This window comes from Callithrix jacchus, chromosome 11 (assembly GCF_049354715.1).
Source record: "Callithrix jacchus isolate 240 chromosome 11, calJac240_pri, whole genome shotgun sequence".
Lineage (NCBI taxonomy): Eukaryota > Metazoa > Chordata > Mammalia > Primates > Cebidae > Callithrix > Callithrix jacchus.
Window position 1 is genome coordinate 32,385,006 of NC_133512.1, and position 72,089 is coordinate 32,457,094.

A 72,089-nucleotide genomic window follows, 5' to 3' on the forward strand; every position below is an offset into this window, starting at 1 on the left:
GTTCACAAGCGAAAGCAGCAAACACCACTTGGTTGCTGAATTGTGCAGCCATTATGGAAATGCACACCTGTTCAATTGGTTTTGGGACAGTCTTCATTTCGATTAGGGTTTCGTTTCCTTCGAAGGTATGTATTAAATTGCTATGGATTCTTCTGCTGAAATGCATGTGCTAATTGGTGTCAGGATGAGGAAAAGATCTCCGTGAAAATTTATACTGTAGTGTAGATGAAATTAAGGTCATCAAAGTTGACTTTGAGAAGTAGAACAGGTGTATCAGAAGTATATTCTTATAATAATTGGCCAATGTGTTACTCCTTCTTTTTGAAGCATTCTGCCAGCGTTTATTGGGGAAGAAAAAAAGCCAGGATTATTTTTCTCTCATCTTCAAATCTGCTTAAATCTCCCAGATCTTGACTTTATCTCTCTTAATCCACGCTCACTTTGGAGCCAAAAAAAGAGAGAAATAGAAAGGATGGCCAGAGAGTTTCTCTGGAGAAGTTTCTATGAGCTCAAAAGTGGAATCCAAGGTGCTAAAGAGAACTGGGTGGTACTTCCCTTGATAGTTCTCATCTCCTCTCCCCAATCCCAACACTTGAGTTGGACAGAATTTCTTTGATAGTGTCAGGAAGCTTCACAAAAAGATGGTGCCTGGTTTGTATTTGAGAGCTGCCATATATTAGTTACAATGACCAAAACCACAAGATTGTTTTGTTGCCCTTTTTAAAAAGGAAGATCCTTTTTCTCTTCTACAATGTTCTTCTACACTTTGATGTCTGTACCTATTTTACTTCAATATAGATGAGTTTCCTTTCTTACTATCCCTGCCAAATTATTTAATTTTTGGTTACCTTCTTTCTGCCAGACATTAGGTTAGCTACTGGAATTTCAACTAAGCAGAACACAATTCTATCCCTCATGCAGGCAGGAAGATGGTTAGAGAGGCAGCAGTTATAACTCAGTGAAAATATTACTACAATTGGGGGTAAATGCAGATTATGACAGGACCCCTAGCCAGTGTTCTTAGAAGGCACTTCTATAATATTTTTACATTTCCATGTACATTAGAGCAGTAAATTAATATCTCAATTGGGCTGCAAAATTGTGGTATATTTTCAAAGTTTGAATTTATCAAACTTCAACACCCACATGAATTCAAAGACTGTATACATTAACTCATCTTCTCAGGCTGTTGGTGCTACCATCATATAACAAAATACTTAAGACTAGGTAATTTACAAAGAACAGCAATTTAGTCCTCATAGTTTTGTGGGATTCAAGGTTCAAAATCTTAGAGCCAGCCGGTTTCTTGTCTGATAAAAGCCTTGTCTCTGCTTCCAAGTTGGTGCCTTGTTGCTGCATCCTCTGGAGAGGATGAACTCTGTGTTTTCCCAGGGTAGTAGAGCAAAAGAGCAAAAAGGCTCTAAGCTAGTTCCCTCCAGCTCTAAATCAGGCACTAGTCCATTCATGAGGGCATGACTTAATCATTTCCCAAAAGACCCAGTCTTTTAACATCACCTCAATGGGGACTAAGTTTTAACCTATGAATTTTATGAGCCACTCAGATCATGGCCTTCATGTAGAGGCAATGTCAAAAGTCTCAGTTTGAGAAATTCATGAATACAATGGGCCAAATAGTCCTCTTTCTCTCCCATCCCCACCCCTACCTAACAGCTCTGCATTACCAGTTACTTCTTGGTTTCATTTGGATGTCTCCTCTCCCCAACTCCTGCCCTGCCCCGCCCCTCCCAAAGCTCAAAATATCTTAAACCCAGTTTTTTTTCCTTGTCCTGAACCACCAAATCAGTTCTTCCTCACAAAATCTCTTTTTCTGTGCGTAGCGAGACGGTATTGTCATTCACTTTGTACTCCTCCTTCATCATCGTTCCTTAAAATGTGACCAGGTGTCAAGAGCTACTGGTTCTCCCTCGGCCCTATGCCCTGATCTCTTCCTGCCCTATCTCTCCTCACTGTCATTTTCCTCATTTAGGGCCTTGCCATTCACCTGGATGGTTATCATGCCTTCCATGAGGTTTCTCCTCTTCCTGCCTCTCACTAACATTTCACCCCCTACTTGCTTGGTAAATTGATCCTCTTGGTACCAAGATATCTCCTGGCTCCCCACTGCCCACAGAATTAAATAGAAACTTGCCAGCCTGAGAGCTAAAACTCTTTCTGGAATAGCCACAACTCCTATCCCTCCCTCCACATACTCTAGGCACAAAATAAATGAGAATACTGACTATTCCACAAACACATATTTGCCTCTCCACCTCTCAGCGTTTACATATGCCACTGCTGTACCTGCAGTGCCATCCCAGAAATTCTTCTTGGTGAAACTTTACCCTTCCTTTAAAGTCCACTTCAAATGCTTCAGGAAACCTTCCCTTCTCCCCAACCCACTGCGTGGTGCTCCCTCTTTACAATACTAGTAGCTCTTAGATTCTTTTAATATCTTATGGCTCTTACTTTTTCTAATGTACCTATTCCACAAATACCTAGCAAGCATCTATTAGGAGCTAGACATTATGGCATGTGCTGGGGATAAATGAGGTCTCAATGATCCCTTTCCTCACAGGATTTATAGTCTAATGAAGGAGGCTGACATGGAAACAGACAATTCCCAGAGGGTGATGAAGCAGGAGAGTGTCTGATGGTAGCACAGAAAAGGGCTGCTTCATAAGCAGGGACACCAAGGCAGAAGAGTTCACAGACAAATATCACCCTCAGCTATCTATGTTTTCATTTATACCTTCTAGGTGGACCTGTTCTTGAGGGAAACTGGCTCATATCATTTCATGTTCTGGAAGTCTAAGTATTGTGCCTACACATCAGCACTTATAACTTTGGAAAGATGTTTTTGCACAAAGCACCTGAGTCTGAAATTTGCATGAAGCTCCCTTCTGGAGAAATAAATGTCTCAGGGGAAAAAAGTAAAATAGAATAAAATGACAAAAATGATTTTCAATTCTAAAGCTTGAACTCTTTTCCAGAGCTTCATTTAGTTAACTTGCTGTCTGCATAATTAGTTCCATTTTATAACTTTCAGAAATAAGGCCACAGGCTTAGGAGCTGAGATCACAAAAGAGTGTCTAAAGTCAAGTGGCTTTCCTGCATCTGTTACTCACCTCAGAAACACCCCAGCACCCATAGCAGAGTGCTTGACAGAGAGCCCACAGTTAGGGTTGGATAAGCCAGTACTGAGCACTGTCTGTGTTGGAAGCTGGAGAGAGTTTTATCTCGTAAAGTTCGTTTTATAACTTTCAGACACACTTTTGTAAAGTGCTGGCTGGGATCTAAGGATTGGCAACTGTTTGCCAAACCCGTTCTTTTCCTTCCTGGGACAACTAGTCTGCAGTTCTCACCGCCTTTGCAGCTCACTTAGTCACATGATAGAGTTCTAGCCAATGGAGTGTCCCCATCCTAATGAGTCCCTTCTAGGACTCACATTCTTTCTCCTTGCTGCAAAGCTCCCTGTTGAAGATGGCAGAGACAGAGGAGGCACCGTCAGGGTCCCTGCACCTGCATGCCTGTCTATCTGGCACACCACATTGGACTGTTAGGTGATCAAGAAAACAAGCTCCCACTATGCTAAGCCACTGGGACTGGGGTTTATTTGTTGGACACCTGGCATAACCCTAACTGAAAAATCCACTTTATGTTGTGTTTGGAAAATGAGGACAAAGAAGCAAAATATCTCTAATGAGTTCTCTGTGAAACTAGACTTGCCCTGAGGTGGGCTGCTTGTCTTGTTTCTCTGAGTGCCTTCAGTGGACCTTTGGAAACTGCTGCTGTTTTGGAGCAAATTTAGGTAGTTTCAATAGTATGTTTGAAGTTTTTCTGTGTTAAAATTGAAAAAAATTAGTAATTTGTGGATGCAAATTCTTCATAGCTTTCACAACTGAAGAAAACTTTCCAGATGTTTCACAAAGCACTAAAATACTGTACATTGTTTTCTTTTTCAATGGGAAATTATTCATAGAGCAATAAAAAGTTGTTTTTTCAGTAAACAGATTATGTTTCAGTCTGCGGTGTGAACACTTAAATGGAACGATGCAATATGCCACTTTTTAAAAGAGGGGTTTAAACATGTCAGTACAAACCTTTCAATCCTCTGTCCCATAAATTCAACTTTTTAAAATGAAATCAACCTGAGCCCTGTGAAAGCTCATACTACTATATCAAAACCAGTGAAATTTGCCTGTTTATCGCCACCTTTGGAATGTGGCAAAGAAACATTCTTTTCATATGGGACAATTTCTTCAACTTTACACCAAGTGAAATTTAATTGCTTTTCACTTCCTGGAATCATTAGGCATTAGTTCTCCTGGAGGTGAAGCAAAAAGAGAAGCTGAAAAATAAGTCTCTGTTTAATACATTTCACCTTCGAATTTTATCCTTCTTCCCTCTCCTACTGGTTATACAGCAAGTTTGAGCCTGGGAAGCCACTTCAGAAACCTTTAAGAGTTCTCATCAACACAGATACATTGACACAAAGCAGTTCTTCACGTCTCAACCAATACTGTCAGTGAAACAATTGGAATGTCAGGTTCTTTGAAGTTAGCTTTTCAGAATTTTTTTTCCAAGATAGAGTCTTGCTCTGTCACCTAGGCTGGAGTGCAATGGAGCGATCTTGGCTCACTGCAACCTCCACCTCCCTGGTTCAAGCAATTCTCCTGCCTCAGCCTTCTGAGTAGCTGGGATTACAGGTGCCTGCCACCATACCTAGCTAATTTTTGTATTTTTAGTAGAGATGGGGTTTCACCATGTTGGCTAGGCTGGTCTCAAACTCATGATCTCATGATTCACCTGCCTTGGCCTCCCGAAGTGCTGGGATTACAGGTGTGAGCCACATCGCCCTGCCGGAATGTTTTTATCTTTACAGAAATGTAGTAAGTGCAGTAGCAAGTAAGCAAACAGAAGCCCGAGCAAAGCCTTCTTCAGGCTATGGTTGTGTCACAATGGAGGAACAATAGAATTGTACAGAACAAGTATAGTAGAGTAATTTAATTCACATCACAACATGTCATTTCACTCTTCAAAGGGATTTGTGGGTTCTTTTATATTTATTCTTTTTATATTTAATGATAAATCGTATATTAAAGTTCCTCATAGAGTATTTGAAAGCAGATTATGGTAATTACCTAACAAAGAGGATGAGAAGGAATAAAATTAAAGACCCTTGTTAAAGTCACTGCCAGAAATGTGGATGAACACTCTGCAAAGACACGGAAGACGAAAGGAAAGCGGGAGTCAATGAGAAGGAGCATAGTGTGCAGGTCACAGCCATGCTGTAATGTGAGGTATACTCATGCTGCATTGTGAATGTCTTGTTTCACTCTTTGGGATCCTCACCCCATGATAATGTGCAAAATGCTCATGGTAATTACAAGACAGGACACTGCTAATAGCTGACTGAGACTGAAAGACTTTAACGTAATATCCCTCTTTGGGAGGTACCAAAGATGAATATTGGAAAACATAGGATGAAAGTTGAAAAATGTACAAAGGAGGAACATAGCATGACTTTTTCTTGGGGTAGATATGGAAGAAGAAAGATGATTAAGTGAGAGCAGCACTTTCTTTATGGGCAAGAACTCCCATGTGTACACAAATTGGTTTTGTAGTTCAGTAGAACTGGAATCTGAGCGTCCTACAAATCTTGTTTTTTTTTTTTTTTTTTTTTTTTTTTCAAAACAGTGGCAACCATTCTTTCTTAATGGATAACTACATACTGCGTGTGTGTGTGTGTGTGCACATGATGAATAAAATTATTATCTCCCACTCAAGAGTTTTTAAATGTGGATAATTTTGGTGCTAAAAACCCAATTTGATTAAAGTCTCTGTATTTCACTATGTTTGATTATCCAGATAGCCAATTTATTGAAGAAGTATTTTCAAGATAGGACTAGAGGACGTATTTTTTTTTAACTGTTTATTAGCTTGATCCAAAGCTTATAAATATTCAGACCAGTGGTTTTGGGACCCCCACTGTACTCTTGAACTAGGTCACACAATTGTTGGGGAACCCTGGGCCTCCTAAGTCTGCAACCAACCAAAATCCCTTGGCTTCTTTAATTTCTCTACCTTACAACCAATAGACTGTAAAGATTTTTCCCCTCTGAAACACCCTTTGATCTGTACTGAATTTCATCTGAATGTAAAGTTTCGTAAGGAGGGGTTTGGCCTTGTTAAAAACTCTCTTGCATAGTGTAGGAATGTTTTTTAAGGGCTTATATGTAGTTCTAATCTAGGCATTGGGGTAGTTACACTAGCCAAACAGACCTAATCTTTGCATTTTTGACTAAGTGGGCGGGGGGGCGGTGGACATTGAACAGCAGGTGATTTCAATAGCTTGTTAGCGATTTACTGTTATGGTCAGTGTGATGAAAGATGCCTGTGGAATCTGAGTGTATATGAGGTAGAGCTGGTAAAAACGTCCTCAAGAAAGTGACTCTTATGCCGAAACTTCAAGGTTAAGTAGCATTTGGCCAGAAAAACAGTCACAGGAAGCACCTTGGGTAGAGTCTTGGTTCAGGGTGGCTAGAGATGGGCAGTATGGCAGAAGAGGAGGCTGGAGCAGGTAATTAGCTGGGGAGGAGCTGGTCTGCAGAAGGTAGAGTTCAGTGGTGGGAAGCTGGTGTCCATTTCTGGAGGAAGAAGTTTGAAAGGGGCTTTACCTAACTAAATATTACTTGCAAAGATTTTAGCCTGTCCATCCTTACTGGAGTGGGTTTGGAGTTGGAGGGGATGGTCCATCATTTTTCACCTGGGTCTGACCTATTCTTTTTTAATTTTAATTTTTTTCAGAGATAGGATTTTACTCTGTCACCTAGGCTAGAGTGCAGTGGCATGATCATAGCTCTGTGCAGCCTTGAACACCTGGGCTCAAGCAATCCTCCTGCCTCAGCTTCTCAAGTAGCTGGGATGACAGGTGATAATGACCATGTCCAGCTAATTTTTATTTATTTATTTTTTTGCAGAGACGGGGTCTCACTATGCTACCCAGGCTGGTCTCAAACTCCTGGCCTGGAGCACTCCTTATCCTCCTGTCTTGGCTTTCCAAAGTATTGGGATTGTTGGCATAAACCACCACATTTGTCCTCTGACCTATTCTTGATGGGTTTGTACCCAGAGCCTGAGGGCCATGGTGGGAATTTGTATAATATCCTGAGAGCAATGAGAAGCTACTAGACAGTTTTAATGAGAAGTGTGACGTATTTATCAAGTGCTGCCAGCTTCTAATGTTAAGGACTTGGATGAGGTTTGGCAGACAGCATTATAATATCTGAGTGTATTTGTAGCAAGTCATGACAATTAAATTTTTAAAAGCTGTGTAAAGGAGGAAGTAGCTGGTTAAACATGATGACATTTGATCTGCCTCCTTCTTGTTAAACCTAACAGCATATAATTGTGTTAAAGAGACTATAACTCAGCATTAGTATCTGTAGTTGTAGTAGACTGTGACTGTTTTGAACCAATTAATTTTTGCAGTAATCTCACTCCCAAAAAAATGTGTTCTTGGCCAATTGCAGTGATTCACGCCTGAAATCCCAGCATTTTGGGAGGCTGAGGCAGGAGGATCACTTGAAGTCAGAAGTTGGAGACTAGCATAGGCAACACAGCAAGACCTTACCTCTACAAAAAATTAAAAATTAGCTGGATATGGTGGCATGTATTTGTAATCCTGGTGACTTGGGAGGCTGAGGCTGAGGCTCCCTTGAGCCAGGAGTTTGAGGCTACAATGAGCTATGATCACATCACTACCCTCCAGCTCAGGTGACAGAGCAAGACCTTGTCTCTAAAAAAAAGAAAGAAACATGTGTTCTCAAAAGAAGCTCATGGTGGGAGGAGCAGAAACCACTGCTGACATATCAGTCTTTGATACTGAGGTATAGTAGGCAGACATGAATTTTCCTAGATTAAAAACAAATGTGTAATGAAAGTTGAAATACAAAGAATTTCTTCATTTATCTTTTTGACTAAAGAGGGAAAAAATCATACACATTGTAGATCATTTGAGTTTTAGGCTGATGATTTGAAACATTTTTATAATAATTCAGTGGCTCTTTTTGAATATCCAGATGTTAATAACGGTTCTCTGCTATGTGATTAGGAATGAATCTGCCAAGGAAAAATGAAGCCTTTTTCTCTTGGGGGAAGTTGAGTAACTTCTGTTATTTTCCCAGGCTTCCTGGGGAAGTCTATCAACATGTGAATAAATGATGGGAACTGGAGTCTGGCTGGTCACCATGGAATTATCAGCTTTGTTTTCTGAGTTTGACCTTAGTTATTTACACACTCAGCTTGAAATACAGCAAATGTAGTCAGTTTTCAGCTATTTTATTCCTTGAAATCTAATAGTCCTTAAAGTGTTTGAGATTGAAAAGGCTATGCTGTTTTCGCAAAGGTTTCTGCTGTTATTGGTTGTGAAGGCCATGACTTTTGCCCAAATAAAGAAATAAGATGTGGACTGGGGATTCTCTCTTCTCTGTTAAATTTTTCCTGGGAGAGAAAAAAAAAATATCCTCTTGAAGAAGAAGAAACATTTAAAAGCCACAGATCTCTCTTAGAGATAGAAACCCAGTAACTAGCTTGGATGGATGATTTTTGTTTTATTGTTGCATTTCTGATATGCTACCTGTTTTAAATTTTTCTTTAACACTGAAGATTCCATGCTAGGGTTGTCTGAGATCTAGGTGTTTCTGAATAATTGCATTCCAGCATTAAAATACTCCATTTGGCCTTTAGAAACATCATGATAGTCCTTCTTTATACTGAGGAGCTGAAGCATTTCTGGTATAATGCCTAAACATAAAGATGCATCTGCAATGACCTCTTCCCATATGGGGCTTTCTATTCAGTCCACCAACATTTATTGACAGGATTTTTAGGGATTCGTTGTCAAATGAGATCTTGTTTTGGCAAAATAAAAGCTTATCATCCAAGGAATGAGAAGATCATTCCTTTTTTAGCAGCATTTATAAGATATTTAATATGTATAGCATTTTGCAAAGGAGCAGAAAGTAATAACATTAATAACAATAGCTGGTATTGAGGTAACATTTGTTGCATACAATGAGCCAGGCACTGAGGTAAGTGCATTACATTGGTTGGCTTATTTTTAACTCCAGCACTCTTTTGGGATAGGATTATTACCTCTATTAAGGGATGAGGAAACTGAGACACACTAAAGTTTAGTAATTTGCCTAACACCATATAGCTGATGATAAAGCCAGCACACAATCATAGCAAATTTGTTTCTAAAGCCAGGAAATTTCTAGATCATAGGCCCTCCAACTGTCGTTCATGGTCTGTTTTCTAGGCACCCATGAGATCAAAGCATTTTCATATTAACACTAAGAGGTTACTTGCCTTTCGGTGCTGACATTTGCGCTAATGATGCAGAAGCAATGACAGGCAAAGTGCTGCTTCTTACCACGAATCAAGGTGTTAAAACAAAGTTGTGCTAGTGGTCCTCGTGTTCTTCACCACCATGTATTTGTGGGGAGACAAAAAAATTTCTCTTAACAACATTCTTGATGAAGGATTAAGAAATTATTAATTTCACTAAAACTTGACCCTTATGAAAAATTTTAAAAATATTTTGTGTGACAAAATGAGACATGGGCACAAGGCCCTTCTTCTGCACACTGAAGTACAATGCTATCGCTGTTTGATAGTTTGAAATGTGAGCTGTATAGTTCTTTCTTTCATGGGGCCCATTTTTACTTGAAAGAATAAGACAAATGATGGATATTTAGACATGGCAGATCTTTTTTTAGTGGAACGTTTTTACAAAAATAAACCAAATGTGCTTATTGTGTCAAGAAACTCACTGATAGCATATATGACTAATAATAAAATTTGAGCTTTCAAGAGTAAATTAGAATCTTGGAGATCTTGTATTCACCACCATAAGCTTGATAGCTTCAGAATACTTAAAGACTTTTCTGAGCTCAGAAGTGATATTAACACATGCAATTTTGTGATATAAGACCTGGCAACACCTGGAAAATTGCTTAACTAACATAGTGAACAAATATTTTCCCAATGACCAATGCTTGTTATTACAAAATCATGCATGGGTAAAAGATTCATTCAACATAGGAGGTAAACCATGGATAGTAATGTTACAGAATGTAACAACAATTAATATGCATAGTTTCAGATTCCACATTATAACTAACCTTTAAGAAGCTACCACTTGTTAAATTTTGGTGTGATACCAAAGAATATCTGATAACGCTATCAAAATGCTCTAGTGATCTGATAACGCTATCAAAATGCTCTTGCTTTTCTAAGTACATAATCGCAGTTAAAAAAAATATCTGTGACACTGGATACTCTTCATATACTTCAATCAAAACAATATATTGCAACAGATTGAATGTAGGAGCAGATATAAGAATCCAGCTGTGTTCTATTAAACTAGACATTTATGAGATGTATAAAACTGTAAAACTATGCCATTTTTACTAAACTTTTAAAACTAAAAAATAATAATTGTGGTAAAGTACACATGAACATAAAATTTACCATCTTAATCATTTTTGAGTGTACAGTTCAGTAGTGTTAAATACATTAACATCGTTGTGCAACATCTCTAGAACTTTTTTCATCTTGCAAAACTAAAACTTTATACCAACTAACCGATAACTCCTTATTACACCACCTGTCCCTCAGCCACTGGCAGCTATCATTCTACTTGCTGTCTCTGAATTTGACAACTCTGGGTACTTTATATAAATGGAATCATATAGTATTTGTCTTTTTGTGACTGGCTTATTTCACTTAGTAACTGTTTCTTTTGAAATACAGTCATTTTCATAAAAATGTTATTTATGTTAACATGCAATGGATTTATTATTATTTCAATGAACAATAAACACTTAAAAATTCTCAGTTTTAAATTCGAATAGAATAAATGTCAATAGATATAGCCACTATATATATATATATCTCTATTGTACCACTAGCTGCATTACTATAATTATTAATTTTAATGTTTGTCTTTTTACTATATGGTGACTCTTGTGGCAAAGACTGTGTAGTATTTATTTTATATCTAAGGGGCAGATGTTAACTGAGTATTTGGTAAGTGATGAATGCTGAAACCCGAATTATAGCCAACACACTTTGAAAGCTACAGATCACCTCGTTGTATGAGTACATAATGCATCATTTTAAGGAGTGCTGGAATAAACATTTTAAATAGCTATTAAATAGTTTAATGTGTTTTGGAAGAATGTAACTTACATATTGAACTTCTCATTTCACCAATTTCATTGTTTAGTATGAACATAAAGTAAGATGTCAGGTAGATAATGTTGTATATTGGAAAATAAAAAAATTGTGAAGTTGGGACTCCAGTGCTGGAGTTGGGAAAGCTATCATAGTTATGATCTGCATTTCTTCTGATGAATGAATTTTCCTGCTATCTTCCCTATGGACATATGCTGATAAGGAGAAACCCATTGGTAGAGAGTCTGCAATTTCCGTAATATGTGTCAACATGAATTAATACAGAATACAACAATTATGCAATATGGGACTTGAAAGCCAGTATTGACTACGCCCACTGTGATGGTTAATATTGAGTGTCAACTTGATTGGATTAAAGGATGCAAACTATTTTCCTGGGTGTGTCTGTGAGGGTGCCGTCAAAGGACATTAACATTTGAGACAGTAAACTGGGAGAGGCGGACCCACTCTCAATCTGGTGGACAGCATCTAATCAGCTGCCAGCATAAAAGCAGGCATGGAAAGAGAAGACTTGCTGAGTCTTCCGGCCTCCATCTTTCTCCTTTGCTGGATGCTTCCTGCCCTCGGACATCAGACTCTTAAGTTCTTCAGCTTTTGAACTCTTGGACTTCCACCAGTGATTTGCCAGGGGCTCTCAAGCCTTTGGCCACAGACTCAAGGCTATACTGTCGGCTTCCCTACTTTTGAGGTTTTGGGACTTGGACTGGATTCTTGGCTCCTCAGCTTGCAGATGGCCTATTGTGGGACTTGTGTGAGTCGATTCTCCTAAGAACTCCCCGTTATATATGCATCTATCCTATTAGTTCTGCACCTCTAGAGAACCCTGACTAACACACCTACTAAACAATATGGGACTTGAAAGCCAGTATTATCACTGGCTTTAATTTCAAGGCTTTCAAGACCTAATAATGATGTCTTAAAACCTCATCTTTTCTAGAGAATGACTTTATTTCTCATTTGTTAAAACCCTGCCTTAATGTCTTTCTCTTGATGAATGTTCTTAGTTGCCCTAGAGCCATGCAATCATTGAGGAAATCTATTGAATTTGATTATAAATAGTTGGTGTTAAAAACAAAAACTTGCAGAATGATATATCAAGTCCCTGCCTTCTCTGTATTTTATTAGTAATAGATACAGTGAATAAATACAGTTGCTGCCATATAAAGCAATTTTTGGTGCTATTAACATTGTTTTCTGATTTACTGTGATTTGGGTATTTATTGATCTAGGGCTGTCACTGCCCTGAAATGACTGGCGTTTAAGTTCTAAATTAGGCAGGATCTCACAAGATCTTAAATTCCATAGAGAACAGTGTCTGAGAAATGTGTCTTTTGCTGGTCTCAGTGGAGTAAAGCTTTTGATCTTCTGCATACTTGGATCTGGTTTCCTGCAAAGCCATGTTGTCCACGTTGGTGCCAATGGCTAAAGCTGAGTTTTTAAATGACAGCACCGACTTAAATTCTGGTTGCATTCAGACCGGTTGCAGTCTTGTCTCTGCTCCCCTCCCCCCATATGAAGAGTTTGGGGAGGAAACATCATGAAAATATGTATTCCTACCGAGTACCTGATGAGGGCTCAGAAATTTCTGGAAGTGACTTGGCCTGATCTCTTATCTAACTGTCTAATTTAGAAAACCACAGATTGTCTGAACTTAAAAGAAATCAAAGACAAAACAAGAGTGAGGCGGCCGAGCTGCAGATGCAGTGATGCAGATCTTTGTGAAGATCCTCACAGGCAAGACCATCACCCTTAAGGTCGAGCCCAGTGACACCACTGAGAATGTTTGAGCCAAATTTGAGACAAGGAGGGCATCCCACCTGACCAGAAGCATCTAATATTTGTGGCAAACAGCTAGAGGATGGCAGCACTCTCTCAGACTGCAACATGCAGAAAGCATCCACCCTGCATCTTGTGCTCCTCCTGTGAGGTGGCATTATTGAGCCTTCCCTCTGCCAGCTTGTCCAGAAATACAACTGCCACAAGATGATCTGCTGCAAGTGCTGTGCTCAACTGCACACCTGTGCTGTCAACTGCTGCAAGAAGAGGTGTGGCAACGCCAACAATCTGTGCCCCAGGAAGAAGGTCAAATAAGGCTCTTCCTTCCCTGAAGGGCAGCCTCCTGCCCAGGCCCCATGACGCTGAGACCTCAATAAACTGTCTCTTGCATTGACTGGGGAAAAACAAAAGATGAAACAATTCAGCACACTTTTTTTTGAAGTTGAAGAAACAGAATCAGAGAGGTTAAGTCTCTTGCCCCCATCAACAGTGAATTGGTGACAGAGCGAGGGCTAAGCCCAGGAATTCCATTGGTGGTTTATTTTCTTTCAGCTGCCCACTGATGGGAAACATTTGTGGGACTTCCTTAATGCAATCTTGGGAATATATAGTGAAGTGGGATCAACCCCACCCCAACTTTCTTTCTGTTTATGTCTCTCCCTCTATGTCTTGCACGCACGTAGACACACAGAGTATTCCGGTCACAGTTCCAACAGCTCTGTGACTTTGCTTGGGTCACTTAAGCGAGCTACGGCTCAGGAGTGTACTCTGCTTCAGGGCAATGGTGATACCTGTGCTGGCTGTTGCATGTATTCCATGAGATGATATATGAGAAAGCCCTTCATGAGATATAAAACCTTATAACTAGTGTAACAGAGTGGTAGTAACAGAAGGTTTTAAAGCAAAGCGCTGAAATGCTTGTTCGCGCAGTTTTTTGTATAGGTACAAGAAATCTCATGAGGTTGCGAATCCTGTGGTTTCATTTGCATAATTCATAACTCTGTAATATGATATTGTCTTAACCAAATAGCCTTCTCCTGTTCTTTTCTTCATCGCTTGCAGCCTTTTAAGCCAAATTCTCAATTTCAGACGTTGCTGGAAGTCCCCTTGGACTTTTGGTTTGTTATTTCAAATCTAGGATAAAAAGAGTTTAAGGTATGGACATGTCTAAGGAAAATACACTTATTGCTTTGGGCCTTTTCTTTCATTTTGTGTTATTTGGCAAGCTTGTTCTATTTGCTTGAGCTGTAGGCTGGGGGTTAGGAGACTGACTGGGTTTTGATCCCTGCTCTGCTCTGTGTCTCTTTGGACCTGGTACTTAACCACTTTAGAAAGTACAAAGGCTGGCTCTTGGTCAGTTCAGGCTGCCACGACAAAGTGCCATAGGTCGACTGGGAGCTTAAACAATGGAAATGTATTTTTTCATAGTTCTGGTGGCTGGGAAGTGTGAGATCAGGGTGTCGCTGTGGTTAGGTTGTGGTGAGGCCTCCCTTTCTTCCTTGTGGATGGTCATCTCCCCACTGCATATTCACATGGCAGAGACAGACAGCTGGCAAAATCTTTAGTGTCTTCTTCTCTCTCGTCTTTTTTTTTTTTTTTGAGACAGGTTCTCACTGCCACCTAGGCTGGAATGCAGTAGTGTGACTGACCCCAGCTCACTGCAGCCTTGAGCTCCTGGGCTCAAGAGATCCTCTCACCTCAGCCTCTCGATAGTTGGGAGCACAGGCACACACCACTATGCCTGGCTAATTTTTTGTATTTTTTTGTTGAGACAGGGATTCATCATGTTACGCAGGCTGGTCTTAAACTCCTCGACTCAAATGATCCACCCACTGTGGGCTCCCAAAGTGCTAGGATTTCAGAGATGAGTCACCACACCCAGCTGGTGTCTCTTTCATAAAGGATAGCAGTCTCATCATGAGGGTCTTACTCATGATCTCATCTAAGCCATTTTATTTCCCGAAGATCTAATATCCAAATACCATCGCATTGGGGGTTGGAGCTCCACACATTAAGTTTTTGAGGGGGGCACAATTTAGTCCATAGGAGGCCACTTGCAGTCTAAATGCTGCAAGTCTATATTACATGTGAGGTGTCATGCTAAGTACTGTGAGATACCAGTAAATTTGTAGCACAGAGAATCCAAAATACAGCTCACTCCTCAGGAGCACAGCTGTTTGGAAAGCAACCATAACACAAAGCAATGTGAGAGGAATCGCATGAAAGGAGCAAAGATGACAAGGGCCTGCAACAGTTCTGGTGAAAAAGAGAGAGAGATCAATTCCAGCTGGAAGAATCAGGAAGGTCTTCCTGGAAGAGGTGGTGTTGAGTTGGATTTTGAAAGATAGCAAGATACCTACAAATGATTATGGGTATGGGGTGAGTGACAGGCAACAAGAACAAAGATGGAAAAAAGCTTTTTGGACAACAGATGAGCCTGAAGCTTAGCTGGAGATAGTTCTGGAAATACTGGTTCAGTCCACCCAGTTCTAAAAGCAAATCTAAGAACTTTGGAACATATGTGATGACAGGAGAACCTCTTCAGCAAATTAATAAACAAAGAAGGCTTTGGGGGAAATTACCTCAACTACAGGGAGGAGAGTTGCTTAGGGCAGATAGGAGATGAACAGGGAAGTCATTTTGGAATCTAGAGATGTGACTTGTAGATTTCTCTTAGACATCTGGAATGTATATTCGAAAAAAAAAATCAAGCCATGGATTTATTCACTGCTGGAAAACCACCATCACACTTTTGGTTTTGGCTTCTGCTTTGGGTGATCAGATTTATTTTCTCTTGTCAAGAGTTATATTCTCTTTGCGTAATAGGCAGAGGCTCTGGGTGCATCCGGAGAGGTGTCTGTACTCAAGACAAGCTGTTGTTTCTAAGAGCAGCCAAAACAAGGGTGAGGGCTGGCAGTTCACTGGTCCCTGCATACCTCATTTCTGGGAAGGGCAGGAGTGAACTTGGTGGGGCAGGAGAGCCTGAGGCAGAATGTGCTCTACATTTTGGGAGCTGTCATCCTCAGGGATGAAAGACTGTTGATTCAATTTCAGTACCCTTGACAAGTCTGAAAGTTGCTTTTGTAGTCTGAAATTCCTCAGGCCTCTTCTGCCTGGCGTAGGAAGGCTGCCACCTTGACGTGAACCATCAGACTTGGCTGCCTCACTGTATTCGGCTGCGTAGCAGTACTGCCTCTGCCCTCTGCCCTGATTTTATTTATGGTTGTGTTTCACATGGGCTCAGGCACAGTTCTCATAGGTTCTCTTCTTAGGGATCCTTGTTAGCGTCTGTTTCCTGCAAAGCCACTTGAGAATGCTGATTTCTGGGGACTTTCATGCCCTCTCCCCTGTGGCTGCCCTGAGTACCGATTGTCAGAGCTTCCAGTGGTACCAGAAGGTCTCAGGCCCCTTTCTGGGCTCACTATGCTGGAGCCACTCTGTGTTCTCTCCTGGGGCATTGGTGCCTCTACTCAGGGCCTCAAAGCATGAATCTTCCTCCTTCCAGGCCGCATACCTCATGCCAATGAACACCCAAGCCCTTTGGTTCAGAAGTTCTCCAGATATGGCCAGACTCCGAATCCAAATTTAAGCCAACCCTGAGGACTCCCATCCCTACACCAGCCCCTACAAGGTGTGTGGCTACTGCACTTTGTTTGTTGTCGAGGAAGCAGGTGCTAGAGGCACCAGCAACACCACTCCCAAGGTGTCAGGGGTGATCAGTTCTGAGCCTGAGTGAATTCTGAAAGGGTGGGGCAGGAAGGACCTTGTGGAAAGAAGGAGTCTCCTTTGCCATTGGGCCAGCACAGTCCCTGAAGCACTTACCCGCAGGACTGGCATCCCTGGGCCCTGCTGGGCAGTGGGGGGGCTGATGGTTTGGGCACAGAGGGCAAAGGAGGCACCTGCTTTGAAGTGACTCTTCAGCCGATGGTCAGTTATTAAACATCTCAACTGAATGGCTGCTGTGGGGAAACAAAGATGAACAGATCCCTCTCCAGGGAATGAACATTTAGTATGAGGAGACAAGCAAATAAATGCAATGAAAAAGATGCTGTGACTGAGATGTCATGTCACAAAGAGTGTTCCTGAGCAGCAGCAGCAGCAGGAGACAGAAGGTGGTAAACATCCTGGGGGATGGTGGTTAGGACAGCCTGTGACCTCCAGGTGGATGGATGGAGCTTGAGGGCATGGAGACAGGACCAAGCATGGGTGAGGAAGGCCATGGGGCACCCTGATGCCAGGGGTGCACAGAGCACAGCTGAGGGTGCTGATGGATGCAGAAATCCGAGGAATTGAGCTTTTTCTCAAGGTGGCAACAATCAAGGCAGAAAGAGGGCAAAGGCATCCCAAAATTCTGACCTGGGAAGTGAGTCCAAAGACCCCTGGACAGAGTCACCCCAATCCTCTCTGTGGAGATCTAGTTTTAGGAAATGTGTTCCAGAGCGAGCTCCTTCTATTTGCTGGGCTTCAAACATGGCCGGAACTTGTAGAAATAACTAGTTCAATAGTGTGCGTTGCACACTCCCTCAGATCTCTGGTGTGGAAACATGCACTTCTAGAAACCTTCCCTTTAAATTTAATTATTTGAATAAGTAATAGATGCACCTGGTACAAAAGGTACAAAAGGAAGGTAGATAATGAAGATTGATAATAAACTTACCAACAGTCTCCCTTCCACCCCAGAGACCCAGCCACCCTCTCACCCTCCCTAGAGGAGCCACTGTGTTCAGTTTCTTGTGTCCTCTTCCAGACATATTTTATGCACAATATGGCTCTTTCTCTACACACATACAGCACCCCTTTAAACGTAAATAGGAACACACCATAAAGGTCTTTCTGCACCTTGTTTCTCCTAGAAATATATCTGGCTCTGGTTCCATATGAGCTCATACAGAGCTTCCTCAGTCATTATAGTTTCTTCTTATTCAGCATATATGTGTCAATATGTGTGTGCCTATTGACACATATGCCCCATGATTGGACAGTTAGGTGGCTTTTGATCTTGCCATTACAACAGTGGAGCCACAAATATACTTAACATCCATCATTTCACACGAGTAAAGTACTTGTAAAGGGCACTATGTTTCCAGAAGAAGAGTTGTTGGATCAACTTGTATATGCATTTAAACTTCAAGTAAGCATCACCAGGGTGCTTTCTGTAATGGTCGTATCTCTTTCCATGACCACCAGAAAGGTCTGAGAGTGCCTGTTGCTCCACACTCTTAACAACACATTCTATTATTAAACCTCTTGGTCTTTGCCATGCTGATTGGTGTAAAAATGCTTTTTCATTGTAGTCACCATTTGTGTTTCCTAGCATTTTGCCAGAAATTGAGCATCTTAAGAGAGTGCTTTAAAAAATCCTGTACCACTTCAGTCCTTTTTGAAGTAGGCAGAGGACAGAAGGGAACAATATTCAGAAAACAGAGGCCCCAATCAGCTGAAAGATAATTGTAATAAGTTTCTTGAGGACAAGCACGTATATTTTTCCTTTTTATCTTTGTTGGCACACAAAATTCACTATAAATGTGTGTCACATTGAATTTGTGTCATTTTGGTGTAAGAGGGGAAACCTTTTTCATATCTTCCCTTCAGACTTTGATGTTTCCCTTTCAAGAGTTTGAAAGTGCTTTCCTGGAAAAATTCTGTTCAAAGAGTGCAGGTTTCATTTCTCGTTATAATGTTATTGCCCGAAGGTCCCATTCATCTGTTATCTCTGTGACTTCCTTGTTGTCTTTCCTAAATCATCATGTATCTGTGAGGAAGGTGTCAGAACTGCATTAATCTCAGAATATGAGGAGAAATCATTTTGTGAATGACCTGGGCTCCAAATTTTGAAGGAGTGTTTCTCTACAGCCTGTATTTGCTACCCAGTTTTTCATTTTGCATTAGCCGATATTAAATATCAGTGAGTTACAGCTCTTTGGTGCATTTGCCTTAACTCTAGGACACTTAACAAAGAAGTTCTGATCATGGGATCCCATAGGAAACATTAGTATTATAATCTACATTATAGCCAGTATTGAAAATTTTATTAGAATGCCATATGATATATCAAGATCTCTACAAAAATGAATCATTTTTGCAATTTGACTTTGCAACCATTAAAACTTTCCATAAACATAGATCTATGCATCCAATAAAGAGCATACAACATGAAGCTTTTTGTACATTCAAATATTTCACATTTTAGGATAAAAAGCTTAGTGGCAGTAAATTGGATATCTATGTCCCTTGCCCTGCCCCCTTAGGAATGAAAAAATATCTGTTTTTAGTCACCAAGTTTTATGCTGGAAGCCATGTGAGAAAAGATTATTGAAACCTTATTTCTCCTTTCTTCTTTTCTCTCTTTCTTTTTTCTACTTTCTTTGGCCATATATTAGGCAGCTACTACATATTGGTCACTGGGATAGAGTCAGAAGTGTATGTAATTGTGCTTATAAATGTGGCTGTTTTCACAGTCTTCGTAAGGGAAAATCATTTTCTTTTTCTGAAAACCTTTTTGTTGGCAACAAACACCAAGGAAGGAGCTGATTTTACAGCCTAGCACTAGTGGTAAATCACTACTTCCTTGTACAAAAATCTCACATTCACTGAGGTGCCAGAGTACTTGAAATTCTACCAGTAGAGTTTTTATTTATTTGCTTTAAAGTATTACCCCAGAAAGTCTCTGTTCAAGTGCAAGTCTATAACTTGGAAAAAATAACATACATTGATGTGTACTGGGATAGTTGAGATTTTAAAAATCTTACAATTAACAATCATCTAACAGAGAACCGACTCCCAAGGAAAGGGAAACCCCAGGTGAGTGGTGCCTGATGGTGGAAGGGATGGACCAGAACCTGGGATAGTGCTGGGTATTTGTGAGAGTGCACAAGACAAGTGCCCTACAACCTAGGTGTATAGACATTGTCTCTGGATAATAGAAAACCAGGTCATTGCGTGTCACCTTGTTCCTTTTCTAGGTATCTGTCTGTCTCCCTTGGATGGTGACTGGAATTTGCTGAGTAAACTCCCTGCCACTTGCAGGATCAGGACTAAGCTCCCTAGCTGGCCTATACTCCATTTCCAACTCAAACTCTCACCCAGGTGCCCTCTCTTCTGCTGACCCAAAGCCATGGGGGAGGGAGAATTATTTGTTGTTTCCCCCCAAAACCAGCCTGATACACTTCTTTCCATTGCCTCTGCTCACAGTCACTTGTGCTGAGGATGGTCTGCCTGCCCTATACCGATCTATTTGTCAATTCTCAGTTTGAGAATCACCACTTCTTGAAGACTTTCATGATTTTTCCAGCTTCACTCCTGCTCCAAGTAGAGCAGACCACTCCCTTCTTTGGGCACTCAGTGAATTCTAGAACACCTCTAGCATAGCATCTACCATTTTTTATGGCACTTACTGGTTTACCTGTCTGTTTCTTTACTAGATTCTAAGCACCTTGAGGGCAAGGACTATGTCAAATATATCTCAGTATCCCTAGCTTCTTTTAACGCTTTAATTTTTTTTTAATCCTTAGCAAACTAACATAGGATTAAGCCACTATTATGTTGGGATTTCTGCTACCTCGATGGAGTCTAATCTTATGTATGCATAATGTATGCTAATGTATGTATAATGCTTTTTGGTTGAACAAATAACAAATGACTAAATATCTTAGAGACTGGTGATATATAGGATAATTCATAGATTATGGACATGGGGGTCTTGCTTCCTGAAAAATCCATTTGATTAGGTATTTCTTGAGCACTTAACACCTGTGTCCCTGTGACTTAGTCAGAGTTCTCACTTGCTATCAGCTTCATATTTAGGTAATAATACATACCTAAGAGGTATGTATTATTATCTGTTTTTTTTTTGGATGAGGAAATTGAGACTTGGCAAGATTAAATAATTTGCTCAGAATTACACCATTATTCAAAATTTCAGACCAAGTCCATCCGAGTCCAATGCACTTGCTTTTCCTTAGAGCTGCGTGAAGCTAGGTACTGCAGAGGATGCAAAGGTGTTGCAAGCACTTCTATGGCAGAGGATAAGCATATGCCATGAACTCTTCTAATTCCAGGCATTGGATAACTGCTACAGTAAGCGTATAAACAAAAAGGCTGATAACCATGTCTGTATATATACAGAGTAGCCTAGTTTTACCCTCATGATATATGATTAACATTTATTCATATATCTCAAAAAAACAGAGATGAAGAAAAATTTGTCACAACTGGAAGCACACACATCAGTTGCTCCATTACCATGCTTTGGTTTTGTGCAGAGAACCAAAGTCTAGCCTACAATCATTGGTCCTGGGCTTGCCCAGCTCAGGCAGTGTCTATGGGTGACATAGCCTGAGTTTTGCCTTTGTTTGAATTACTAGCCTTGGCACCTAGGATTTAAACATGGAATTGACTGGAAGGACCGTGGTAGTAGATTAGAATATCTTTGTTAACTTAGAAGTTATGTGTGATTGAACTGGAACCAAATTATGCTGAGGTCCTTCAGAATAGATGGTATGTATGTACTAATGAACAAATTGGATGGTTCTTGTGGGAAAGGCACCAACAGTGAATGGGAACACAGCCAAGTGAACACATGAAGACAAAAAATTTGGAAAACTCAGGGAATGGCTATTTAGGGTAAAGAGTGGGAAAACATATGGCCACTCAGACTAGACCACCCAGTTGGATCTGCTGATGTGCTAATCACTGTGGTGTGGAGACTTGCCCAGTCATCCCCATCTCCCCATCTCCTCAAGAAACGTCTTGAGTGACAGAGGATCTGGATACAGGGGGCTGATGGTCATCAGGAGAGAAACTCCAGTGGGGTCACCCTAAGGCTAACTTGTTCTCAGTCAAGATGACTTTCTGAGAGGTTGTTCTAGGAAATAATCTGTACTTTCAGTTTGTTCTTGAGAGGTCTGAGGGGTTAGCTGAAGAGAGGGACCAAGCAGTTAGGATTAGACTCTGTCAAGGTAGCAGAAATCCCAACATAATAGTGGCTTAACCCTGTGTTAGTTTACTAAGGATTAAAAAAAAAAAAAACTGGTGGCTTAAATAATAAAAAAGTCCACTTTTCTTTCTCAGAAAAGAAACCCAAATGTGTCAGCCTAGAACACAATTTTACTCTACAGTGTCAAGAGCCTAGTCCCCTTCTATCCTGCTTAACATGTGGCTTCCACTTCATGACCCCAAATGGCTGAAGTTCTTGTAACCACATCCTTGTGTCAGCAGTAAAAAAGTGTAAAAGACAAAGAAGCACATACTCCCTCCCTTTAAACATAGTTCCTAGATGTTTTACCCAGCACTTCCTGTAGTTGCACACCTAGCTGCAAGGAAGGCTGAGAACTGTAGTTTTACTCAGAGAGACCACATGTCCAGCCAGCAATCAGAGGTTCTTTTATTAAAGAAGAAAGAAAAGATTTTGTAGGAAAACCATCAGTCTTTGCTACATTAAAGCAGACAGGAGGAACTTCTTGGAGTTCTTTGGGTGATAGTAGCAGTATACTGACTTGGGGCTGGTAATTCTCGATCTGTGTCTTGGGCCTAAATAGGAATTGCTGTGTGCATGAGTTGAAGAGAAGGCAAGGAAGACGGGAAGGGAGTTTTTTTCTTTTTTCTTGGAAGTTTGTTTCTTGAAGCATGGCACATAACAAGCACTTGGCTCCTGGGTAGACCGTCTGTGTAGATCAGCAACCTGTCTTGAGACATGATCCTCAGAGCAGCAGTTCTGCAAAATGGTAGAAGGTATGACTCAAAAGGCAAGGTTCCATGGTAAAATAAGTTGGTGCAACACCAATTTATAGGCAGTTAAGCGGCCACTTAACAATGAGAAATCTTAGGACCTTCAATGTGGACTAATGAGCACTGCAGAATTCCAACCAAGAGTAGAATGTGACACACAGCATCTCCCCCTCGCCAAGACACATCTCTAGTGTCCCGTGGAATGTGCCCCATGGATTCTCAGAGAGAGGCAGGACAAGGAGCTCTGCACCTGATGTTGCATTTGACAATATGTGTGATGGCAGGCTGGTGCCACAGAGGGAGATTTGATGGGGCAGCAAAGAGCAGAAGATGCTGAGGCTCATGTTGAAAAAGGAGGGAAAATTAGGGCTTATGGAGAAGTTCTTTATAGGCAAAACGAAAGGCCAAAGACATGAGGATTAAAGTAGAAACTCTTGAATAAAACGGGGGTGGAAAGAACTATGATGGATCCTTCTCCCAGAATGGCAGAGAAGGGGCCTGATCGACCACACCAAGGCAGTGACCAGCCACGTGCTAAGCCCTGCAGGAGCGGGCTCCCTCCATCTGCAACCTCTGGGGCAACCACAAAAGGAGAGCTGATAGGAGTGAGCATCGTTCCCCAAGCTGTAGCTGCTCATGGAAAACTGCAAGCTAAGACATCTAATGGCAAGCTGCTAAGACATTTAGTTCTCTTAAAATACATAGTGATTGTCTTTCCTTCAGATTTAAAACTTTTCTTTCAGATGAAACTTGCCCTATCCCCATAAAGGCATAGGGAAAGAAACTTTTGTAGCAGTGATTGACGATGATGGCGGTGATACTCAAATATGGTGGAAAGGTGGGTCTGGTCCCTTTGTCTTCCCCTTTTCTCTTCATGGGCTTCTCTGTATTACCTGTGTGATGGAAGCGGGTCTATTTTTTTTTTTTTGTTGCTAATCCCCCTTTGGCAAGGTTGTAGAACAGTTGGGGAGGGACAAAAGAAAAGATTAAGGGAGAATACCATTTTTCTCTTGCAACTGCCCTCCCAGTTTTTGGGGTTCCTATTGTGTACTTTGTCCTTACCGGTTGTTCAGAGCTTGCCTTTTGCTTTCTCTAAATGTTGAGAAGACACAGCCATGGCTTTGTGAAACTGGGCCCCCCAGTGGAGCCTCGGTGGTGGCCCAGGCTGGAGGTGGGACTGGTTCTCAGCTATGACTGAGGAACTGGCACTAGAAGAGGCCTGAAGTTCCTGTGTGTACAAACTTGCCCCAGTTACCTTAAGCCTCCTGAAAGCTGCCCATGTGATTACTTGAACCTGATTTCACTGGAGCTTGCTAGATTTTACTTGCTGGTTTTACTGGATATGGTCAAGGTGAGAATAGTGGTAAAGGCAAAGAGACACACATCCCCTTTCCCACTGCCCATAACATCGACCTGGCCACTTTATGCAGCTCTGCAGAGTGGAGCAGAGAATTTGTTAGCTGTGTTTGTTTCTATGTTCACTGGAATTATAACATGGAGAGCGATTATAAGTTCTGAGGGAGCCTCTAGTTTCTGCATCTGAAGACTAGTTCTACTGCGTGTATTTCTTGATTGACTTGATATGATCTCATAACTTTACCAGCATTTTCCTAGGTACACTGTTCTATGCCAAGTATGTCTCACTAGGTATGATAATTTGCCCCAAAGCTGTGGAAAACTAGCAAAAGGACAGATAAAGAATTCACCAATGTATAATTCAAGCCTAGCTGATATTTATTGGATTCATAAGCCTGAATTACTGATAAAAAGAGGGAAAATAAGCAGAATTGTCAGTGCCATTAATACTGTATGCCAAAGGGCAGAGGCACTTATACAGCTGGAGAAGACAATAAAAAACATAAGCATAAAAAGAAAACATAAGCATATTAAGGACTGAAGAGGCTCAGTCATTGCTGCCCAGTGTGGCTCAAATAAATCTATATGGGACCCAAAACTTGAGACCTGATAAATGTGCCACTTCATTTCTCTGAGTTGTGTAGTTCATATGTGGCCGAACATGTCAACATTTCAGACCACATCGTTTCTGATTTTAGAATTTTTCCAAACAGAGCAGGTACTAAAACCCCAAATCTTGCATTCAAGAAGAAAATTTCTGTGCATGCACCAAGCAAAATGTTCAGCTGCCTGTGACTGCAGAGTAGGAAGACAAAATAGGCATTTAAAGGCTGGGCCTCCTGGAATACTCGTTGAGAAGTGTTGGATGGAGGAGCCTCCATAGAGAGCCGCCCACCTCCCCGTCCCCAGTCCCATACCCCACTTTTCTTTGAAATATCATATGTCAACAAAAGTAGAAGGCTGCTTGCTTTCTCTGAATGAGAAAAATATCCTCAGATTTTGTGATTTGTATGGAGCAGGGAATTTTAAATTTTTAAGTTTAATTTCTTTTTATTTACCATCATGAAGTATTTTGGAATCAATCAACATTCAGCTCCCCGCCTATTCCTTACTCCTTCCAGAGTGTGCATAACTTTTAGGTCTGGAACAGTTTCAAAACCCATGAAGAACTTACTTCCACCAAGCCACTTGGTTTTCAATCATAAATGTCAACATACATAAACAATATATGTAGCACTGTCTCACATAACACAATTAAAAGATGTAAATACAGCCTCTTTCAGTTGACTCAACTGCGTGAACAAATATACTATTGAATGTTTTACATATGTGCATCTTTAAAATCATAAACAAGCACATCTGTTTAAGTTTTGTGTCTACAAATTTACACACAAGTAAAAGTTGGTGATATCATTTTTTCTACACAAACTGTTTAAAAAATATGTGTGTTTGTATATGTAGAAAATTCAGGCACAATCTAAAAGCTGTATATGTTTCCAGCCATATATATGTAAAGTTAAATTATCCATCTTACTTGGCATTTACATTACCTCCTTTGTGAACAAAATCCCTAAACGTTGGTTTTGTTGTTTATACTATGCTCGCTGAGATCTGTTAAATATAATTGTGATTTTTGAGGGATTAAGGTAAAACCAGATCTCTGATGCAAGCTCAGACCACACCCTCCTCTGGGCCAGCTCTGAAGCAGTCACACGAAGCAAGTGGGGACTCAGTGACACCAGAGGCTACTTCTTCTGGTAAATATTAGTACATCCTGGACACACTGCTGAGAGCTGCAAGTCATACTGCCATTTCCGTGGCAGCTGCAGGGCCTGCAGAGGCCAACTTTCTATCAGGCAGCTCAGCACATGAGCTCAGAAGCTGGGTGTGGAAGGGAAGATGTTTTAATTCTCACATCTACTTCTTTAAAGTCAACACATTTCGTGGGTGCCAGTTTCTATCATGCTGCAAAATGATCAGCACTTTAAAAAAAGTGTGAAGAAGTTGGGATTTGGTAACCATTCTAAACAAACCAGGACCACACCACAAACACATTGGTAGTTGGGGCCCCTGAACGCAAAGTGACCTCATGTGCAAGAGGGAAATGCTATCATGGATTCTGATTCACTGCCGCAAATACCCAGGAACTCTCGGGGCTTACATTCATGAGCCTGAGGCCCAAGCACCCTTCATCTCTCTCACTCTTCAGTGAAAAGAGTAAATTGGACAAATATACATTATTTCAGTCATAGGATGTCCTATGATGGTGGGTCACTCACTAATGTCTTGGTTCATAAGACCCGGAGAGGCTGTGATTTGCTCAAAGTCAGAGACGGGTCTAGAAGCCGGGTCCAATAATCTTTTAAAATTTGAATTAACATTTGTTTTGAAAAGATTTTGGTTTACAGAAAAAATTGAACCAAAAGTACATGGAGTTTTCATATGTCCCCTCTTACAGCCACCCTAAATTCCCCTGTTTTTACTATCTGGCATTAGTATGGTATGTTTGTTACAACTGATGAGCCAATATTGACATATTATTAACTAAAGTCCATAGTTTACTTTAGGGTTCATTCTCTGTGTGGTACAGCCTATGGGTTTTGACAAATATATAATGACATGTATCTGCCATTACAGTATTGTACAGAATAGTTCCACTGCCTAAAAATCCTTTGCCTGTTCATCCTACTCTTCCTCTAATTGTTGACAACCAGGAGTCTTTTTACTGTCTCCATAGTTTTGCTTTTTCCCGAATGTCATATGGCTGAAGTCACACAGATTAACTTCTTTCACTTAGCAGTATGCATTTAAGTTTCCTCCATGTCTCCTTGTGGCTTGATAGCTCATTTTATCACTGAATAATATCCCATCATATGGTTGTACTGGTTTGATCTATTTACATATTGAAGGACATCTTGGTTGCTTGCAAGTGTTGGCACTCATGCATAAAGGTGCTATTACCGTAGCACATTCCTTCCACATGGACTCAATGCCAAATGTCAAGACTTTGCAAAATCTATTCCTAACAGTGGTTGCATTTGGCTATGTTTGGGCCTCATCGAACCTTTCCAGCCTTATCTGCCCTGTGTAAACTCTGCTTCCAAGAGACTCCTCTATTCCTTCTCTGAACCACCCCTAATGTAACACCCATTCCAGAGTTGTTCTTTTATTCATATCCTTTAGTAATATTTAGAATGTTTTTTCCCTCTGGTTTTCCAATCTGTAACCCACTCATCCAGGCTGTTGACATCCTGCTGCTGCTGTGGCAGTCTTCCTTGGATTCCCACAATTTTAAGGCAAAAAATTTAGAAAGAAAATGGGAAGAAAGAGAAGTGAGTAATTTACTTTCTCAATGACAAAATCCCCTTAACATGGAGAAGAGCATGACAATGTGCTTCAGCACTTTGCTTCACTATCTTACTGGCTCTGTGCCCTTAGGCAAGTTACTTAATGTCTTGAAGTTCAGTTTTTCCATCTATAAAATGGGTTGAACACTATCAACTTTTTGGGTTGCCCTGAAGATCTATGTAAAGTGCTCAGAGTACTTTCTGACAACAATAAATGACGATGCTCTCCTGTTCTCCTCCTTCCTCCTTCTTATCATTATCATCTCCAAATCTAGATATGGTATCTCCCTCTTCTGCATCCTCACAGCCTTCTGTGTGTGTCCTCGTCATGTCTTGTTGTATGTCATAGAAAATATGTGTGGGGCTCCTTAACCCCTTTGTCATGCACAGTGTCAGGGACAGGCTTTTTGTATGTATTCCTTTTCATTTTAAATTGGTGAGATTAAACAGTAATACCTACTGTGTTTGCAGAACCCTGTTCCAGCTAACCTCTTTCTCTGTGTGGGTAACATCCCTAAATATCCATTTTTTTTCCCCAGGGCTGCAGGAGAATGTACCTGTTGGATGTTCAAACCATTTCTGAAATAGGAAGAGGATTGTCAGTCTCGATGTGGAGTTGAGGGGGAGCTGTCTGAGAATTTGTGGCTAGGGTACACCTATGTTTTTCTTTCAATTACTCATGGCTGAGGATCCAGTTGGAGGATAAACCAGACTCTTCTGCCTTATCTCTATGGTTTTGTTTCCTCAATTCAGGCTAATGCTGGAGAAGGAGATTGAAAGGAAAGCCCAGCTTTGAAACCACCTGATGAATTTTATTGGGACAAGAGAGTTGTAATGAGTGGTAAGATCAGAAAATAAATAACTTGTGTGTGAGCTCACACCAACCTGGTGATATCTGAGAGTAGCAAATGTAGAAAAAGTGCAATGTTATTTATCCACTTTTCCTAATCACTGTGGGACCTGGGACCTCCAGGAATCATTGAGTCTGTCTTTTGTGCAGTGCACAAAATTGGTTTTGGGTATTATAGTACAGGCCAGCAAACCTTTTCTGTCATGAGCCAGATAGTAAATATTTAGGATTTGGAGACCATATAGTCTCTGTCAAAATTAATCTGCTACTATATTGCAGAAGTAACAAAGGCCAGTATGCAAACAAGTGGGTGTGGCTGGGTCCCAATAAATTTCATTTATGGACATTAAATTTAAATTTAACATAATTTTCATGGATCACAAATATTATTCATTTTGTTTTCCTCCCAACCATTTAAAAATGTAACAAGCAGTCATAGTTTGTGGGCCGTACAAAAGTAGGTGGCAGCTGCATTAAACTGTAGGTTGCTGATCCCACTTTACAACATCACAGGGAAACTGGCTTTGGCAGAACTGGGATGAATCAGGTATAATTTTTTGGTGGAGTGAAGGGAAAATGATGTAAGAGGAATTTGATACCCCTTTGTCTCATTGCTTTCACTCTGAACATTAACCCATAGATTGATCATGTCACCTCAAACTAAATTGATCGTTAGTGCAGTATTTCTCAGCACTGGCATCATTGACATTTTGAGCCAGATAATTCTTTGCCCAGGCGGTGGGGCAGGCGGTTCTATGCATTGTAGGTTTACTAGCATCCTTGACCTCCCCGCATTAGATACCAGTAGCTCCTCTCCTCTCTGCAGTTTGACAGCCAAACACAACTCCAGACATTGCCATGCACCCAGCTGAGAACCACTGAGCCAGTGAAACAGCCTTGGAATGACAGGAAATTCAGCGAACCCTTGGGATCCAAGTTACTGGGATGGAGGAGAAGCACACATGTATGTGTGTGCACATGAGCATGTGTGTGCAGGTATCTCCAGACCGAGCAGTCCTCCCTGGATTCTCACAATTTTCAGGCAAATCCAGAAAGAATATGGGAGGAAAGAGAAATGGGTAATTTACCTTCTCAATGACAAAAGTGTAATCACAGATAATGGGTTCCCAGAAGGGGGCATTCCCTCAGGGAAGACTCCAGTCCAATCATTAACAGGGTGTTTCTAATTATCAAATAATCAAGTCAGGCTCCACAGTGAGTAAACAGGACTCCAGGCTTTTAATAAGGCCTTTATTGTATGATTACCCTTTGAATGGCAATTAAAATTCTTGCTTTTAGTTGGGGAAAAATATTTCCTTCTTTTTCTTTTTTAAAAAATTTTTAAATTGTACTTTACGTTTTGGGGTACATGTGCAGATCATGCAGGATTGTTGCATAGGTACATACATGGCAATGTGGCTTGCTGCCTCCATCCTCCCATCACCTGTATCTGGCATTTCTCCAAACCTCAGTAGGAATTGAATCATTTCACTTCTTGGCCAGCATAGAAGAAAAAATGATAAAGAAAGTAGAAAAAAAATGTATTTTTTAAAGGAGGCAATGGAGTTCTTTAATTCAAAGAAAAAGTTGCATGTACTGCTTTAACCTGGGTTTTCAGTCATTGATAGAAAATGTTGAACTGAGAACTGCAGTAGTGAAAACATTGGACATTGTCAGAGTGTGGCCTTAGGGGTATTATCAAACGCTATCTATGATAGATACTGTATTGAGAACTTATCATGTAAATACACAAAGAAGCATGGACTGACCGAGACAGTTGGCATGGCTTTTTACCATTCTGCCCGGTTCTTAGCAATTGCAGATTAAACTGACATAGAGATGAGTAAGTAGCAGTTTAGCCACCGAAACAAGTAAATGCCGTTTCAGGTTCATATTTGGGCAGATATCTAGGAACAAAAGTCAAAGTTCATCTGTTTGCCAAGAGTCTCTCACACTCACAGCCACCCCTTGAAAAACCAAAATTCAAAACTGAATTAAATAATCAAAACACCCTGTGATCCTGTGAAGGAAATTAATCGGAATCACCCAAGTGGGTTACTGTTCCTTCTTCACTCATTTGCCACAAATCAGCTTGTTTTTATTTGCCTCTAAACTCCCATTAAATAAAATTTGTCTTGTAGCCCACAGATCATTTCCCATGACCAAAACGCAGATCTGTCTTCTTTTCCTACTAAAGAATCTGAGCTATGTTTCTTTTCAACAAACCCCTATTCCCTGACCCATATTCTACATTTCACCATGTTTTGTCTACTTGTCTTCTGATTCCAGCTGTGTCATTTTAGTTATCACGCCTTTGTGTCTCAGAACAAACATCATAGAGTGGGAGCAAGTCAAGGATGCTGTCGACATGACATTAACCCAAACTGGGCAGCTACGTGCCAGCATCCTAACCAATGACCTTCACCCGCTCACTGTTGACAGGAGCATTTTTTCTTCTCCTAATGCATATTTTATTCTTGATTGACCATCAACCATATGACAGGGTTGTCCTGTGGGCAAGTTTATTATTAACAGCTCACAGCTGGAGTTACAATAACTACACACGGCTGTGACATTGCACTAATTGACCAAGACACATCTGAGAACAAGACACAGAAAGTGGCCATTGCAAATTACTTCAAGCACAAATGGAGAGTTTAGTGGGAAACACCAGTTTCAGATTAGAGGTTTCTGTATGTTGAGACCAAATTGGTGCGGGCAGAGGGGCTGGCTAGAGGAGAAGGGAAAAGCAAGGTAGATAAGTCATGCAAAGGCATTCTTTTGAGCCTCCATTAGGTTCCTATTTCTATAAATTATTTTAAAAATATCCCTGTTAATGAGAAAGAAACAACTGCACTTAGGTGGAATTAATTCTGAATTTTTAAGTGCTCAGACAATTAAATCACTAAATCCATCAGGTGCCTTCTGTTCATATTTCCCCGTCTAATCCTGCTGTCACAGTCGAGGCTGGGCGCGGTCTAAGAACAGTGTGTGCTGTGATGCCTACATCACTTAGCATTAGAGTCAAAGAAGCTGAGTTTGGGGGGACCTGGGTTTGTCTGTACTGGTGAGTGGAGTGATGGGGGCAGGGACATTAGCTAGGGATTGTGCATGAGTTAACTGGCTACTGCTGGGTCTGCTGGGGAAGCCTTCTGAAAAGTTATGAAATGTGAATAGGCTGTCTGTGCATCTCTCAGTAAATTTCTTTCTCAGATGTTTCCAGCCAGGGTGACTTGATTGAGAAATGACTGGGAGAGAACAGGATAAAGCCTATGAGCTCAGTGTCTTATAAATCAGCCACACAGAGCTGAACTGGAACTGTCAAACTGTGGTAAAACCTGCTGCTGTACAAGCTTGTGAGGCTTTTCAAAAACAAAACCTAACTCTCAGCTTGCTCTCTAGATGGGAGAGGGCTTAATTAAAGTCCACAGAGGAGGAGTGGAAAAAGAAATATGGTTTGCTCAGAAAATAAAAAAGAACAAACTCAAGGGAGCACATATGTGACATGTCCCAGTTCTGATTTGGCTCAGGCACAGGATTACAAGTGGGGCCATGCAGAATAGCTAAATGCCGTCATTAGCAAATCCTGCCTAGAGCTCCAGTATTGCTCTGTGCTCCAAAGCAAAGCTAACAAAATAACACTGTATTCTCCCAATACTATTACCCCTATTTTATGGATGAGGAGGCTGAGGCACAGGGCAGGTGAGTCCTTTGCCCAAGGTCATATAGCTACATAGATGGAAGAGCTAAATAGCATTTGAACCTGTGAAGTCTGGCACCAGAATCCATGCTCCCAACAACTATGCCATCGGTCTCTTTAGTGACATCACAGACCCCAAGTTAATAACCCTGCTCCAGGCAATAGAGCAGTAGGCAGGTCTGTTCCTGACACTCTGTGTTCTGAGAGTCCTGCTCAGCCTTTCTGTGTCTCAAGTATATCCAGAGTCTGGATCTGTGCCTATGAATCTTAACCATCTATACTTGTCTGGGGTTATGGTAGTGCCTTCCCCTACCCGAGTCTTTATACCGAATGCTGAAAATCGGCTTTGAATTTGGAAGCATAGGATTTGTGAGGAAGACTCACTGAGGTTTCCCATGGCAATTGTAAGTCTGCCAGATTGCATTGTCTCCATTCATGTGAAGGCGTGAAGGTCACCCCCTTGAGCACCAGAAAACAAGCCCTGTGTACCAGGCCTGAAGTTATGTTACTGTTGCTGGGGAGACCATAATTGAATTTCCTGAATTATGCACAGTGTGATACAATGTTGAATAACCATATTTATTTGCCTTCTAGGCTCTGTGGCATCTGTTGTTTAGTTCACAAAGCTCCTATTGACTGAAGGAAGGGTTTGTTGATCCAGAAAGCTGTGATGGGCCCATGAGGCAGTGGGAGCTGGAGGAGTCCTGGGTAGGACTGAGAATTCTCATCTAGTTCAGCAATCACCAGCCAAATGGCCTGGCACGGGAAAATCCGTGGAGACAGCCTGAGACCCTGGTGTGAAACTGACCCCTCTCTTTCCTGATGTTCTCACTTCTTGATTCAGGGGAAAAAAGAGGCAGTGTGGGAAAGCGGTTTCATGGAAAAGGAGGGGTAGCAGGAAGGAGGCAAAAGGGGTTGGAGGCTAGAGACAAGTGATGGAAGAGGGTTGGAAGGCTATGGACAGAGCTCATGTGCCTTGTTCACATGCAGTGGTGTGAATATCAGGCAACGTCTAGGGACAAGGGTCATGACCTGGGGCATGGATACACATGTGTATGAGACACAATCCAGCCCTGGAGGAGTTAACCAACTAGTTCATTCCCTAGATCCTTAAATGTTATAAGAGCTTTACAAGCAGAAAACTTTTGGAGGAAGAGGAAGGGTCCCTTAGCTCTGATGAGCAGGTTGGGAAAATATCTGCAGATTTGGTGATGGCGAAGGTGAGCTCTTAAAAGATCACAAGGAATTCAGTGGTGATTGGCTTATTGAGCTCAGGAAATGGTGTAGGTAAAAACACAAGCAGAGAGGGAGCAAAAACCTTGGATGCTGGGTATTCTCAGAACTTGCTGTCTCTAGTAACCCTGATGTAGCCTGAAACCCCAGAAGTTTTCAGGCATGTGCAATTCAGATGACTGTGAACCAAAGTCAGTGAGTCACAGGCTCTTGTCTGCGGTTCTTGGCCTAGCCAACCTTCCTCCCTTCACCCAGGGAGCTGCAGAGGGCAGCATGGTGGTCTTCCTCTTGTCAAAGCAGGTAGTCCAGGCAGCCCAAGGGGGCAACAGTGGACCTGGATGGAAACCACATGTCCCCGTGTGAAGGAAAGAGAGTTGATGGCTTGGAAATGAAGAGTCCACTCCATAGTAGTTTGAATTTCATTTTAAATATTTTTTCCCCCTAACGCTTCTCAAAACATTTACTGGCATTGCCACTCCTAAGTTAGCAAACAAATGAGTGACTTCTCTGGAGCAGAGGAACATAGAGTAAAGAAAGGAGAAGAGTAGGGGAAATGGGCTTCATACAGGAGCTCACTGAGGCACAGAACCCTATCTTCCAGCACAGAGTCACAGAACTGCGACAGAAGCAGGTTTTTCTGCCTGAAGTTCATGAGTGTTTCAATTAGAAATCATTACTAATTGAGACATTGAGGCTCTCTAACCCATCATAGTGTGGAGTGATTTTTTCGCCTGGCTTCAATTTGGTTGTTTCAATTACTGAGATAATAATATAGTCACACCTTCATTATTCCAAGGTATGCTTCTTTTTAATTTATTTTTGTATTCACTATTGGATTTTCCAAATAATTTGTTTTTAATGTTGTTCTGTCTACCCTGCTGAAGATGTTCAGAAATAGTTTCTTCCAAAATAACAAGATGAAGAGTAAATGTCTTCTTCCCCCTATTTTTAAGCTTTTTGTTAGAGACACTTCAAGAATTCATCCACAGTAGAGAGCGTGGCGCCGAGAACCCACAGGTGCCTGTCAGCTAGCCTTCACGGCAGCTAACGGCTGATCTGATTTCCTCTCTCCCGAAGCCCATTCCCCTGCTCTTCTATGGTCCACCACCTCCATCCACTGGATTGTTTTGAAGCAAACACCAGACATCATGTCATTTTATTTATATATCCTTCAGTATGTATCTTGATAAGGACTTTAAAAAATGTGTAATTACCATGCTGTCACACACCTAAAAAATAGGATTGCATTTACAGTCAGTTTTAAAATTTCCCCTGTTGATTCATTAATGTCTATTTACTAATAAATAGGACAAACCTATACACTGGATTTGGTTGTTGTGGCTCTTAATATTTTAAACTATAGCTTTCCTTTCCTGCTGCCTTTTTTCCCTAGCAATTTATTTGTTTAAAAAACTAAGTAACTTGTGCTATAGAGTTTTGCCACATTCTGAATTTATTAATTTATAATAAAATAATACAACTAGGTGACCATAGTTTGTAGCTGTGAAACCATCAGGTGAAAGGCCAACAGGAAATGTTATATTGGATAAGGCTGATGATACCTGAGCCCTCTGGTCAAGCCTAATATTCCCTAACAATCTGATGTGTGTATTACCTCCCAGAGCGAATTCTTACCAAAAAATTTAGCTTGAAACTGATTGAGTCTATAGTTCTCAAAACCAGTTACAGAAAATACAAGGGATGGAAAAGAAAATCACATGATAGGCTTCCCCCACTTATTTTATCATAGCAAACATTGATTTACAATTTCCTTGATTATTCTGTTCTTAACAGGCAGTTTGTTGTGATGTTTTCTCCAAAGGTTATGAGGACTAAGCTCCTCACTAAATGGAGTCAGACTGATGTAATTTTGTGGTTCTTTTGCCTGCTTTTTATAGATTTTCATCTACTTCCAATGAGCACTGACTGTACTGTAACAATTTTCACATGCCTCAGTGACCTTCCTCCCTGGTCTTCCTCCTCCACCTTGGTCCCTGCCCACAGGTTTTTCCCATTTTACTGTGGATTGAGAAACCGACCATCGATCTTTGTAAAACTTACAAAGTTTAAATAGCTCTCAGTGAGAGCTAAATAAAGGCTTCAATTAGTAAACACACAAATATTAGTGTCAAGACATTAGCAAGAATCATTGAGATTTTTTGCTTTTTTCCCCCTAATTCTGATTGCAGTCGGAATAGCAGAAGCATCTGGATAAATGACATATAACCCAGTGCTGCTAAACTGATCACTTTGGGTAAAAAGTTTGGTCCTAACATGCAACACTAAGCCTTAGCTGAGCATAGGAAATGTGGCAAAACTCTGAGTTAACAAAACCCAGGACTGCACACAATCCTGAAAATCCCACAGGAACGTAACCTAGATGAGATCATTAAGGATAAACAAATGCCACACTTCACTTCCTGACACGTTACATTCTATGGGTCCTGCTTGGCCATTCTGTGCGTTGCTGTTGGCATCACCTTCTTAAAACATCCTCTTCCTTTGGATTCCATGACCTGACATTCTAATTTTCTCCCACCTCTTGGGACTCTCCCCAGTCTCTTTCCTGGCTCATTCTCCTCTTGCTTACCATTAAATATTAGAGAATTTCAAGGCTTGATCCACTGCCCTCTTCTCCTTCACATTCTACACCCTCCCTCTGTGACCTCATCACTACTCATGGTTTTAATTATTATCTATATTCTGGTGACTCTTAAATTTATATCTCCAGCTTAGGCTCTCCTCTGAGCTCCCAATCATAAATCCTATAGCTTATTCCACATCTCGACTTGGCCATCTCACAGCACTTCAAACTCTGCATGTCCAAACACTGGACTCATGCCTTCTTCCTCAAACCCATTCCTCCCCCAGCATTCTGCCTCAGTAAACAGCAGCGCCATCCAAGATGAGCAAATCAGACACTTGGCAGCACCCTGGACACCTCCCTCCCACTCACTTGCCATAGCCAGTGAATTAGTAAAGTGCTGTTAATTCTCATTTCCAAATCTATCCTAGTCTCTTAATCTTCACAAATGCCATTGTAGTCCGAGCTCTCACAGTCCCACTCTTGGGTTACCTGGAGAGCTTTCTACTCTCCCTACTTCTGTGTCCAGCCTACTCTGCAGCCAGGATTTATATTAAAAAAAATACAAATCTGTTTATAACTTCATCATCTTCCTGGTGCCTTAAAAAAGACGAATATTCTGGCTTACATGGCTCTATGTTATCTGGGTCCTACCTCCTTCACCAGTCTCATTTCTCAACCCTCTTCTTGTTCTCTGGGATCTACTCCTCCTGTTCCTCAGGACCTTTACACATGCAGTTGCCTCCAGTAGGATTTCTCTCTTCTCTTGACCTGGTTAATTTCTATGTGTCTTTTTGAACTTCTTTTACTTCCTTAAAGAAGTACTTATACTTTTTATAGACTACTGGCTGCTGGTAGATTTTCCTGATGTCATGTTCACAGACCTCATTCTTTAGGATTGAAACAGTTTTACAGGTGAGGAAACTGAGGCCCAGAAATGTTAAGTCACTTGCTTGAGGGTCCAGGTGGTTTTGTGAAAACACACACTGGATCATTTTCACTTTAATAGCAGCTATATCTCTCATCAACGATTAGAGTTCTGTGTCAAGTTTTGGTCTCTAAATGATGTATAGATGCTGGAATGAGTTGAGAAAAAAGAAACAAACTAATTAAAGGGTAGTTGAATAGGACCTTTGAAGAAAGAGTAAAGGAGGTGGGATTGTTTAATATGGTGTGGGGACATGGAAAGAAAACAGGATTTAGAGTTTTTAAGCTAGAGGAGGTTATTATAGTAGAGATGGCAATAAAAATATTTTTGTGTATGGCCATGGGGTACAAAAGAGGATATTTCTCATCTTTATAAAGATGAGACATTGTAGCTGGAGAGGGTTTGGTTTCACAAAAGAAATGGTAATTAAAGATTTGAACAAGACACAGGGTTAGTTTCTAGAATGCCTTTTTTGCAGATGTGGTTAAAAGCAGGATCATTAGCCTTCTAACTTAACTGGTGGCTCAGGCGTTGACCTACTTCAGGCAGGGAGCTAGGCCTGCTGACCTCCTGAGGTTGTTTTGAGTGAATGAATGAATGAATGAATGAATGAATGAGAAAGTGAACCTTGTTATCTGTCACAGGCTAGATTGTGCTCCTGCCCTGCCTGGCGTGGAAAAAGACATATTGAGTGGCACGTGTCCCTAAGGTTTCCTCAGCTGCTCACACTCAGTTGGCCTTATCTGGCGCCCAGGTGTTTCCATTTATCTCTGATAAACTGTCAGCCAAGAGTCAGCTTTGGGGTAAGAGGTGGGAGAATGAGTGGAGGGGAGGGTAATACCCCAGATGTTTTCCAAAAAGACAGGAGAAAGTTATTCCTCATTACTAATACATTTCGTCATCCTATCTGCCTGCAGATGTTAAATTTGGGAACACTTCCAGGTTCTCTTTTTGCTCTTAAAATAAGTTGTGTATTTAAAAACAACCAGGACCCAATCTTTCCTGGGGATGTATCTCTTTTGCTTATGGATGAAGCTTTGTGGTCTTAAGAGGACCCTAAATTTTCCTGGCTATGCTTCTTCCAGTCTCACCAGTCCTGTCGGCTTTCTCTGTTGGAAAGCAGGAAAAATGATGATAATCAGAAGTGCCAATTACTGAATGCCTACTGTGTGTCATAGAAAATTAAATCGCCATGACAATGCTGCAAGGGCTATATTAGCATCCATTTACCCTTGGGGAATTCACCCAAAGATTGTAATTTCTCCAGGTTCACGAAAGTGCTAAGTAGCCAAACCTGGTTCAAACCCAGGTCTGTGTGATTTCAAGTAATAACTGCTACATTTTGAGAGCTTTCTAGTGTCCCAGTCACTCATTAAATCCTATGAAGGAGGCACTATTAGGTCCATTTTGAAGGTGAGGAAGCTGCGGCATAGGTCACACAGCTAGTAAATGCAGAGCAGAGAGGCAAAGCTCCAGCAACCTGGCTTCAGAGCTTATGACCCTGTACTGATTTCTGTCCACTTTCAACACTGCATAGAGAGCTTGGGTTGCCTGGATGCAAGTTTTACTCAAATGATCTCAGCTTTAGTGTCTCGAGGAAGAAAACTTTTTCCCCTGTGTTGTCTTCTCTTTCCACTGATCTGCTGTTATGGGAGCAGCTGCAGGTTCCCCACCCTGTGAGAGCCTTCTCATGCCAGATCATTGGCCACAGGTGGTGAGGTTGTGGCTCCAGTTCAAGTCTCTCCCCTGGAGTTGGATGTTCCAGAAAGGACACTCAGTTCTTCAGGGCTGTCTCTCTGATGCAGGCTTTGATCTGGGAAAGGTTGTGTCTCATTGCAGAGTTGAAGCTATCTCCCTGCTTTGTTTACATGAACACCCTTCCAGGACTCTGTCTGCTTTTGGGGTGGAAGTGCCCTGCCAAAAACTCAAGCTCTCCATGCTGGCTATGTGACCAGCATACCTCCTGCCTTTTCAATGATTCCTCTGCCCTGGATAGAGAGCGGTGTCTCATAACAGTCTGGAAACTACAAAAGTTTCCCTGGCAGGATGAATGATTGACTCGGCAACATGTTCTTGCTTTTTGGAGTTGCCCTCCAACTTTTCCAGGCTTGATTCTGTAAATCATTTCATCTTGTACAAATACTGGGCTGTGAGCACAGATGATCTCAAAGGTGAGGATTATTTGAAACTCCATTTGAAAATCTATCCTCCTTTCAACAGATTATTCTTGTGAATAAAAATTTTCTTGTGAGCATGCCAGTGCACAGGTAGTTCTAGGGCCTTTAAGAGGAAGTAGAATATGCTCCTGCTCCAAGAGGCTTTGGAAAAAGTAACTTGTCTATATATTGACAACTAATTTATCATCGAAAATGTTAGGCCTGCTCTCTGCAAGTGCTCCTGGGGAGGTGTTGGGGGATGAAGTGGGGAAAACTCTGAAATGTTTTGAAAGAGATGTCAAACCTGTAACCTGAAAATGTCATTTGGAATATCCTCTTGCTTTCTGCCATCCCAAGTAAATGGAAACCTATTGTGGTTTTCAAGATAGGTTAAGGTTATATAACTCACAGAGTTGGAAGAACATTTTGGGCAATGATTTGAAGTATTGCATGTGTAGTTTTTGCTCATTTCCCCCTTTTTCCAACAATGAGAGAGAATTGGTTGACAGGCTGTGACAGAGAAAGTCCAACAACCTTAAGTTGGTGGCTGATGTCAGAGAGGAAGCTTCTTTGCCATCTCTGCTCTTCTTTAACTTGCTGATCCAAGAGTAGCCCATATGCAATTACCATATGCTTTTCAAATGAACGTTCTTGAATGTTAGAAATTGCCTTGCTGGTTTTTGGAGTGAAGGCAAATGTGCCTACCTCTTCTCCATACTTAGGAGACCTAACTCATTTTTTAGAGTATCTACAATTTAGTGTGATCCAATGAGTTTAACAAAAATGTACCCAAATATTTGGTTTAAATTTTTTTAGATATGAAATCCTTTCAAGCTATACTCTAGAAAGGCAGTTTTATAAAGTATGTTAATAATGTTATAATGATTAAAACTGATCACAAACTAATATAAATGGATTAGCTTGGGGGAGAGAAAAGAAGACCTGAAAATCTTCTGTATGTTTGTGAAGCATTAAAAAAAATGACATTTCATTTAACTCTCACAAAATTTTTTCCTTTTTGCAGATGAGGAAACAGAAGCTGGGAGATGTCAGTAAATATTTCCAAGGTCCTGCAGCTAATCAGTGGCTGAGCTTGTGAAGGAACCTATAGCTTTCAAACTCTCAACTGATACTTCTTAGATTCACCAGGCTACCTCACTTACTACCTAAGTGAAATCATCATGGAGGGCTCCCTGTTCACCTCTTTGCAATGACCCTAAGGAACTGAGACATACTTACCTCTCGACAAAGGAAATAACATCATAGCTAGGAGGGGCAGTAGGTTGATTCTTGAATTAGGCTGCTTGAGCTAGTACTCTCGCTCTGCTGTTCACATGCTATTTGGCTTGGGGGCAAATTACTGAAACTCTTTGTACTTCAGTTCCCTAATATGTAAAAAAAAAAAAAAACAAAAAAAAAAAAAACAAACCAGTGTGGATAATACATATGACCAATTCATAGGTTTTGTGAGAATTAAATGAAAGGGCAAGTCATTTGCCTAAGGCCTGAAAAAAACAATTATTCAATATATCCTCACATTTTCTCATTTTATTTGAAGCTTGAATTATGTTTAGTTATTAATTTCTTTAGCAGAAGGCCACCCAGAATAAAGCATGCGGGTTTCTTATGAGAGGAAAAAAATAAACGCTTGTGAGTTTGATTAGATATACCAAGGAAGACGTGGGTAACGTGGTCGAAGAGAGCATGGTAAGGTGACTGATCACGCTTTCTTGTTTTTGTTTTTTCCCAAACAAATTAGAGATTCCAAATTAAGGAGCAAGACTAGAACAAAGTTGACAATTATGAAAACTTTCTGTGAAGTCCAATTCTTTATAGTAACCCATTAGCAAAGAGCTATTGAGGAGGAGAAAGGACCCAGACTACAGCAATGTCTTTTTGATACAGTTAATTCTATCACTGTTGTTACCACCAGCATATTTTTTAAAAAAAAGAATTTTTAAAAGACTCAATTCTGTTAAAAGTTCCCCTATAGTCTCAAAAGTGAGCATGAAATCTTGTCCCAAGGCAGAAAAAAGCAAGTTAACCATCTTGCAAGAGTATTCTAAAAAAAAATTTTTTTAACCTGTTTCTTACTAGTTATCTGATTTACAGTGAACATTTTGAATTTTCCATTATGTGAAGGGTCTAAAGTTTTTTGCCAAGAGTAATGAAAGTGGTGGGAAGGAAAAAAAAATCCCACAAAACACCCTTTATATAAATTCCACCAGTTTCTGCACAATTAGAATACATATTAGTTTTTCTTGCACCAATAGAAAACATGCTGTTGGAGGGGATCCATTCTGGATATGTCAAAATAGGACCTCTCCCAAACAACTGAGACCATTTAAAATTTGTCCTTAAAGTAGAAGCTTATTTTTCCTCTAGATTTCGTTGTTCAGGAGTGGAACTCCTGACCATGCTCCCTCTGCAACACTGCATTTCAGGGACATTTTATGAAGCATTTCACCTTCAGTGGTGATAGCATTCCTTGCTGTTTGGGAGGTGGGGTGGGATTAATGAAAATAAAGGTTAGGCCTTCCTGATCTCTGTGGGGGCCATGTTGTCTCAGTTTTGATCATTTCCCCCAAATTAAGATTTCTGCTTAAACCCCCGGTGTCTGTGTTTGGCTGGCAGTTTTATGGCTGACCAAATTATGCACTGGCCGCTGTTCTGGTTGGCTGAATGTTTATACAGGCTGTTAATCAGATCGGGGAGGGGCTGTGGATACGGGGACTGTCTGTGAGCTGGAGTGGTCCTGTTTGCTGTCGTGTGCAAGGGCCTGCACTTTGTTACTACAAATTACATAATGACATGTTACATTTCAAAGTGTATTTTTACTTCAGGGAAAATTAAACCAATAAACAAACAACGCTGGTGGAAAAAAAAGCAAAAATGAGATTCCTGGTTTCCAGGTCTTCCTCTTCGGAAAGGTTCTTAATTAAATTGTAGCTATAAACAAATCTTTGTTTTATTGCAAAGAGAGCAATTGTGTATAAAAGCTATTTTTAAAAATTAGGATGTGAACATTTGCCGGACAAGGGTCTGGTCCGTGTTACATATTTTATGATCTGTGCAAAATGAAAAGGCAAGCTTGTGTGGTGATGGTAGATTTTCAATTTTTGATTGCTAATCCCTCTCAAATGTGGCTGCTGCCTTGCTTGAATAGAGCCTATAAACACAGGAATTACCTTAATTTTTCCAGGTACTGATTCAAGCAAAACTGTTTAGTATAAGCATGAAATTGCTGACTGAATATTTAGTCATGTAGAAAATCAGTTCGCTTCTTCACTATCTGCATTTTAGGAACTTTGAAATTGTTAAAAAACAAAACAAAACCAACCCTCTAACTCAACTTCCAAACTTTTCACAGTACATTTATGCATGAAACATTCTTTTTTGTAAGCTGTTGAAATTAAGTATATGTTCAGGGTCCAAGGTTATAATGACACCCCTTTTGGGTAGTAGGCACACTCACATATTATTCAATTAAGCATGAATGTACTTGTACAGACTTTTTTCAGAATAAACTATATTACCAAAGAGAATGTGTTTTCACTCTCTTCTCCCTCGGTAAGTGGAGTCCTGAGAAGAAGCACACCTATTAAGCTGCATTTTGAATGAGTTATTTGATCAAATCAATCCTGCCCAAGATCTGCTGTTATCAGAACCATTCGGCTTGGAATTCCTGGGTTTGTTCAGGTGTTTGGCTGCTACTAGGAAAAGCAGCAGCCCAGGAAATGTCTGGGTGAAAGATGGCTCCTATTATATTTTTAAAACACCCCATGATGCTCACATTTCTTAGGCAAAACTACGATGTGACGTACAATGATTTATCAGTATAATCCACAAAATGAGAAATCACTAGATCAATTGAAATAGACAGTCTGAGTCTTCTTGTTCAGTTTATTTACTTTTCAATTCAGGATGTTTAAAGAGAAACCTTTTCCCCTTAAATCTTGGAAATAAATAAGGGGGTTTCGAACCTTCAGTTAAAATGTCAGATTCCAGCAATGGATGGAAAAAAGAAAGAGTAGCAAAGTAAAGGACAGATACATAGTGGAGATTTTTGTGGCTAAAAAGGGACCATTTGAGGCAATGCTATTTGCTGATAAAGAATACTTTCCCTATCTCATCTTGGATTCTTGACAGTTCTGTTTGAATAATTAGCTTAGATTACTTTATTACTTATGATGGTATTCAACCCTGTCCCAAATTAACCATCCACTTTTCAAGTGGTTGTGTTTTTGACTGCTGCCTGGGACATTCTGATAGGGCTTGACCTTGACTTTAGAGGGAGCAGAAAAGATCACCAGATTTTTTTCACTGCTGCTTGAACCTACTTTCACTGCTATCAAATAAAGAACATCCCAAAGAATTCACGGCTTTCATTCTACAAATGACTAATCCAGGAAGAAAGATTTCCATCCAAGGAATAGTCTAGGAATTGTCCAATAAAGGAAGATATGCCCATGAATAGGTAAGATGCCTTCATCCTTGTTTTGTGCTTTGCCAGCATTTGAAGTGATAGATGGAATAAAGGTACATCATAGCTTGTTGAATGAAGGAGTAAAAATGGGCAATGTATAATAACGACTATATCACAAGGCCTTTCCTTTTCATTCTCTTGTATTAACTGCTCTTGATTTACCCAGGTTGACAAGTTCTTTCCTCTGCCTATTTTGCCATTCATGTCATGGTTTGTGTCAAGGCTCTAAGAGAAGTCTACCATCAGCACTGCAGCTCCTCTGCACAAATCCAGAATGCCAGACTTAAGGCAGAAGGAAGGGTAAAAGCTCAATTCTCAGATGGCAATTCAGATTTAGAAAGAATGGGAAAGAGCAGTGGTGTCCATCTCTCCTCAACTATGAATTCAAGTCTTAAAATGTATCTGCGTCTATTTCTGTCTACCATCCATCCATCCATCTTTCCTTCTTTTTCTTTCTTTCTCTCCCTCCTTCCCTCTCTTCCTTCTTTCTTCCTTTTCATAAATAAAACTAGTACTAATGCGGAAGTCTGAAATTATACCTTAAAAACTAGTACTACACTTCTTTTTCTTCTTTGAGAGAGCTGGTGATTTCCTTCTTTGCTTGGCATTGTCTTACTGTCTTATGATACTTATCCTTAATGTGACATATCAGAGAACCTCTCTGAAAATGTTACAGCTTAATGGGGCTCAGAGAAATAAAAGCCCACTTATAAAAAAGGCAAAATAAAGCTTTCTGATATGGACTTGATAGTTAATTTTTGAGAAGGTCCACTTTCATATGCATGCAAATCTGTTTAGAAATGTTTTAAATTTAAAAAAAAGAAATGTTTAAAATTTTAAAGCATGCATATACATATAAAACTCATTTATGTGTTTTTAAATGCTGTTTAAAATTTTAAGGCCTATATAGAGAGCAAGAGAGAGTGCTTAATATGCATCATAATAGCATGAGACCTGAAAAATAAGAATTTACTTGTAAACTTAACTGGCTTTGCAATGCAACAGACTGATCAAGTCACATTTTATACGATGTATATGTTTATAATATGAGTGCAACATGCAAATGTGCTATCTAGATCATTTTCCTGGTTGAATGAACAAGCCCACAGGTTCACCATTTAATATTTGTTCTCTTCAAAACATGAAACTCATTTTGAAAATACTGGCTTAAGTGGGCATTATTAAGTCTTTATCAGTTCTAAGCATTTCAGCCTTTTGCATACAGAAATTTCTCAATCTGACAGAATAAGAAATGCATTTACATGGCCTAAGCTCTTAAATTGTCCCTTTCAATTAATGCCCCATCATGGAGCAATCTGGAAACCATTACTCAGTAACTCTTCATTATAATTGCTTGCAGCTGAGTATCCAGCCCTTGGTAATATAAGAATAAAAGAAAACTCAGTTAGTAACAAGTGCAATTGATTCCATTCAGAATTCCCTTGGTGCTTTGCCATGTTTGGCCTGCATAAGAGGAAACACGAGGGGTTTTTTTTCTTTTGGGGCCAGGAAATGAATTGGCAGACATAAGATGGTTTGTGTGGTGTGCGCCTTCATTTTTCAGCTGTTCCTTGTTAAAAATGAGACGGTGGGACTCCTGCTTTCTCCCCCACTGGCTACATTTTTTTTGGAGGGCTTTTCTAGTAATAGATAAAACCACAAAACTTCAATTTGCTGCAAACTAACAGCATCCAGAAACTGTCACCTTCTGTAGCCATGGTCGATCCTGGGACTTACTACTGCTAAGGAGTGGGCTTCAGAATTTTATTCACTTCTACCTCGGTCCTGACTTCATGAGAGCAGAGTCCCTGGTGCATTCTGTACAGGTGGAGAGTGTTTATGTGTTTGGAGGCTATCAATCACCAACTCCAGAAATGTAAAGATCTAAATTATGATAGATGAAAATGCGAAAATGTGATGTGGCAAACTAACCACCCCTCCCCACCGTGTTTCCCCTTCCAGACCATGAAAATCAAGGACTTGGCTTTTAAAAATGGTGAAGGGAAATGTTCTTATCAGCCATTCCTGTCAGAGACGATTCAGCTCCTTGCTGACGCTGAGATCCAATGTCCAGTGCCCGAGTCCCCCCAGATGCTGAGCACTGGGGGGACAATCAGTTCATGACATCCTGTCCCCAATCCCTGCTATAGATAACTGAGGGCAGGTGACAAGGACATTCAACTTTATAAATTAAAAATGTGTAAATTATAAAATGCATCTTTAATTATAGAAAGAATTGATGTTCAGCATAGAAAAGTGGAACGTAATAAAATTCTCACTTCTTTTAATTATTTCCATTATTTGCTTTCATTCGCATAAAAAAACACCTCTCTGAAGTTAAATGGCATTTCATTTTGATTTATTGTGGAAAGAAGATTGGAAAATCTCCCACGATGAAGGAAAATTATGAAAAATATTTCTGATATTGTGTCTACGCATTTTATTTTGAGGGTGTTTTTTTATATTGCTGTGACTATTTTGTATCTCCTACCCTGTTGTAAACTTTAAAAAAATTGCTTACAGTTATTATTAAGTACATAATTTAAAATCTCTAATCAGGGCTTTTAAACAAGAGAGAAGCACTCTTATACCCCTAGAACAAGAAGAACATAAGAAGGAGGAAAAATCTTGACCGCCAGAAGATCTAGGATCACGTGTGCAACGAGCTGACACAGCATCAGCTGGCATCACTGACTCTCCTGGAACCCAGAAGCCCACTTCCCCAGGCTCTGAAACCCTGCAGCAATGAAAGAGAACCACAGACAAGCCATAAGGAGGATAATTTTTCTATTTAAAAATAAACACAAATGCCTCTTTAAGAGGCAGGTTTCATGAGGACAGGGAGAGTTGGGTTTTGTGTGTTCCTGATTTTGTTTTTCTGTCAAAGAGATACAAAACAACCAGCTGAGTTATCTTGAACTTACAAAGATTAAAAATAATCCATTCCTCTGTTACTATATTCAGTTTTTCTCCAGTTTCACTTCTTTAGGTATGAAGAAATATAGCCTATTAAAACCTGGATTAATTTAAAAAAACCTTTATTAACTTTTAGAAGATAGATGATAATGAAACCAGTGTATGTCTAATAACCTTGTCCAGTGACTATGAATTCAGGTCAATTAATTAGTGATTTCTAACCTAGGGATGAGTTTGGAGGTAGAATTGGGATGCAGGTGAAGCCTATAGTTAGTTAAGATGGCATATCTAGTGGTGTAGGCGTCTGTGTTTGAACTAATCAAACCCCAGACTCTGGGGGACTCTGGCCCAGGCCTTTGGTCAAAGGGACATACAGCCACAAGCATGTCCTCCAATCTTCCTTATGAAGGCCTCCTTGATCCTTTAAGGGAACCCGTCATGTATGGGTCATATTCCTTTATAAGTCAGGCAGGCCTGTCTGCCCAGTTATCTAGGCTGTTCACAAGATCCTTGCTTTGTTTCAGATTTTCAACATTTTTATTCCAATCTTCTCTTCTTATCCTCCTGAGGCTATATTTAATCATTTCCCCTTTTCCAGTCAATCAGCAGATCTTTCTGGAGGTCTAATTGAGAGGAATTCTCCATACTTGTCCAACACTGCGTTTAGTAATGTCTATGTCCAGGCTTCCTAAGACCAAATTCTTGGATTTTAATGACTTTAAAAAATTTTTTTTCAATGAACATTACATCTAATTATGTTGAGTAATTTAAACTGCTAAGGAAAGACCATAATTTTATAAAGAGATGAGGTAGATTCTTTTCACCACAAATTGAATTTATTTTATCTGTATTCCTAGTTATATGTTCTTATTATTACTTTGATCTACTTATATTTTTAGAGACTGATGCTCACTTTGGCGTCCAGTAGATTCAGTGGTGCTCACAGGAAGCCATAGCTCGCTGGCCTCAAGTGACCCTTCTGCCTCAGCCTCCCAAAATGTTGGGATAATAGGCATGAGCCACTGCTCCTGGTCTCTAGTATAAGGTCCTTAATGAGGATTATTTAATTTCACTACTGCACATGAAGTCCTATGACCAGGGAATGTATAAATGAACAAGAAGAGCATATCAATAATGGCTGGCCCTCAATTATTTGTAGAGGGGTAGACTTACAGAGGTTGCAAAGTGAAGGCCCCATGGACATCACCATTAAATGTGTCTGGGTCAGCCAGCAAAGTATTTTTGAAAGCCTGAATTAATTTTCATCATTGGAGAATGGAAAATTCATGTGGGAACCTTTTCCCCTGCTTCTCTAGAAAATCAATGGATTTAGCAACAGTGGCCACCCGTTGGCCTGGCAGCCATGAATAGATGTTGGTGGGTGATGGCCTCTTCTAGTGGGCCAAGTGCTCTTCAGTTTGCCCCCAGTCTCCTCCCAGCCAATTTCACTCTTCATTACCTGTTTACTCTTGTCTGCTTTTTAGTGTGAGAACTCTACTGTGTATTAGAGCTACTTGAAATTCCCCAATTGTTCTCCTCTTCATCACTGATAACAAAACTTTTCTTTTTAATGCTGCTGTATAGACACTTGGGTGTTGACCGTGAATTAAGACCTTCATGATCAACTTGGAATCAAATGTCTCTCAGGAGAGAATATGAAGGAATATCTGGAGGGGGCCCCTCGTCATTCACGGAAGGAAGGAGACATTCATTTATTTCCTCTTCCTGCTCACTGGCTGTGAAGATAATGATCACTTGAAGAAATGTGATAGGGGAGGCCAGAGAGAAAAAGAAAGAAGCAAAGCAAGAAGTGTGACAAATCCTCAAATGCATTTTGAGCAGTTGAATTTCATGGGGCACTGTAATAATGTCGCAGGAAATTTTTACAAAGATTTGAACACCAGGCATTCTAATCCTAAGCACTACACAAAATGGCCCTGCTGATTTGCCCCTGTGGGGACTATAGGCCTCTTGCCTAAGCAATGAAACATTTCTCCTATAGGCTGAGGACTGTGGATCCTCAGATCCACGAGAGAGCAAGGTCAGCAGGTCCCCAGTCTCTTCTGGGATCCAGTTTGTTCTATGTCATAGCCCTTTCTTTGACCTCTCTCTATCCTTCAGCCTTAGCAATGAGGGCTGGGAAGAAGAGGTGACTGTGCATTTGTGCATCTCCCTGCTTCCAGATTCCTTTTCTCCACGGAGTCCGAAAATCTGATTTGGATTGGCAAATCTGGCTGAACGATGCCCAGATTAAATCTGAGAACTTTCTCAGTGTTAAAGGTTTCCAGCCTTTAGCATCCATAAAAGCAAACAAGATAGAGTTACACTCAAAATAGGAATAGTAGGGAAAAAGGTCTCCCAGGGTTTACCATAAAAATCAAATTACTCCTAGGACCTTGGAGACTGTTAACTCTCTGGCTTTCCTACATGGCACAGAATTATTGCTCTGACAGAGTCTTTCTCACAGTCCTCCAGATATTTTGTTATATCTGAGCATGCACATACCACCTGGGTCCATACCATGCGTGGTGCTGACATCTCACAGTTGCTAACAAATGAGACACCAGAAAATTGCTTTGTCCAGCTCAGCAAAACTAAACTCCTTAGTTGAACTTCTTTCTGATGCTGGGGACTGAGGAAACAAAGAGTAAAGGGCCAGTGACTTGGCAGATCTGTAGCAGAATGCCAACCCCAGCTGTGTACTAAGGAGGTGCTGAAATTGTGTGGGCCGCCTACCAGTTACTTCTCGGAGCTGCTCACTGTGCACACTTAGCTTCCTATAATGTCTGCTTAATTATTTTAAATGTATGCACACATGTCTCTGACAACCAAGGAGCTATAATTTCTTGATAATTCATTTTGCCATTTTTTTTTTCTTTCCTCTCTTCTGTTAGAAGATGCTCCCCATGGGCAGGCTCAGGATTCCCCTTACCCAGAAGTCAGAAAGCCAGGAAGGAGAAGTCTGCACACAGCAAGCCAGCTATGTTTCAGTCCTATGGCCATCTTCCATCAGTGACAATGGGATGCATCCAAAAGGATGCACAACCCCTTGTGACAGAGGCTGCTGGGGAATTACCAAACCCACTTCCTCTTCCTGCCGGGCTGACATAGCCCATTGCATTTTCCAACCTCCATTGCAATGAAGTGGCTGTGTGACTGGGTTGGAGCCTGGGAAACATGAACAGCAGTGACTACACCACTTCCAGGCCTGTCCTGTTCAAACTCCCTTGTGAGAACCTTGTGAGGTTCTCCATGTTCATTGTCCCTTCAGCTGGTTAGGATAGAAATGACTTCTAGGGCAACTTGGGTGTTGCCTGATGAAGATGCTGAGCCACAGGATGGAAAGAGTCTGGGTCTCTGATTCATCATATGGAGGGGAGCTTCCAAATCAGGAATAATCTCACTGGACTGTGACATGAGCAAGAAAGAAACTTTCCTTTTGCTAAACAGAGATTTCTGGGTTCTCCTGATACAATAGGTAGCATTACTTTGAAAAATAGGACATCAATATAGGACTTCCTGAAAGAACAAGATAAGTCAATAAAGCCTAGGAACAACCCGTACGAACTGGAGAACAGTGCTTATCATGGATGGAGAAGGAAAAAGAACTACAGGTCCTCCACAATCTTCAATCTAGATTACCATCTGGAGTAGAATAATAATATCTAGTGTGGATCATATATTCTCCAAACATGAAATACTTGTAGCTTGGAGAGATCAATTATTTCTTCAGACAATCAGGCACTAACAGTACTTGTGGATATTCTCTTGGGAAATGTCAGAGCTCCAGATTGTAAAATTCTTGGAAAAGCTTGCAAGTGGCACAGAATGGGACATGGGACTTTGTAATTAGTCTGCCCCAGAAATGCGACCTTTACCCATACTAAGCTAGAAACAATAGAAAGTATTTGAATGTTGGTCTTTTTTTTTTTTTTGAGATGAAGTCTCACTCATTGCCAGGCTGGAGTGCAGTGGCGCAATCTCGGCTCACTGCAAACTCTGCCTCCTGGGTTCAAGCAATTCTCCTGCCTCAGCCTCCCGAGTAGCTGGGACTAAAGGCATGCACCACTACCCTAGTTAATTTTTTTTTTTTTGTATCTTTAGTAGAAATGGGGTTTCACCATGTTGGCCAGGAGGGTCTCAATCTCTTGACCTTGTGATCCACCTGCCTCAGCCTCCCAAAGTGCTGGGATTACAGGTGTGAGCCACTGGACCCAGGCAAATGTTGGGCATTTAAATTACAGAGTAGGAGAAAAAAAAACATATGATTTATAAAGATGTTGTGGTACATTGGCTATAATATTCTTAGCAAAGTAGGAAGTTATGATTTCACAAAAATTCTCAACAGGTTCCTCACTTTGGTGGGAGGAGACTACAGGTATGGAAGCAGTAGAGACCTGAATGACTAACTTTATTGTAGAACATTTCTCAAGTCTTTCCCGAATAATGGACCCTCTTATAGATCTATCACTTTGCAACCATGGGACAATATTGAGTTTGCAAGAATGCTTTTGCAGAGGCCACTGTGCTCCTGGAAGACAATATTTATAGCAATAGTCACTGTGTGTGGTGGTATCTGTTTGGGACAGCATGAGCCCCTCACTACTCCCAGCTTTAGATATGGAAAACTGAAAGACAGACACAAAGGAAAATACTTCTATTTTCAATTATTGAGAAAATAATCTTTTGTTTAAAAACCACTATTTGTTAAATAATATTAGTGCTATATAGGCATGAATATATATATTATTTTTCAAAAATGCAAACAGCTTAGCACAAAACTCTATTCTCAACAAACATTTCTTAGATGTTTCCAAAGGATGAAAATTGACTAAATTATTTCAAAGGTTCAGGAGTTCTAGACTCCAGGAAAGAGGCTCTCTGGTCCTGATGAGGCCATCGGTTAAATAAGTTTGTTTAGCTATTTTCTCTTTCTCCTCTGTAAATTGCCTTTCATTAGCTCACTTAATTGCCTGGGAGAGAACCTTTCCTGAGTTACCCTCTGAAACCAAGGAATTAGATGTGAGGTGGATATCTATCTTTCTCTTTTTTGTTACTAAAAACTTTAGATCTCTATTTTTCTCATTGGTGATAAAATGCATTCAATCTAGTACATCACAGACAATTTAAGTAATGTTAAAAATGCACTCTTAGCATGACTATGATACTGATAAATATGGTATTACTTCGGAAGGACTGAAGTATTTTAGCACTATTTTTCCCTGAAATAAACACACACACATAACTACACATCTCCTTCGTGCTCTGAATTCTGTAACAACCTTGTGAGTAGTTACTGTGCCTTACTGAAAACTCACTGACACTCAGGTTGAGTTGAATGCGCTGTGCCATATATGTTATTTACTCCTCTGTGGCCTTTATGGGGGTAGGTTTTGACCTATAATGGCAAAAAAAAAAAAAAAAAGTGTGCATGTGAGAATGCCTGAATTAGCTCAAAGGAACAAAAAAAAAAAAAGAGTATTGTCCTACTTATTAAAGTGTTGGTGTTCTGGCCAATCTAGGCACTGTTGGTGGGGTGGTAGAGAAAACTGAAGACCAATATCATCAAGGAGTTAAAGACTGATGAATTTTTTTAGACATAAGGAAGGGCATCGTACATTCCTCTGCAACCTTGGGGAAAAAAGCCAGTAATAGAATGAAGCAAAGCTGGTAGAAACTATAGCTAGAGACGGATGATTACTTCAAGAGTGGAGAAAATTGAAGTGTGGGTACAGTTGTACCACAGAAGGCAGCATGGAAGCACAGGAAAGTGGTTAGTATAGAAAGTTCTTCCCGTAAGTCCACACAAACCCCAAATCAGTGGTTTGCAGAGTCGGTCACAGCCTCACTGGGAATGCAAATTCTTTGGCCCACCCCAGACCTACTGAATCAGAAACTGTCGGGGTAGGACTCTTGATCTGTCATTTAACCAGCCTCCAGTGGTTCCGATGAGGGCTGAAGGTTGAGGACCACTGGACGAAGGTGTACATGAAGTGGGAAGCATAACGTTGCTGTTCTTGCAGATAACATTGGTCTTCCTGGCCCTTCACAGCATAAGTCTCTTTTGATACTGTGTGCGATTCTACTGTTTATAGGCACACAGTTTTCATGCCAACTAGTCCCTGAATAGAAGTTCAAGTGTAGACATAATCCTATTTCAATGCTAGAGAAAAATGTAGCCGGGCTGACTTTAGCAAGAGGCAGTGTGTCCATCATCAATGGGCACCATCCGATGTGATTTTCAAGGATTATTTTGACCACAGTCAATCTTCACCATATCACCATCACTTTGAACCCCAGACAGATTCTACTCCACTAGCCCACTGCACCCACACCCATCTCACTGTTCTGTTTTGCAATACCCAATGCACACTTAGTCTCTTCCCATTTTGCTTGTTGGATGCTTTGCCATACAACAAAGATTTACTGCCACATTCAGCTAAAATGCCAGCTAGAGAACCTACAACACAGAATACTTCTGAAGGGTTCAAATGAATGGGTTGCTTTTTCGGAGTGCTTTAAAAGACAATTGAGTTTTTTCCCTACTGTTCTTCTACACTTGGGATGATTATCTTGCATCACAGTTTGGCATTACTAAAAGGCTTTTTGTCTGATTATGAGCCTAGAGGTCCCAGAAAAGAGGGAGATATAAGAATCCTTTTAAAGTCCAAAGAGAATGAGGAGGAAGGATTTTTATGTGTCCTGTAGAAATAAACACTCAAGTTGTTGCTCAGGGAAAATGCAAGAGAATCCTGCTATTTTGCTGATATGGAAGACAAGGAGGATTTGCACTAAACATTGCTTTCTATGTGGGGAGCCAATCTGCCTTACGTGAGCCCCCATCACTTGGCAGTGCAGTCTGCTTGATTGGGCTTCACCATATGCCACTGATAGGAATGAGAGGACAGAAAACTGATGAAGAGGGCAGTGAGAGAGCTTCAGCTGATAGCTTATTGAGTGATACAGCCTGTCTGGCACCTGATGTCACAGAGAGATATTACACTTTGTAACTGCCTTTGGATGTCAGAGGTTTCCTAGACAATAGTTCCATGGGGATGCAGAGAACGCCACCTGCACAAAGGTCTTGCTTTGGCTGGCTCCTTCTTTATGTCTGCTACCCAATCAGAAACCAATAGCAGGAAAAGATTTATGAGTTGGTGGGCAAAAGATAAATGATTTCAGTCTCTGGATGTTTTAAGAGCACATTTTGTACATCAAATGGTTAAAATTGATCTCTCCATTGACTTTTGTATGGGACGGGCTCAAACGAATGATGTTAGGTAATCAATGAGAAAAGGCTGTGCATGAAGAATTAAAAACCACAATAATGGATTGCTATGGAAAAGGCTCCTCATGGCAAGAAATAAATGAGGGCTACTCAGACTCAAAGAAGGCTGGACCAAGAGCCATCTCCCTTGGCTCTGACATGCTGAGCATATTCTATCACAGTCTGGTCTGAGATGCATGACTGATGAAATGAACCCTCTGACAGTTCATATTTCTTTTCATGGAGATTCTGATTTCTCTATCTGTGCTGGCATTTCCTGCCTTTGTAACCTTCCTTTTATTTCTAAGAAATAGCTCCCAGGGTGCTGCTGCTTGTTATAATAAGCTGTGACTATAAGCTTTTCTGGTTTAAGCCAGTGTGAGAGGACCCGGCTTTGTTGTAACTCACAGGGAGGGACTGAGCATTACCGAGCACAGTCTTTCCCAGTCTCCTAACATATGTACCTATCCTCCATAGGTGACTGTGGAACATCCCAGGGCATCTGGATCCACCAGGCCAACCCCACTATCCCACCCCTGACTTCCAGCAAACATGTGGAGAATAATACCAGGGCATTAAATTAGACCTCATTACCTAGGCTGTTGGGCTGTCCAGCTCTCCTGCACATAATAATGAGGTCTGATTTATTGTGATCATTATTCAGGCACTACGGGTCACTAAATAACATGCTCTGCCCACACATGTCTTCTGAGCTAATAAATATCCGGAGAGGAAACATTCTTGAGGGCGTGAGTCTCAGGTTCAGATCGGTAACTTCAGGCTCACTAATTGCATGAAGGCACTTTGCCTACTGCTCATGAAATATTGGGATGGGAAAAGTCTAGTTAACAACCTAAGGGGATGTGAGTGAGAGGCAGGGAAGAGACTGTGGGATTCTTTGGCTTATGGGACATAGGGCAAGGTGGGCCACTGGTGGAGGCTGATCCCAGGTGAGTAAACCATAGCACCAATTCCATACCATCTCATGCAGGGCCTTTGGGAGCAGGACTGGGGACTCCTCACTTGCCTCCTTGCGCTATGTACTCCTGACATCTCACTTAGGACTTCCCTGTCATGTCTCTGTCTCTCACCACTGGGCCTTTGCATGTGCTGACTAAAATGCTGCACTCCATTCCCACCTCCCCTTATATGTGTTGTCATCATGTTTGGAAACTCAGCTTAGATGTATCCTCCCCCAGAAAAAATTCCATAATCCTATCATACCAAGTATCTACTCTTACACAGTGTATGATGCCATATGGTTTTCATTGACTTGCCTGTATTCTCCATTAGACTGTAAGGCTCTAAATGACCCAATATGGATCTCACTGATTGCTGTATTCCTAACTCCTGGCACAGCACCTGGGACATGTTATTTGCTTGGAGAATGAAAAAAAAGTCTGCATGGAAGGAGAGAAGGATACTGAAAGCAATGCCATGAATGTGGTGGTGGTAATAGAGAGTGGAGACTTTTTTAGCCCTGGTAATATCTAGTCATGGAGTAGAGCTACCCTGGACATCATTTTCCCAATCCTCTCATTATCCAGCCATACATCCAATTGGAAACTTCTAGAAGGAAGAAAATCTTATATCCTTGAATACCTGGCCTGGGTCTTGGCATATAGAAGGTGTTCATTAAATGTTGGATTAAGCTGTTGGATCTAGTAGCCAGTCTTGCCTACTCACTAGAGGCTGGGGCCACTTTCCTTGAACATGAGGGGAGAATGTGGTTTGTGGCTGAAGAGACTAAGGCTTCTTTCTGGCCCTACCCTCAAGTGGAGCTTTGCTGGTAGGTAGGGGAGAAAGGGGCTCCGGCAGGGTTAACTGCTGTCTATGATTCTAGCTGCAGTAGGTTGACATTGTAACAATGCCTGGCTATAGACTTTTCCTTGCATAATCTCAAATCATAGCATATTGAGGTTTCAGTTTTGGACATAATGCAATTATAAGAAAATGAGGGCATCAATGGATTGTCACAAGTTCTAGTTTGATAACATTCATATATATATATATATATATATATATATATTTTTTTTTTTTTTTTTTTGAAACGGAGTTTCGCTCTTGTTACCCAGGCTGGAGTGCAATGGCGCGATCTCGGCTCACCGCAACATCCGCCTCCTGGGTTCAGGCAATTCTTCTGCTTCAGCTTCCTGAGTAGCTGGGATTACAGGCACGCACCACCACGCCCAGCTAATTTTTTGTATTTTTAGGAGAGACGGGGTTTCACCATGTTGACCAGGATGGTCTTGATCTCTTGACCTCGTGATCCACCCGCCTTGGCCTCCCAAAGTGCTGGGATTACAGGCTTGAGCCACCGTGCCCGGCCCCATATATATTTTTAAACTGCGATATATATTTTTAAGGGCCTGTTTGTCTCAAGGAAGACACTGGGGATTGGGAAAATAGGATTAGAAATAATTCTCTTTTTTTTCTAGCTCGTAATGCAAAATATGTAACTGGAAAATACTAAGTAAATCTGACTTTATATCTACATTATTTATGGGAATAATTTAGCGTTATTTGCTTTATAGAAAATTTGTTGGAATGCTTTAAAAATTACTGAAATTAAATGAAATCAGACTCCTTGAATTATCCATGAGTGCAGCCTCACATAGTCAATACTTTAACCATTCTGAGATGACAGGGCATCTCAAGACTATTTTCTAACTTAATAAGATTAGAAACAATAAACCAATATTATTTCTTTGTGAATTGGGGCCTCTGACCTGATAATTTAATGCCTTCATTATTGCACTGGAAGAGCTCTTAGAGACCCACTGAGCCTCACATCCTACTCACAACTACATTCTGTCCAAGTGATAGCCTGATTCCTTGTTTCCTTTGCATATGGGAGGTTATGTGCAATTGAGGAATATTCTTAACTTATTTTTAAAATGCTCTGAGCATTATTTGCAGGACAGTAGTGTATATATTTGAAATGGAAAACTTTTATTGATTCAATAACAGAGACCAGTAGAATATAAGATGACTTATTCCTGAATTGTATTGTTCTGGATATTTTCACATTGGCCAAGAGGTGAGTTCTGCAATGGGGCCAGGAGAGAGTTTGTTTTTACCCAGGCTGGGCTTGCTTCAACTGTGATGTTTCATGCTGCTGTTTCCTGCTATCTGGGAGAAAGTGAAGGCAGGGGTGTTAATATCTGAAAGTGCTGTGGGTCTGAGGGCTGAATTCTTATCCCATTTTCTCATGAATTCTGTTCCTGCCTCTTCAGAGTTGAGGAGTCTCTTGAGCCTGACTGTGTGAAGGCACTTTCTCATGAACCTTTGCCATTGCCTTTGCGGCTTGAAGAGAATTTCCTCCTCTGCTTAAAATATGTTAGGCCCATGCCTCTGCCCAGAGGGTTTATCAGAGGCCTTTCTGGGAAGCCTGTTCCCAGAGTCACCTGTGGTGAGAAGCCAGTGGAGGACTTGATTCCTAAGGTTATGTGCCGGACTCCAAAATGGAAAACGAATGCTGATGAGAATGTCCCACGTAAAGATTCTCCTGATGGGGAGGGACTGGGCTAAGAGAGGATGAAGCGTGTTCTATTTAGGGAGTGCCATTTAAAACGCTGAACATGAAGGGCAGGAGGCAGTTACGAATTCTTGAATTGACTAATAGGAAATTGAAGTCTCTCTGGGAGAATGAAAATTATTTGTCCACTGGGTCTGTTGGCTGTTGGTGACTTGCAGAAACAGCTTTGTCGTCAGGAAGTGCTGCTGAAAGTCATGTGACAGATCTGACTTGGGCTCTGTTTTGGGCAATGAGACAGTAATAACAGTGGCACCCACTTTGTCCTGGTGCTATTGAGAGTACTCTGCCTCCATCCTCTCATTTTCTCCTTACATAAACTACAACTGTATGAAGTGGGCCACATTTTAACACTTGGTGAGACGGTGACTTTCCCAAGGTCACCCAGTTGGAAGGGGTGGAGCAATGACTCAAATCCAGATTGCCTATCTTGAAGGTCATGTGCTCATAACACCCAACTCTGTATCATTTGGACGTGTCAGAAAGATGTAAGAAAAAATCATGCCTCTACAACACTGCCTCAGAATCTGTGGCTTTCCAGGGCAAATAGTTTATTTTGTTTTATCACTTTCTCACATAATTGCCTCCAGCTTTATAGACTGTGGCACAGTGTTTTCAAAATGCTGCAAATAGGAAGCTCTTATGTTGCAAATAGTTGTTACTCAAGAACAGTGCATGCTCTGGGCTCTTCTATTGAGCCCCTACATGTCGTGGGAATGCCTGTGCTGGGTAAAGCCACCTGGTGAGCACAAAGCAACTCATAAGATCTGAGATGAGATGCATTTTCCTGAGGCCCTGGCACACCTATGCCCATGGGAATTGGAATATAGCAGGGGAAATACTTGGTTAGTGACTGGTCCCATTGCAATGTCTTCTCCAAGCTAATACACTCCACTTAAGAACAGTGAAGAAACAGCCTCTGAATCGAAAACCAGAGACTTGGGATACTACATGACTATGAGAACAGTGGAAAACTCATAAATTATTCTTTTATAATGAGTGCAAAATTGGAGATTCAAATACTAATGATCACTCTGACTGACATTTCTCGAGTGCTTATTGTGAGTCAGACACTTTTTTAAGTCCTTCACATGTGACGTTAGTTCATACTTCACAAGCTTCTTATACCCAACTTTGTGAAGCAAATGTTTTTGTGTAATTTATTTCTGCTCATGTTATATTGGCTGAAATGAGTCACGTGGCACAACTGGCTGCAGAGGAGGCTTGAGCTAAGTGGTCAGTGCCCAGATAAAACTCTTGGCATCATGTTATTCAATAAATTGGAAGATTAAGGCCAGGGGACAGTGAACACTTCTGCCCACCCCCTAACCTATTGAGCAGTGAACTTATTCTTGGGATGGTCCAAGAAAGGGGGAATTTCTTGTTTTCTCCTTCATCTATGTTTTTGGAAGATGACTGTAGGAAAACCTGATTTTACAGAGGTTGCTAATTTCACTCAGATGCTGGGCACTCTGAGTAGATAAAAGACAAGAAAGGACGAGTGAAGGAGATGAACAAATCTGAGCATTGCCTCTTCTGTAAACTTCCTGTCTTTGGGCAGAACCAGTACTTGTGTCCATGAGACTTTTGCAGTTTTTTGCCTGATTTTAGAAATTCTAGCAGTTGTTCATTTATTTATTTGACTAGCATTGATTGGGAGTCCAGGATGCATCAGGCCGTTGGCCTACAAAGACACACAAGATAGACAAAGTTCTTGCTGTTAAGGAGTTTACAGTCTATTTGGAGAAGACAGTTGTCAACAATTAAGTGGTAGCTTCAGAAGTTGATAGATGCTACAAAGAAAGAACATAAATAAAACCACCCAAAATTTAGTTGCTTGTAATAATAAACATTTATATTTGCTTGCAAGGTACATAATTTGGGGGCCCAGAACAAAAGGAAAATTAGGGCCCCTTGTTCAAAATATTAAAACATTCAAAACAGTAACAGAAGAACATTAAACCAAGCATGGGGCTCTTCCAGGCAAGGAACTGTGCACAACTATGCACCTTAAGGACCTGTTTGCAGGCATGTGGGTTGGTGGGGCTTTGCTCCAGGATTTGGGTTGAGCTCAAATTTGCTCCACATGTCTTCACATTTTCTTTGGCACAGGAAGTACCAGGGCTTGACATCTTATGGCAGGTGAGCAAAGCACAAGGGGCATGCCAATTCACACAAGCACATGTCAAGCCTCTGCTTTGGTAATGTCTGCTAACATTGTATTGGTCAAAGGAGTCATATGGCCAATTTCTAGGTCAAGAGGTGGACAAGTACATGATTCCTATCAAGAAGCCATAGCAAGGAAGGGTATGGATGCAAAATTCTGTTAAGGAATGAAGTGAAGAATTGAGCTCAATCATCCTCATGGGCCTGGTAGGAGTGTGATAAGGAGCATTTATTTTAAGAACAGAAGTAACATGCTCTTTCTACATTCTCAAAAAATCGTTCAGCCTGTTATGGGGAGAATAAATTGTAAAGGGCAAGAGTGAAAGCTAGAAGACTAATGAGTCAAAGAGAAAGATGCTGGTTTGGATTATAGTGGTAGAAATGGAGATGAAAATGAAGGATATTATAATTTAGAGGTAGATTCAATGAGACCTGCTGCTGGGTTAAATGAAGGGGGCAAGTAAAAGAGATCAATAAAGAAAGAATCTTTTTTTTTTTAAATTTGAGCCACAGAATGGAGAGGGAGGCAAGAGGAGATTAATTAGTGGGTTTCTGTCCTCAGCCAGACTACAAACTTCACAAGGAAAAGACTACATCATCTTATTCACCTTGAAATTTCTAGAGACCTGTATAGTGATTGGCTTATAGTAGGTGCCTGACAAATCAACCAAGGGAGGAAAAAAATCAGATCCTTAATATAATGAGTGACATACTTGGAGCTCCTAGAGTAACTTGGATGAAAGGTCATTAATTAATTCATTCAATTAATTCAACAACTATATGTCAGTCATAGCCCCAATAGTAATTCATTCCATTAACATTTATTGATCATCTTATCATGTGCAAGGCCGTGTACTAGATGCTGGTAAATAGAAACGATTACAGTACTTGACCTAAAGGAGCTGATGGTCTAGTGGAAGAATCAGTTAAGGAAACCCATGATTATAATACAGGATGAGAAGAGTGTGCATAAAGAGCTGTGGAAGCAGAAAGGAATGTCCTAAACTCAGCCTCTTGGGGAGAGTTTTCCTGAGGGAGTGACGCTTAAACTGAGTCTTCAAGGAAAGCAGGAGTCAGTCCATAGAAGAGGCTGGAATTAGTGTTGTAGGCACAGTAACAGCACGTGAGAAGTTTCAGAGGCTTGACTTGAGTTTGGAGAAGCAGGCTGAGGCTTTGCATCTTATGCTCTGTGCTTGGGGCAACAGTTTGTTGATAGGATTTTAAGTAAATGAGTGACATGATTTATGTTTTGGGAGGATGCTTCTTGGAGCAAGGTGGAGGATGGATTGGGGTTGGAAGGGACTGGAAACAGAGAGATTAGGAGCTCTTGGAGTAACTTGAGTCAAAGATCATGAAAACCTAGACCAAGGCAATGGCAGTGGGAATTGGGAGAGGTGAGTGGTGTGAGTGACATCTAGAAGAGTGAATCAACATCATGACTGGCTACGGGTGACAAGGGAAAGTGAGGCATTGACAATGATTTCCTGGTTTCTGGCTTGAGTGACTGCATGGAGAAGAATACGGCCATTTAGAGCAGTGGAGACTGTATTGGGGAGACAGTTTGGCCTGCAGAAGCCCATTGAGCCAGCAGCCACATTTCATAGGATTACAAACATTATCAGGGAGAATTCAGCAAAGCAGCTATTCTAGGTGAACAGTGTGGGATTGGGGTTGCTTTCATGCGCTTCCCTGATTCTGTTACTTGAAAACCTGAAGTTAGCCCGAGAGAGACATCTCCCTTCAAATCCAGTGGATCTGGAGTTATTATCTCCTTTTTTTCTATGCAACAATGGAAAGCCTGCTCTAAGGGTGATCACACAGCAGTCAGGGATGTGGTGCACTGTGGCAGTAGCTACATTTGAAACACAAAACCTTGATACTATAAACATTTTGGGCTGTATAATTATTTGCTTGGGAACTTTCCTGTGCATTACAGGATGCTTAGCAGCATTCTTAGCCTCTTCTCACTAGATACTAGTAGCAAACCCCAGCTATGACATGCCAAAATGACTCCAGACATTGTTGATGTACCTTAGGGAGCAGTTGTCTAAGAACAACTCTTACCCTTCCTTGGCCTATCTCAGACACCATAATAATAATATTAGTAAGTATAGCTAAATACATATTGAATATTTTTCCAGGCATTCTGCTAAGAACATTACTGGAATTATTTAATTCCAAAATGAAATTCTATTTGGAGAATTCTAGTTGTTTCCCATTGTATAGCAGAGGAAACCAAGGTACACAACTACGCTGCTCCAGTGCTGAGGATGTCAAGTGGTTTTCTTGCCACTGTTTCAGGTTAACTTCAACCCTACCATCAAGAGAGCTCAAAGAAGCTTCCCAGTAATGACCCCTATATCCCATGGAAAAATTAACATTGAGTCTTTGAATATTTGTTATATGTTGCAAACACTCACTGCATACCAGGTGCTGATATAAGTACTCTCCGATGTTAACTCATTTGATTCTTATCATGACCCAGTGGAGTAGGTCCTATTATCACCTCCATTCTATGGATGAGGAAATGGAAGCAAAAAGAAGCTGAATAACTTGCCTGAGGTCACACGACCAATAAGCAGCAGAGCCAGGGTTAACCCACCATCGAGCTCCAGAGTCCAGGTCTCACCCAGTATGCTATCCCTGATACCTTAGATAGCAGCTGAGACCCACTGGGCTGTTGGGTTTGGGAGAACACCGAGCAGCCATAAGCAAGAGAGGAAGGGAGGTGGTGGCTGGGTCTTTGGAATATAATCACAATGTAGAATATGTGCAGGTGCATTAGAATTCATCACAAGGGCATTTGAAGCTCTCCCCAGCTGCCCACCCACTTCCTGGTCCCCTGTGGTTCAGAAAGGCCCCAGGGAGTTAAATCGTGTTTTTGAGAGCTTGCATAGTTAGAGCAGGCCATTGTTCTCATTCCATACTCTCAGATTTTTAGCCCAAAGGCAAGGCTGCCCCTCATTGCAGCTTGACTAGGCAGCTCTTTGTGACTAGGGAGGCACTACTTTATACATTGTCACCTCTATACCGGGAGAAAAGAAAGGCCCTGCTGGGTATCATTCTCAGAATCTGTAGAAAGTCCTGCTGGGCACCATTCTCAGCATCTGGAGAGCAGCAAACCTGCTGTGAGCACAGAGACAAGCCAGGAAATGGAAAGGTGACCACACAGGTACTGGCTCTGCAGACTGGACAGAAAGACAGATGTGGTGGGCAGTATGCCATGGCGGGCCAGTGACCACAGGGCTCAACTAGTATCAGGAGAAGCAAAACATTCACAGCACAGCCTCCAAAGAAACAGGACAGAGTGCTGACAAGGAGACTGGCAATGGCTAAATCAAAGCAGACCCAGAGAGTCCCCTTCCCAGCTTGGGGCACCTAGGAGGAGCACTTCACTATTGACCTGATCTGTGACCCAAACCTAAGCCAAACTTTCAGCCGGCTGAAAAGAAGACATTTTTCATATCATCATGGCAGTTCCTTTCAGATTGCTATGCCCTGGCCAGGCCTGTGAGCATTCAAATGTCTTAGATAAAACTCAGAGGAAGCATCTGTGATTCTGCTGGAGCTAGTCCTGCGGAAAGCAAGAAGGAGTCAACAAACCACAAGGCCTCTTTTCTCTGAAAATTCTCACCATGGTTTCCAGACTGGAAGGGTCTGAGTGGTCTGAGGAAATAGCAAATGCTCACCATGTTCCCTGCACCTCCTGGGAAGGGTTACACACTACACTGACTGGCTCTCCATGATGGCCAAGCAATTTGTTAAGATGTTTACAAAAATCACTTCCCCAACAAATGTGTACCTAGAAAGGCTCTGTTTAAGACAGTCAGCTGAAGGTGGAGGGGAAGCTAGTAGATGAGGAATACAAGAACGCAAAGCTACAACCCTACTCAAAGGGGTGCAATGATCTGAACACCAACTCTTATGTGAGTAGATGGTTCCTTGCTGTTAGTTACGTGCTGAAAGCCAATAACCAATAACATGTAACGTCCCTGAAAACAGAAGTATTTCTTCTTTTTCTTTTTCCTTTTTTAATTTTTGAGATAGAGTCTCACTCTGTCACCCAGGCTGGAATGCAGTGGTGCAGTCTCTGCTTACTGCAACCTCCCCTTACTGGGTTTAAGCAATTCTTCTGCCTCAGCCTCCCTAGTAGCTGGGACTAGGTGCGCCCCCATACCCGGCTAATTTTTGTATTTTTAATAGAGATGGGGTTTGGCCCTGTTGGGCAGGCTGATCTCAAAATCCTGACCTTGTGATCTGCCTGCCTCAGCCTTCCAAAGTTCTGGGATTCCAGGAGTGAGCCGCTGTGCCTGTCCTGAAAATATAATTATTTACTCCATTAATCGCCCCCATGAGACAGTTGGTTACCGTCAACAAGGGAATATTCCTGTGGGCATCTTCTTGAGCCCAGGAGAGAAGATGAGGGAGCAGAGGCAGCAGGCCCGTACGTAGAAGTCTGGCCATTGTCTATGTAGTGCCTTGCTGCCTCATCGCGCTTTCACTTGTGTAGACAATCTCATTAGATCATTACAGTAACCTTGTGCTGAGAAAGCAGAGCCTGTGGCATTATCCATAAGAGGACAGTGATGATATTAAGAAATTAGACCATCTATTGAGTACTTACAATGTATGGGGCCCTGGGCCCTGTATTCTAGGCACAGTTGCTTTTTTAATCCTCACTTCAGCCCTATGAGGAAGGTACCTCTTTTTGGTCATGTTGTTGATAAGGAAAATGAGGCTCAGAGTGACTTATTCAAGGTCAAACAGCTAGTGAGTGCCAGAACTAGATTTGAACCCAGATCTGGCAGAATGTAAGTCCTTGCTCACAGGCACTGAACTCAGTCCACAAGGCATTCATAACTTGCCAACAGGTACCCAGCGGGTGATACAGGACTCTGAGTTCCTGCTTCCTGCTTTGGGATCCTTCCCCCTGCCCATACTTGGCTCAGCTGAATCCCTTGGAGTGGTGGTTTTCAACTGTTCTTGTCCCACCCACCTGCTCTTCAACCCCCTCTGCCCAGATGTGGACAGTTTCCTTTCTGTGTGCACTAATGAGCTCTCTAAGCCCAGGCAGTGCCCTGGGGTGCCAGACGTTAGGGTCACCGTGGGAGTTAGCCAGGAACATAGGCGTCTCCTGTTTGTTTTGGGAAGGCACCAATTCTGGACCACCCAAACTGCTCCTTAGCCAGAGCTTGCTTGGGAACTCTGACATGGAGTTGGCAGCTGTCCTGGTCCTCCTGATAACTCCCCTGGGCCAAAGGCTCAAGTACCATAAGCCTCTCAAAGCCCCAAACCAGCACACTGCTTGTGCTCAAGGCACAGCCCTTGGCTGGGGATGTCCAGTTTCCTCCATTCAGACAGGAGACAGCTGCCCACCCCTGTTCTGGAAGCCCTGACTCAAAACAGTGGTGTCTGTTTCTTCCTTCCTGGTCCACCTGGCTTCAGTCTCAGCCTGTACCAGTTTTCACCTGAACTGCCTATCTCCACAGAAAGGCCAGAAAGAGCTCAGCCTGAAGCGTCTCCACTCGTTGCTGTTGGTGTTACTGATGTGCACAGACTGGGTGGTGAATGGGAAGCTCACTGTGTGGCTTTAGAATCAGAGAATTCTGCCTCTGAATCCCAAATGTGCCACTTAGGAGCTGCAGGACCTTGGGAAAAGCCACATTTTCTCAACATGTTGCAGCATTTTTATCTGTGCAGTGGGGCTCATACCCTTATACCTCTCAGTGCTGGCATATGGATTACAGGTGATGCTTCATGATAAGTGTCTAGGACAAGGTTTGGCACATCAGACCCTCCATGGATGTGACTCTCTCCTCTCTACTTATCCACAGGAACAATCACTCCTCTTCTTAAGGACACCTGTCCTGTGGCTGGGCAGCTTCTAAAAATAAATGAGGACTTCTGCACTCTCTCCCTGGTAGAGATAAGGGAGTTCTGTTGGCCTGGTTTTAATGGGTTTAGTGTTGGGCTACTGGTGGAAATAATCCGGTTATCTCTGATCCTTCACCTGCAGGGAGGCCTCCGTGGTGTGCCCATTCCTTAGTCTCAAGCATACAATGTCCACAATCGGAGAGGTGAAAGGAAACATTTAATTATGATGCCTCTTGGTAGCCTGGGAGATAGAGGACAAGAACAACTTCACTACACGAAAAGGATGGAGACCAGTGCCTCTGCCTCTGTGCCTTGGAGATGCTTCCTCTTCAGGTTCATCAGAGATTCTTCCAGTTGTGGTTTCCACGGCCTCCACACCCTTCCATTTTGTATTCTTTGTTCTCTTTGTTTAGAACACTTTCCCTTCTAATCTTATTTTTTCTAATAAATTAATTGTATAATGGTAAAGTCTAAGATTTTAGTGCACCTATCATCTGAGTCATGCATATTGTACCCAGTGTATAGTTTTTTAAAAATCCCTCATGGCATTTCCTGCCCTCCCCCTTCAGAGTCTCCAAAGTCCATTATATCACTCTGCCTGCCTTTGCATATCTGTAGCTTAGCTCCCACTTTTAAGTGAGAACATATGATATTTGATTTTTCCATCCCTGAGTTACTTCACTTAGAATAATGGCCTCTAGCTTTATCCAAGTTGCTACAAAAGACATTATTTCATTCTTCTTTTGTATGGCTGAGTAATATTCCACAACGTATATACCAATCTTTATCTAAAATGTAGCCCATTAAATTATCTTCCTATCAAAGACCTTTTGAAAATCTTATTTCCAGAGGCTAGCATTATAAATAAGTAATAATAAAAAACACTGCCTTTAAACTCCTGACTATAAGGAATTCATCCTTTTTCCATCCCTCCTGGAGGTCATCGACAAAGAGACATGATAGAAGACAGGCGCAGGGCGCCTCGTAGGATAGTTATTTGTTTTCTTTCTGGACCATGGTAAACTCCATAGAGGCAGTGATTATATTTTACCTATGTATCAGCTCTATCCTAACAGTACATTGTCCAGGCCAGGGTTTCTCAACCTCTGCACCATTGACATTTGGGGCTGAGTAATTCCTTGCTGTGGGTCTGCCCTGTGCATGGCAGGATGTTTAGCAGCATTCCTGGCCTCTACTCACTGGATGCCAGTACCACCCTGCCCCCTCAGTTGTGGTAGCCAGATATCACCCCTGGTTGAGAACCATTGCTTTAGTGTCTCAAAACATTAAAAAATATTTTAATAGAAAAATGTTAAGTATAGATAAAAGTAGAAAGAAAAAAGATGATGAATTGTAGATATCTACCACTCCTCTTTAATAATTATTAGTATTTTGCCGGTCTTGTTTCATCTACTTACTATTACTTATTTCATCTAACTACATTACATCCAATACCTATTATTTGAAAGCAAATCTCAGGCACCATATCATTTCACTCATAAATACTTAAGTATGCATCTCAAAAGGATAAGGACTTTTAAAATTGCTATGATGCCATCACATCTGACAAGAGTAATAACAATTCCTTAATATTATCTAACACCCAGCCAATGTTCAGATTCTCTCATATCATGAACTTTTTAACAATTGGTTTGTTCAAAGGCTCAAAGAAGGCTGTGAAATACATTTAAATTTCTTTTAATCTATCTTTTCTATGCCACAAATTTTAATGAATAATTAATAAACATTTAAAATTACTGAAAGTGAGGGGTGGCAAACCAAATTTTGAGGAAAAAAAGAGGGTTTCTGAAAGTTGTCATGAAATTTCCTCCCCTGAAGGCTGAAAAGAAACTCTCTTGTGTTCATTAGAATTTTAGTTTTCTCAGAGTCACCATTGACGTACTTGCCTAAAATATCATTTATTTGTGAGTGAATGCCTTCATTTAATTTTTACATGTATTTTTAATGCTCAAAAATTAAATTCAACTCACTCTGTAGAGAGAACAGTGCTATGTATAACTTAGAGAAGAATCATGATTTTTCACAGTTATTTTTCTCAACTTGGTTTTCCAATCCAAAGTCAAATAGAAATGGAAAGGCATCTCCTATTGATGCTGTTTGCATCTCTAATAATCAGGAAGAAGTTCAGATATTTAAAGCAATTGTTTGCCAGTAGTCCTTTTAATCAGTACTCTACTCGTATCTAAGCATGTTTTCAGACTTTAGATAGTGACTTTCTGTGCTAACAAAATTATTTCTATGGCAAAATAAGAGTATAATTTATTTTCTCTGCAAGAGTAACCTCAGGGTGATAGGAAAAATTATATATCTATCATGTTGCACTGTTGCTTGCTTGTAGAAGCTGCAATTTGTTTTCCTCTATTGAAATGTTTGCTTTCCTTATGACATAGAGAATATTTGGAGATACATTATGTATGAATTTGCTCTATGCATATATTCTTGCCTTTGGGTAGAAATCTAGTGTCCATGGAAGAATGTGGTGTTTGATTGAAAGCCGGAGAGCCTGGTAGTTTTCCAACAGTTACAGTTCATGGTTCTACTTGAAGCAAATGCCTCCAACTGTGGACAATGTGCCTTCCTTGAGAACCCGAGACAAGTTGCTGGTTAATGTCTCTGAAACAGCCTGTTAAGACTGTTACTACAAATTAGAGTCTGGATCATTCCGAAACCCAAATAGACTTCTTTCATCTTCCAGATGGCCGTCTGATTGGGAGCTGGGCAGGATCACATTTCAGGTTGTGACTTAATGATTCAGGACAATATTTATGGTTATTACTTGACAGAGGGCAGTAAGGAAAATTAAAGCACAGCCCCATGCTTCATTTATGACAAAAAACAAATACATGGCAGGGTCATAGATTAGAGATGGCATCTCTGAGCTCCAGGCAGAGTCCAGGCACACTTCTGAGATGACCCACTTGAACAGGTACAGCTAAGTTGGCAAGTTCAGACTTCAAAACTTCACTCAATACCTTACTTTAGAAACAGCCAAATAATTCTCTAATAGGTGTTGGGAAAGGTATAGCTATGAGTGAGAGAGTTCAGAGGAGACAACACAATTATGTTTTGGGGCACATTTTTGACTTTATTATTACAGTTGGTAATATCAATAGGAGGAAAAATAATTACGTCTGCCAGTTGTGGGCATTTTGTTTATGTAGTGTGTAATTTCTGCATTAACTTCTCCTTCTAAAACATGTTCTGTATAATATTCATCTCTTACATTACCTGGAATTTTAGGAATTCTGTAATTGGATGCTTTGGGGAAGAAAATGATAAACTGGGGAAGATGAGACATAGAAAGGGATAAATAAAGCTTGAGTCGGTTAATGAAAGTGTAGATTGTCTTCAAGAAAAGCCAGCAGAAAGTTTATCTTGCTCCATTAATCCTCTACTCACTCTGTGAAATGAGAATGCACATATTGTTCTGGGGAGAAAAAAGAGAAAAACTAAACCATATGCCATTAATACATTTGACCAACTGTGACATTTTTTAAATAAGGTTTTAACTGGTTTTATTACACCAACTGTGTAATTTCAAAACGACTTCATCATCTATTATATCTATTATAAACAAGTACTTTGTTTAACCAAGCTAATAATAACCTTCACAGGGAAGGCTGAGACTGAAGGGACAAATTCTCTGATTGTTTAGATAAGGGAAAAGAGATTCTTCGGCTAGAAATAGAAAAAAGAACATCATCTTGAAAAGAAATTTTAATTTATCACAAGATTCCCAATAACTTGAGATTCTTTTCTGTTTGCAGGGTTGACTTCCAGTACCCGAAGCCTACCCCCAAGTTAGTGCCGTCTTGGTTCCAGCACTCATGGTCTGCTCCTGGGCTCCCGGCATCCAAAGGCACTACAAAGCGGGACTGTGTAAACACCACTTGGGGTGTTCTGCCCCCAGTGGGGAGCTTGCTGGTGAAAGTGTGGTCAAGCTGACTTTAAGAGGAGCCACTACCTCTTCTTTTTATTTTATCTTTGACACATAATGATTTTAAATGATATGGGGGTACAGTGTGATGTTTGATGTATGCATACATTGTGTAATGATCATGTCAGGGTAATTAGTATCTCCACCACTGCAAACATTTATCATTTCTTTGTGCTACCTTTAGACCTTGACCTTGTCAGCCCAAACTGAAAGTGGCTGCTTTTGCCAGGTGGACTGGAGAGAAGGAATGGGGAGAAATCTCCTTGGGTCCTTATAGCCTTTAAGGTACACCTGACACCCTCCTGGGTTCAAAGACAAGGCTCTAGCTCCCTAAATAGTTTTCAGTTGGTGGCCTTTCTTCCTCTCAGTGTAGTTTTTTAAATCGTTGCTATGCATATCTATTCAATTTCTTTCCAGATGTTTGTTTGTTCCTGCTTTCTGGAGATGCTCAGGCCCTTTCATTTTGTAGAAGGGTAGATTGGATGCTCATGCACCTATTGTTTTCTTCAGTGGGAGGTGCTCAAGGTGAGTGAGACTGAGAGCTAATGTTCCTTACCTGTCTCCTTTAGTATAGCAAACTGATGTAACTTGGGCTGACTCCTTGGGGAACACAGAAGGCTGGGTCTGCACCAGACCAGAGCATGGGCTTTAGAATGGGCAGAGTTAAGTTTACATCCTGGTTCTACTCTGCATATGATCAGAGGAAATTAACTCTCTCAGTCTCCAATTTCATCTGGAACGTGAGAATAATTCCAGTTTCACAGGATTGTGATAAGGATGACATGAAATTTTGTGCTTGAGACATGGGGAAAAACAATCCATATTTGAAAACTTTATCTCTAATCTCTGCAAAAGGAAATCCATTTTATAGGGAATATGGCACTTTCTGTGCCTCATACTACATAGTCGTAGTAGGAACCATAAACCCAAGGCTACGGGACCAGTGTTCCCAGGTTGCCTGTGCTCTGTGCTCTACATCTGCCATTGACCCATGGCTTGTACTTCCCTTGCATCAACTGTGCATTGTATCTTCATCACATTCAGTCTGTGACATTCCTTATGTTGTTCTTTGTTGATGGAGTCACAGAATATCGTCAAGCTGAAATTTATCTCATTTACCTTCTGGGCCAAGGCTTCCACTTTACTGCGTAAGTCCTTGAAGCCCAAGAGATTGTGTGACTTACTAAGGGTACTAAAGCTAGCTCGTGGCAAAGCCAGGTCTCTTGATGCACAGGCCAATAGAGTTTTCATCACCTGAGACTGTTATTTAACTTGTGTGTGTGGACATGTTTCCTATCCATGTCCCCACCCCTACCATACACAGACACACACATCCCTTAGATTTAAAGTTCCTTGCAGGTATATTGACTCCGGGGCTGTCCAGCATTTTAAGAAGGTAATTAATAAATATGTCCTGAACTGATTCAATGGAGGCAAGGAACAATTTCTGGACATGTCAGCAAACAAACATTTCATCAAGTAGCCTCCCTTTCAATTTTACAGATCTATTGATCTGAAAAGCAATACAGATAGCATTTTCATGTAGGAAGAGGAGTTTTATCTGGAGCCAATGGCCACTGCCTTCCTTCTGCAGGGGGCTCAGTTGTCCTAATGAAGGTGGGAGTTGGGACGTCTGGATTGCTTCACACTGGGGAAAGGCTTCTTAGAGCAGGAAGGCCAGGAGACATTCAGTGCCATCTCTGCACCTTGTGATGAATAGGATCTATTTACGACAGACTAACTCTGTCCTCAGCCTCAACCAGGCAGCAGCCTCTAACCCGGTTAACTTTCAAATGTGCTAGCAACGGACAAAGGCACAAAACCAAACAGAAAGTATTGCACAAATTCAGTGAGAGAGGTGGATGCAGGCAAGGGGGAGGCCAGTCAGCCAATTAGGGGAGACGTGAAACAGATGACTCCTGACATGGCTGGAGAAGGCGGAGGGTTTTCTAATACATATTAGATTCCGTTTTCACCAAAGGTCAGCTTTAATCAAGTTCCCAATATAAATATTACCAACATAAACCAAGTAATGGAGGTTAAACGGCTGTTCTTGAGGTCAGCGACTCTTGGTCAAGCTGGAAAATTTCACATGAAATGGACCAGTTGGAACTTACCTGGAGGTAAATTGCCTGGCCAGTGCCTGGCCATGAAACTTGAGCCCGCCCTGACCCTCTTAGCTGTTGGATGGAGTGCAGACTGATGCGGAGCATGGCAGAATAGCTCTGCTTTCCAGCTCCATGGCTGAAAACCAGATGCACTGAGCCCTGGGGTTTTCGTAAACACACAAGGTTTCAGTTTCTCTGTGGCTGAGGTTATAGTGTGGGGGGTGGGGCTATGTGAACGTCTGATGCACAGGCAGATACATCCCACTTACTGACTTCTCTACGGAGGAACACCTGGTGATCCTGGGAGGATTCCCCGCTCCTCCTCGGTTCTGGAGGCTGAGGTCCCTGATGAGACCTCAGGCCACCCTTCACAAGAGGTGCTGCAAGATCTTGCTGTAGAGATAGAGCCACTTTATCAAATGCCATACCGGCCTGGCCTGCCACACATGATCCTGATCATATTGGCATTTTTGACTATGCCCTTTCCTTACTGCCCTTTTGCTCCCTCTTAGCCATGTGGCATCACATGTCTACATCATCATTTGTCTTTCTCTTGTTGTGCCTGCTACTCAGTTCTTAAAATCACTGTCATCATCTCTTAACCATAGCCTAAACTTCTCTGCTGCCTAACTGTATATATAGTTCTTGCATTAACTTTTCCTTCCGAAACATGCTCTATGATCCACTATCTATATAAAACAACAAACCATATATATATGTATATCAATTAACTTTCATTATTGTATAAAAAAGAAAATTATTGCAAAAGTTTATTTTGTCCTTCCAACGTGCCAATCACTATGCTAACTGACTTACATGCCTCATAGTATTTACTTTCCATAGCAATCCCATGAGGCAGAT

The 72,089-nt window shown here is 41.1% G+C and overlaps 1 pseudogene across 1 annotated transcript; it reads left to right on the plus strand.

The window, feature by feature from the left end:
* The first annotated feature begins 5,002 nt into the window (after window positions 1–5,002).
* Window positions 5,003–27,558, plus strand: LOC128928403 (ubiquitin-ribosomal protein eL40 fusion protein pseudogene; annotated as a pseudogene). Its single transcript, XR_013523706.1, has one exon. The product of XR_013523706.1 is annotated as a ubiquitin-ribosomal protein eL40 fusion protein pseudogene (transcript).
* The last annotated feature ends 44,531 nt before the right edge of the window (window positions 27,559–72,089 follow it).